The sequence below is a fragment of the Fulmarus glacialis genome, unplaced genomic scaffold (genome assembly GCF_000690835.1).
Source record: "Fulmarus glacialis isolate BGI_N327 unplaced genomic scaffold, ASM69083v1 scaffold497, whole genome shotgun sequence".
Classification (NCBI taxonomy): Eukaryota; Metazoa; Chordata; class Aves; order Procellariiformes; family Procellariidae; genus Fulmarus; species Fulmarus glacialis.
The window spans coordinates 20,271-92,359 of NW_009224837.1; the positions used below are offsets into that span (position 1 = coordinate 20,271).

The 72,089-nt window shown below is 39.2% G+C and overlaps 1 protein-coding gene across 1 annotated transcript; it reads left to right on the forward strand.

The window, feature by feature from the left end:
• Nucleotides 1-10,476: 10,476 nt before the first annotated feature.
• SLC15A5 (solute carrier family 15, member 5) lies at nucleotides 10,477-46,350 on the forward strand. Its single transcript, XM_009582253.1, has 9 exons — nucleotides 10,477-10,846; nucleotides 12,654-12,876; nucleotides 18,870-19,039; nucleotides 23,355-23,575; nucleotides 26,091-26,277; nucleotides 31,547-31,735; nucleotides 36,012-36,143; nucleotides 44,238-44,346; nucleotides 46,206-46,350. Exons 1-9 carry the CDS (start codon nucleotides 10,477-10,479, stop codon nucleotides 46,348-46,350), a joined length of 1,746 nt encoding a protein of 581 aa, XP_009580548.1.
• Nucleotides 46,351-72,089: the final 25,739 nt, after the last annotated feature.

Sequence of the window (72,089 nt, forward strand, 5' to 3'; positions counted from 1 at the left end):
TTCAGCATTACCCTTTTCTCTGCTAAATCATCAAAGATATTTTTGTTCTTTTACCTATTGTGGCAGAGTCTGTAAACACAATCGTACAAAGAGAATTTCTAAGTGTAAGCATTTGTGATGCATTTGTACTAAAAGCTTTGAATTGCTATCTTTGATAAAGCTATTTGGTCTGATTATATTGTTTTGGAATCTTACATTCAAGCACACCTCTCTGAAAAAATGAATTTTTCAAAATGTAGTATATTGCATGTCTCAAAATGGGGGAGGATTATTTTTAAATACTGTGTAATCCATGGAAGCAATTGTATTTCTATCCTGAAATTCACACACCAGCAATTAAAAGTGAAATTTAAAGTCCAGTGTCCAACAACTCCTAATCTTAAAGATGTATAAAATATAAACATAGTTAGTAATAATTATTCTGGTTTTCATTCTCTTAAACTGCTTTCGTGCATTGAAGACTGCACAGACAGATATTGCAGGCGGTTCTTATATTGAACATGACAAGCATTCTGCATGAGCGCTGAATAGCAGGTGTAACAGCCATTGATGGTTGTAGTATATTTTTTAAGCAGGAACTGAAAACGGTATTTCCAAATACAAATTCAGATCTCATAGACTAGAATTTAGGTGGGAGTAATTATACTTTTGGAAATTCAGTGATGTCTTTAACTGCCATAAGTAGTCAGGAAAAAGGGTGTTCAAGTCATCAAATAGCAGAGGCCCGGATGCACAGCCTGCTGTAAAGTTACACGATGTATTGATCTCAGCGTTTGAGGCATGGGCAAACCTTCCCTTCATAAACCTTTGCAGCTGAAGACATCACTAACCTGGAACAGACATCACAGCACCCACCAGTTCCATCAGTGGAAAGGATTATGTGAGCCGCCTTTAATCTGTTTCAGTCAAAATCAGTCAGGTTAAACAGTAACTGAAGTTGAAAAAGTTAATCCACTATGTTTAGGTTGAAGTTAATTATCAGGGTTTTTTTTTACCTGCCACGTTCAATGGCAAGACATCCAGAGGAATTAAATGTAGATACTGCACACACTTACATGTTAACAAAATATATTTCCTTACCCTCACACGTCATCTGTGCAAGCCATTGAATATACTCTGAGTCTCATAATGTCCATTCATTCTCAAAAGCTCTTGTCAGAGCTGAGAGTGTCAGTGGGCCTTTAAAATCACGGTTCTGCAATAATGATTCCTTAGCCATGTCCTTAAATTTTTTTTTTTTTTTAATAGCAACATACTATTTTCACTCTCTACTAACTTGGTATCTGGTATCCCTCTCCTTTTTCTATGTATTGATCGTTTTAAAACAAGGAACCTAACTGCTTTTAATAAAAAAAGCATGCTTTGTTTGAAATGATAGCTAAATAACTTCTAACGTGTAATAGACACTAATCTGTCTTGTCTCCAGTAATAAATCAGTAGCATACATGATGCCTTATCATATTAAAAGACAACTCAGGGTGCTTTATTATAAGCTGTACAGTGGCTTAAAACTGTGTTTTACTCCAGCTAACTAATGAAAGCCAGAGATAAAATGAGTGAATCCAAGGTTCCTTCTCTTTTTGCCTGCGTGCGGTGTACTCAACCTCTCCATTACATCTCTTTGAAGGACCATAGGAGGAAAGTACTAGATGGATTCAGTGACAGCATTTTAGTACGTCATTAGTGAAACTCATAAGCAATCAGCTGATGAGTTGGGTTGTGTTGAAATCTGGAGGCATCGGTTTGTGTCTGAAGATTGGTGTCTGAGTACATCCCGAGCTTTTCCGTGGGCAGCAGGCAGCCATAGCTTTTGCAGATTGATGTGAAGACTGGAGGTGCTGAGCACGTCTGATAAGACAAACCATTTTCGCATTGAGACTCATATTTGGACCAAGGATACTGCCTTTTGCTAAGGTTCTTGTGTGCTAGTGGACTAACGTGGAGGCTGTAAAAACCCTAGAGGCAGATATGGTGAGAGCTAAGCCTCTGTGCAGCGCCTTTCTCAAACTCTGGTACAAGGGTACTGGGAAAAGGAACAGTAAGGAAGAGAAGATGGAGAGTTTATGGCCCACGCCACTGACTGAATATGGTGTGCTATCCCAAGCACCGGCTGACTTCGTTGGAAACTAAATAAAACCGTTTATGTGACCTGCTGCTGCACACAGGCTGTGCTTTCAGAAGCTGTGCATGGAATTCCCCAGAATTAGTACTAAAATATTCAGTGTTTGTCATCTGCGTTTGAAAATCAGAATTCAGAAGAGCTGATTGGAGCAAAATGTGGACATGTATGTCTGCAGACCAGTATGCTTCAAACAGCCATATGATGAGGGTGGCCTTTAGTCACTTCTTTGGTCTCATTATGCCATACAGGGAGAAGACAAGCAAAAAGAAGGCTGATTATTAGGATGCATATACATCTACATATAAACACGTGAATGTAACATGATACAATGCTCCTCAGCAAGAGGGAAACTCCTAATGACCTGCCTATTTCAAATTAGGGATGAGCCTCATTCCCAGGGGTTTTAGATCTAGAATTCTTATCAGGCTTGTTTTAATTCACAAAGGTTTCAAAAGACCGGAGGAAAGAAAGTAAGAGCTCAAACTGGATTATATTGTCTGTAGTATCCTAAGAGACCTTTGGTTTCTTATTTCCATAATTAAAAGTACAGCTGCAGCTTCCTATTTACCCTTCCTTATGCTGGATTAGATCCTAGCAGTAGCGTTTTGTACTACTTGTAGTTTGCTCATTCGGTGTGCTGGGGCATCAGTCAAAGGTCATTACAATAGTTAAATGCAGGTGACATAGAGGCCCTGACTTAGTTGTGTGCCAGAGAAAAAAAGAAGCAGCATGTGGCTTCTCACTTTAGAGGCAGCATGTGGCTTCTACCTTAAATGTCAAACTTAAGAGAAAGCTTAAAGAAGTGCCTGCGCTTGGGAGATCACATCAGGATCCAAACTTGCCCAGACCTGTTCAGACTCATGGTTTCAGTTCAGATGCACGTCTAGAAGGTGTATCCTGAAGCCCTTAGCAAAAAAAATCTGTGTTTGGATCATGCTTGGTACATGTCTGTTTTTACTGCAAGCATAAGAGCTAATTTTGAAACAGTTCTACTGTACATATCCCCAGATTAGGAGTGTAACTTCAGTTTCACTCATTTCAGGCAAATTGCTGACAGTGGAAGACATTGTACCCAGTGCTCCAGACATGCCCTCATCATGAAGGTGATGGAAGGATCACCTCAGCTGGCAACGCTGACACCTTTCATAAAGACGGACAACTCCATGAAAAAAACAATTTTAATAAGAAAATATTGGCCATTACAAGGAGAAGCATTTTCAATTCTGCCAGTTTCTACCTCAGCCAAGACACATGAGGTACTGTAGACAGGGTCTGTAGTAACTCACACAATTTTGCAGCTTGTGGACATTCAAGTTTGCAGCTGAATAAATGTCATGTTACATTCTTTCCTGTACCAGTTTACAAGGCTAGAATATGTATGAACAGATGAGGGAAATAAAAAAGGTTTCAAGATGGCTATCTGAAACTTCCTGTTACCAACTTCTATGCGATCATCTGTTTATGAGAATTTCATATGGACAGATGATCTGGGTTTCATATGACCGTTGACCCATCCCGTGTAAATTTGTGAGATTCCAGATACTATTTTGTGGGCAAAACTGAAAACTTTCAAGTATTCCTTTTCCCTTTGTAAAAGGATGCTCTGCCTGCTCTAGCATTCAGCTCTCATTTTCTACCATTCTCCTACATCTGATGTGCCAAACTGTGCTTTTCTCAGATAGTGTTTTCTGACTCCTGTCTGTTGAGGACTACCTGTGTTGTAGACATAATTAACTACTCATTGACACAGAGCCTTGAATTTGCCTCTCCCTACATTCCAGGAAAGCAGCCCTAATTTCTAGGTTACAAGTCAGCTTCCCTACAGCTCATAAAGCTTTACACAATGTGTTACAGCTCCAGCAAGGAGAGATTGAGACTATCTGGGCACTGCAGTGGTTGGAAAGCCCTTCAATGAGGTGGGAGATCTACTGTCAATCCCCTGTTCTGATGAATATTTGCTTCTAAAAAAGATGCTGACGTCTTTTCATGGCTTCTCTGAAAGCAGTTACGTTGGATCAGGGATGAATTTAAAGCAGAAACTCCGCAATCACATAGTACTTATATATGTGTTTTAGAATACTAACCACAGTCTACTAAATGGACTAGAATATAAATGAACTGTCACCATGGTAGAATAGTTGAAATCATCTTGGATGTACAGATAATATTGTCTCAACTGTGAACCCTGCTTTAGAATCGCATTTCAGTCTGTACCTAAAAATCTATATGTCAAAAGAAAATATCCCGAGTGCCATCTACAAACTATAACATGACACAAAAAAGCCATCTTTCTATGTGATAGAGCTACTTCTAATTTTCCCATTAGACCAAACGACATCATAAAGAATATCTGCCAACAACATGATATAAAACCATACCATGCATCATGAAAAATAATTGCAATTCAATTACTCCTGAATTATAAAACCGTCAACTAGGTGCAATAAGACAAGAGCCTTAGAACATATGAAAAACTGCTTAGCATAGATAATTATATACGTTTGAACAAAACCCCCAAAATAAAACATGTGCAGTTTGAAGGAACAGGGTAATCATGCCAAAATAATTCTCATTTATAGCAAAGGTTTGAGGATCAGCAATTTTAAAACGATCTCCCTGAAAAAAAATTATAAAAGTAAATTAGCAAACCTTTCTCACTCATAGAGGGCGTACCCAGCAACTGGGCAAGAAACTATTCTTTTTTCCTCTATCGTCTTCTTGCTTAGATTCTGCTTTTGGCAAAGTATTTAATGTTGCTGCTTAGAATCACAGAATGGTTGAGGTTGGAAGGCATCTGTGGCAATTGTCTAGTCCATCCCACCTGTACTGTGTCCAGTTAGGTTTTGAATATCTCCAAGGATGGAGACTCCAAAACCTCTCTGGGCAACCTCTTCTGGTGTTTGATGACCCCAGAAGTTTTACGTGTGTTTAAATTGAGTTTCTTGTGTTTCAGTTTGTGCTCATTGCTTCTTGTCCTGTAACTGGGCACCACTGAAAAAAGCCTGGTTCCATCCTCTTTGTACTCTCCCTTCAGGTATTTATATTCATTAATAAGATCCCCCCTGAGCCTTCTCTTCTCCAGGCTGAGCAGTCCCAGCTCTTTCAGCCTCTCCTCATATGTGAGATGCTTCAGTCCCCTCATCATCTTCATGGTCCTTCACCGGACTCGCTCCAGTATGTCCATGTCTTGTACTTTCTTGTACTTGCACTTGCTTAGGTACTGTGGAAAAAGCTATGGAAGTTTTGCTTCTGTGGCTTCTGTGCTTTAGCCACACTCCCTGCTTGAATAGGAGGAAAATAGAGAAAAAAATTACACTGGGGAAAAAGTAGGATTCGGGGAGAAATGGCTACAGCAGTCTTTCGTAGGACAAGCAGAGAAAAGAAAGCTTTTTGCAGAAGAGCTCCTGTCTGCACTCTCCACAGGGACCTCCGGGACATTCTTGAGAGAGGGATTTGATTCTTGGTATGTTATCTTTTGGCAGAATGAAGAAGAAAATGGCTTTCCCGCATAATTTTTAATTATGACTACGCAAGGAAAAATAAACAAATATACTTCTTAAAATACAACTTTTCCCTAAATTAAAATTCTCACCCTAGTCTTGCACTTTCACAGACAAAAGTTGCCATGGAACAAGACAGGCGTTATGTGTATCCTGCAGCAAGACAGAATTGGGCTAAGGTTCCTGGTTACATCTGGCAAAGTGTGGAAAGTTTTGCAAGAATACTTACCAAAGGGAGAATAAAATTATTCAAACATAATGTGGTACCATAGTCCCAGAACTTCCCAGAGAATTTCTCATATAATCAGTAATTTTAATAACTGGTTATTACATAGATGCTATTTTTCAGCCTTCAAAGTGTACTTTTATCATGTTTAATAGATCTTTGTAAAATATAAATCAATTTTATTTGAGTAGATTTGCTAATCTAACAGATTTCACAAATTAAGCTTTCTCAACCTCCTGATGACTACATTTCAGTTTCTTAATTGACTTTTTACATTATTTACAGAGCAGTTGGGTTTTGTATATGTTTGTTCTTCTGGTATGTAGTCAGACAAATATTAGTCAGCATTTTTACTGATGCTGATGAGGTTCTCCAGAAGCATCAGATACAGGTTTCAAATGCTGTGAACTCCAAAAGAAGCACTGTCATATTCTATCCCAGTTCTAATTCAAGGCTATCTGCACAGCAGCCAGAGTACTCTGATACTGCAGTGATAGGCAGTGCATAAATCACTAAAATGGTTGTCTGAGGTAAGATTTTAAATCGAAGTAGTTCCATTATTTCCCTGTGAAATCGGATATAGGTCATAGGAAATAAGACATTGTCCGAAGTGACGCCTAAGGATAAAAAAAGAACAAAAAAAGGTGACAGAAAAAGACAAAGAAAGTTCATACTGGAAGCTAAATCTATTTTTTTTAATAGGAACCTTTGCTTTACCCCTTCTACAATTAACTCTGTCCTCACAGCCATTTTGAAGGCCTGTGAAGCACATTCAGATGTGGCAGGTCATCTCCAACCTGTACAAGACCACGGCTTCCAGCACTTGTTTTTTATGCCTCAAAAGACTTGTAATTTGCATTTGTTGATTTTTCCCCTACTATAGATATAACTGCAGGGAAGGAAAAAAGAGAGAAGGATATACCTAATATCAGAGTGCCTGACCCTTTCTCTGAGGCCACACATTGCCCTAGGTGGAAGCAGGCATGAGCAGTACCTGCAGAAGGCGATGGTTAGCTACCCTTGCTGAAGGACATCCTGCAGGGGTCGAACTTGGGCTGGTAACTGCTATTATGTGTTAAATTGAGCATTTCTCATACGCGTAAGAGAAGTAAATTAAAGTGGTGATTCTGAAAAGCATGAAGTCTAGTCTTAGCTTGTGCTTTTACCACAGCTCTTTTTTCTGTCACTAGCCTTTGTAACTCTTCTAATTAGTAACCTGGAGCTGTAGCAAGACTCTTGGTGCCGGAAGCATTCCTCCAAACTTGTCTTTGCAGCATCTTCCTGCTTTCTCCCTTTCTGTCATCCAGCTTTGAGCCGTGTTTCTTTACTGTGGCTGCCTGCTCAACGTACCACCTTGGACCATCAGGCAGCAAACCCCAGGCATGTTTGCCCCTGTTTGGCAATGCTCCCCCCCAGAGCTTCTGCTCTGCCTTTCCAACGTCTTTGAAATTGCAGTGCTCAGGTCAGTGGTCATTGAACCAACTTCTCAACCCATGCAAGTTAATGGGAATCCTAGTGCTAACTAGAAAGATTTGACCCATGTAATTTTTTTATTTACAGTGTCAAAATTGTTGTGTTGCACTGTCAATCTGTCCATGTCAATTATGCTTCCCCCCAGATATTTAGCAGGAACCACAGCTGCTGCTATGATGAAGGGTAACACCTCTCACATGTTCTTTAAATGAGTAAAAGTAAAGCTGAATTAAATTTGCTAAAACATTAGAGAGACTGACCCTTCTAGAACATAAACAGAGATTTAGAGATTTAGCCAGAGGAACTGTTGTGCTGGACGCTGAAGTTCTGCCTCTTCAATTTCAATAAACTACCCCTATAATAAAAACACTGACAACTGTCACTTGTCAGAGAAAATTAGGAGAAAATTTCAGTTCCAACCTACCTAACTTAATTCATTGCCTAATGCTAATTTACAGGTTCCAGTATGGGTAAAAGTAACCTTCTACCTTGGTTGATAGGCTATCAAATAGCAACTCTTTTATTAATGACCAGACCTCTAGTGAGCTGACACTTTCATGTTAGAGCAACTATTTTTATAAACCTTTCTCCAAGATCTGACTGTCCCATTTTGAGAGCTATCCTTTAAAGAAGATTTGTTTAAAAAAATATACAAAGCCCTTACTGGCAGACTAAGGTACTGCCAGAAGAAGGGCTGGATTTTTAAATAGCAGTTATTTGGTGCAGCTAGTTTCTAAGCTGCTTCAGTATATATAAAGCTCTATGTATATTAATACAAATAATAGAGTTTTTCATCAGGCATTGTGCAGTGCTACTGCCTTGTGTATTAAGAATTAGCCAAGTGAATGCCAGGTGATTCAACTAGAATTCTACTAAAACCATGTCAAGTAATTAGATACACTGCCTATAATTGCTACAGAAGTGATTAAAAAAATAAATCAATAAAGGTCATATGAAGTTGTATATTCTCTTAGCATTAAGCATGTTAAGTCATGTACTGATTGTGATCTGTGACTATCATAACCACCACACCCATATTAGTCACATGTAAAGGCAATTCAAAAGTAACAATGAAAATCACCCACCTTCTGCTTTCTATGGCATTTATAAGGCTCAGTCAATTCTTTTTTTTCCCTAGCTTGTATCCCAAAATTAGGGTAAATGAAACCACATGAGGACTAAGATACAGCCATCCCAGCTAGTAACCCTGCTGTCTCTAGCCCTTCCTATGATATGATTCACTTTGAATTGCTAGCATCCATGAGAACAGGTAAACTTTGCACTCTTTTAAGAAAAATAATTTGTAGGAAAAGAGTATTTTACATTGAAATGTCTATAGGAGCAAGAGTGTATTTATCCTGATGTTTTTTATCTGATTGTAAAATAGGGTCATGTTTCCTTAAAAAAAAGAAAAGATTATTTTCTTCACGAACCATTAGATAAGAGTAGCTTCATCCAACAGAAGATACATGCACCTTTTAGTCAAAAAACTGTCATCTCTCCTGTTTTGATTTGGGATTGGCTGCATTAGGCTTTGGTGGAGAAGCTAAGCTGAGTTACGAGTGATTTCTAGTGTGGATTTCTCTGGCTAGTTCTTCCAAAAATAGATCTCTTTAGCTATCATAGCTCAGAAGACAAATAGTTCTTGGCATGCTACAGGTCACAGCTGTTTTCATCCCTAACTGGATGTCTCTGAGAGCTATAAGTTCTTTGGTGTCTGAGTTCTTGCTTTAGACTCGTACTAGATTAAAATATATTTTAGAATTATTTTAGGGAGCAATCTATTGCTACTTAAATTTAAGCTTCAGAGCTTCTAGGCTTTGTGTGTGAATCACAGTTGCTTTAGAAACAAGCCAGGGAAGTAAACCAAAACTTGACAGCAACATTCATTTTTCTTTTTTTTTTTTTTTTTTTTTTTTTTTGAGGTAATCTTGGAATCTATCTTTATGCATACTGGTTATATACTATTGTGCATCTGTTTTGGGATGTAGGAGTTCTTATATACTAAATAGATCTGAAGAGGTAAAATTTGAGTAGTTATATGAACAGATGGAAACAAACAGCAGAGCCTATGTCTCAAGAAATGCTGTCAGAGGTGTTGAGAGCTCTATTCAGAGCAGCAGGCCTGATTTGCCACTGCCTTGTAACATGTGTATGCATTTGCGTTTGTGCAAAATAAATGCAGAATGCTTCTCATTCCTAGTTGGGAGTATTTTGAACAGGTGTTAGTGATCTTAATGAGCTCCACAAAATGGAGAAACTGCTCTGGGAAATCTGCAAACTTCTCTGTGGATAAGGTAGCAGGAGCATTATAAAGCACTATAAGTTTGGCTCTTCCTAATTTCTTTTCAAGCTGGTGATTGCTTTTGGTTGATATGAGAGAACGCATCATCTGTGCCCCTGCCCCTTATGATGCATTGTAGCTATGGCACGGTACCTGGCTTGAGAAACAGTTCTGGTTTAGGTTGCTTCTGGATTGCTTTTTTTTCTTTGTTAATACATTCAACTTACTTTCTTTTAAAATTTGCTTTTCTAACTTAAATGTTGTAGCATTACTTATTTTTATAATTAACTTTATCTGAATTTCAACCAAAAATAACAAGAAATGGAATAATGATTAGATATTGTTAACCTTAAAAAAAAAAAAAAAATCCTCTTTATTTGTACTTGCATTTTTTCACTTGCTGCCTAATTAAAGTATCAGATTATTTTAACCAAATTATTTGCTTGATCTATTATTTGAATTCTGCTGAAAATGTTAGCTTTCCTGTATTTAAACCTTTATCTTTAACATACAGATAGAGTTGCACATACTGTATTGGATTCACATAATTTAATGGGTAATATAATTCTGGGGAAAAATTTTCTTTACCCCTAAATGGACTAATTAAATAAATAGAGTTCCTGAGTGTTGCTAAATTGAAATGTTGATGTAGCTCTTTGATTTTTTTTTTTTTCCTTTTTTTTTTTTTTTTTTTTAAATACTCTTTGATCCTATATGTAATGTCACAAAAGTGACAGGTGCCCTAAGAAATTGTAGTAGGGAAGTGTGGAATTCAAAGCGAGAGTCTTACCAGTTTGCTAATTACAGTGGAGAACAGAAGTATACCTGTAACTTAAGCTGCTCTACTCGGTCATACTCAAGCAAGACAAGCATGCCTGGTGCAGGCAGAAGAGATATGCAAGCGAAGCAACTTTTGAACCACACAGCTGACAAGGAGCAAAGACCATTACCTGGGAGAAGCAACCATGCTGGAAACCTGTCTCAATCTGAAAAAAAGCTCCAGGAGGCTATTTGTGTGCTGCTGGTGGAGCTGTGTGAGCGATTCACGTTCTTTGGCATTGTCTGCAACATGATCCTCTTCTGCACTGTCAAACTTGGCTATCGCAACTACCAGGCAGCTATTGTCAATATGTGCTTTGTAGGCACCTCCATGTTGACGCCAGTACTGGCTGGCTGGCTTGCCGAATGCCTCGTGGGGAGGATCAAGCTTGTGTGCATCTGCATGTTTCTACACTTCCTAGGTAGGTGACACCCCGGTGACTATTTCACGTTTTAGAAACTCTGTTGCAGAAATGCATTTTTGAGCATTGTGTTTGAAACCTAACAATTTTCTCCAACCTTGTGGCCACCTTCTCTAACAGCTACTTATTAGTTTCTCCTCTACAAAATGCACTGCAGTATTTTTGCCTATGTACATTTGTGAGGCAGTGCTTTGAACAAGACTGAGGAACATTTGCATCTTGTGGATAGTTGGTGCATAAACCTGACTCCTTTAAAGTGGCTTAGCTATTCGGAACATGGGTGCTCAACTCTTAAAATTGGTCCTTTTAACAAGCATCTAAGGTTATTAGTGTTTGGGACAAATGCGAGGCTTTAGTCAGAGAGATAGTGTGAGAGAGAGTTTTGAAACTGTTTCCCCGCTGTTGGTAGTAAGATTTGATTGTATGTAAAGGTGTATGATTGTTGCATTTGGACAAGAGGGAAAGATGTATTTAAGCACATACCAGTATAAACAAACTTTGCCTTAAGTAGAGAGGCTGTATCCTAATACCTATATTGAGAGCCTGCTTTCTGTTAGCACATTCTGAATCTTCCCCACGTGTTATTCTGGAGATCTCTTACATAAAAACACTGTTCAAACTAAGTACAACTGTTCTGTAGAAATTAGTGCATCTCACAGCTGGCGGTTATTCTGTCAACTTAAACCAAGCTGATAGAAATACTTTTTACTTGGGCCAGTTGTTGAGCATAAGCAAGTCTGATTTCTGCAATAGACAGCCACGTTGTTATTTAGACATACAACACAGTAAGAAAAAAATCAGAGTCATTCCTGAAATGTTCTCGAGCTGATTGCAAAACCATTGTGCAAGCAGCCTGGAAAAATGACTGCTATTATGTTCCACTGTTTCTCCCGTGGGCTTCTGGTTTGGAATCTACTTCTGCCACTTGTCCTTTCAAATGCATATCTTAAAATAGAAGACTGGTGACACAAACAGAATTTGATGTGTTCGGGTATTGTTTTAACCAGAACGGGTTTTTTGTTTGTTTTTGAAGATAGATCATTAAACATTCCTGATGTATTGGGGTTTGATGCGCAGTCGTAGTCTTAGTCATGGCTAACGTTGGTGTTGCTGACATATCAATATATTTTGAGTTTAGTCTCTAATTACAACTTGGAGAATCTGTAGCTGGTTAAATCTGAAAGACTTGCTTTGCAGACTAGAGGTGGTAAATGCAATTCATGGCAGTGCTTCTATAGGTAAAGTTTCTGAAAATCATGTATTTTCCGTGAAGCTGCAGCAGAAAAAAAGAAAAATTTCCGTAAAAGTTTTGAGATTTTATTTGTTAAATTATGATTCTCATTACAATTCTGGGATTTAAAGAAGATACAAAAAAGGCTACACTCCACCATGGGGTGGGTTTTTTGGTTGATCGGTGGTTCATCAGGTGAAGTTACATGTTTTAACTGGTGCCCTCTGGCAAGTGGAGAGCTACTGCCCTCTATGCGCAGGCAATGGGGAAGGCCAGTGAGAGTAGCTGTTTCCAGAGTGAGCTCTTCAGTTGATTGAAGAACCTGAATTCTTACAAGCATTTCAGAGGAAGATTGCTTTCTTGGAGGCCCTAAGTGGTCTTGCCTTACTATGTATAGCGACATCCAGAAAGGTTCTGCCTCTCTACAGAATTAAGACTCTCCCTTTTTGCACTACTCTGTTGTGTATCTTTGATTTTTCATCTGACTTTTCAACATAGTGCTTAAAAAATATGTAAGTCTTATTCATCAGTCTGATTCTAATCCATTTCAAATGACAATTTTCTTTCCAATTCCAGGCACAGCCCTATTACCTGTTGTGGCATTCCCCTTTGAAGATATTTACATTGATAGACGACATATTCTTCATACGCTAACCAAAAGGGAGCAGAAAATAGTATTCTACTTTGCACTACTCACAGCTAGTCTGGGAATAGGAGGCATAAGAGCTATAGTTTGTCCATTAAGCGCATACAACCTTGAGGACTGTGGACCAAAGGAACTTCTTTCATTTTTCAACTGGTTGGTAACTTAATGTCACCTAAATATCTGTTGGGGATGATAGAGCACTGCCTTGAAATTCACTGCTGACTTACAAGGGAGATTCTACAGATGGTGGGCTTCATGTTTTGTTTTTAACTGCAAAACATTTAGATTTTGGAAGAGTGTCCAAGAATTTCTGTAAAAACTTTTCCTAAATTTTTCCTTTTGCTAGGACCAGTAGATGATCATCTATTTTGGCCTCCTACAGAAATCTTCAGTCAGAATTAGGATGAACTGATTTGCTCAAATGCTTACAGACTTGATAGCCTAGTTGCTGTCCATTTGGTTTTCTACCTTTAACATGGCTATCCCTTTAGGATATTTTGCTGTTAGTCCCTAACTAACAGTGGCAAAATTCAATGATATATTAGAATTTACGTGAGAGTAAATATTTAGCGATGACAGACAGCAGTAGCGTCTGCTAATTTGTTGAAAATAGGGATTGCTAGTAGTCTCTAACTGCTAAGATCAGTGGTAGGGATCTACTGTATTGTTTCAGCTCTGTTGCTGTGAAGCTTTGGCATCAGATAAACCACTTGACATGTGTATATCGGTTTGAATATTTTAAAGTTTTTAAGAAAACTTTGAGGAGAAATTGCCCCTAAAATGGTTCTTAAAATTAAAAATGTTTTCATATTAACTATTTGTGTGTCTCAGTGTATCGGAGAGGTCATTTTTTATTATATGTTTGCCTTTATTTACCACTTCTGTAGCACTATACAGAGTGCTATATATATTCACCTGTACCTTCTGGTTAAACTGTGGAATAAGGATCAAAGTTACAGTGGGAACCTCCAGATTCCTGCTTTGAGGCAGGGTGAAGTAAGTCTTGAACTGCCCTTTTTCTCTTCTTTCGCTATACATGCACAGTTATTAAAATCAAAACCGGGCACATTTGCATATTGACAATGCAATGCCAAAGAATCAATGAAGATCTTAGTGAATCAGCTCTCTCTTCCTTTGGGAATGGCTTTCCTGGCTATTCTTTTTTTCTCCAATTATGTTAATATCAAAGAGTTTTGAATTAAATCCAAACTTTAGTGAATAAGGCAGCTTTAGCAAAGGTGGATGAAACTGTTTGGTTCCTTAGAGCAGATTCTGCCTCCTTGACCTGCCCATAGGAGAGAAGAAAAAAAAAAAATCCTTCCTTTTTACTCTATTCTGAGTTTTAATCCTTAATTAGCAACATCATTTTGATTAAATAAGACTCTGGGGGATTAAGACTGGAGAGCAATCAGTTGTTCTGAAAGATAGCTCTGGAGAATTTATTGTACTGTGGTCTTAGCCATTCAGAATTGTGTTTAATCAAAGTGACATTTCTCAGTGTTGATTACAAAGGAGACATAATACGAATAAAAAGTTCCTTGGGGGAATCCAAATGGGTCAGTTTTTGGGACTTTGGAAATATCAAGAAAGGCACATGTGCGATTAAAAAATATTTAATAATTTTTGCGGTGGCATCCAAGGAGAGGCTATTTGATTGCAATCTCAAGATTTAAAAAATGGGGGTTTCATTCTTAGCATTCTCAATCTTGCTAAAACCTCTCGGAATAGAATAATTTTCTCTTGGTAGGTGCTTGTCACAGGATTGAATTTTAAAATAATATAAAATGAGATGGTTGCATATTCTTGGTGAGTGAGAGTCTGTGTTCTTAGCCAAGTTCTATTTAAACAATCAGAATTATTGGGTTAAAGATTGGGTTAAAAGACCCTATAATTACCTGTTGTCTAATTCAACCCTTGAAGAAGATTGCTTTGCACATCTAGGGCCTGGTTCTAACCCCTAGTATGAACTATGAGTTTGACCTTTTAAATAAACAGAATATACCAAATCTAAGTGAAGAAGGAACTTGGATTCTGCTGGACTTCTGTTTTTCTAAGGTTAAGGTTATGGACTGGTACTGTTTTTGCAGCAGGAGAAGTAAATTCTGTCTATGGGAGCAGAGAATGAGAGCAAAGGGTGCAATCCAGACTAGGGATGTAGTAGTGTTGTGTCTTGTCTTACTGATCTGCTGTAAAAAAAATGCAGAGAACATGGGACCAGTAGTATTCCCCTTCCTCTTCCCTTTTTCTTTCTATATACTGCAGATCAGTTTCTGCTGTTATCCTGGACACACTTTACTCTGACTTTTAAAAATGTTTTTCTATCCCTTTGGGGTTTTTTTCCCCCCACCTTGTCTTTGCAGAGAACTCCATAGTGGTTCTGAAAAAATTTACCTCCTCCTACAAAGCTGTAGTACAGAAAAATATATAGCTTGGATACTGGTCCGTACATGGAATATCTGGGTCTGAGTTTGGGTAAATCAAAACTTAAATTGTGAGAGCTAGGCATGCTTAAAAAATAAAAGCAAATAATATTTCAAGTGACAGGAAATCTATTGAGTCTTCAAAATTAATCTAAAAAGTGACAAAAAATCAATTTTAGAATATTTTCATATATTTTACTTGATCTCAGATTGTATCTTTCAGCAGGTTCATCTCAATTGTTACATTAAGTAAAAACTTTTTTAATACTGTATAAACATAAACAATACTTTCAAATAAGAGATTACCCGAATGTTACTTCTTTAAAGTTATCATAATTAATACGTTTCTGTAAAATGCTATAATAAGATTATTAGGTTTTTATGGGCATGCCACAATAACATTTGGTTTTTATCTGGACTGCATTCTTGAAATGAACCTCCCAAGTTGGCATTTGACTCCCATTGTGAGGAGACCTCAGAGGGCTGAAGCTCCAGGAACGAGCTGTTCACTGCAAAGTTGGACATGATATTCAGTTTGACGTATTTAACTAATTCAGCTGTGCCCTGCTGGGATGTCTGAGACACTTTACGTAATGCAAGTCCAAATATTGCAATATTAGATAGCTGTGGTATATGAGCGCTAGCAAGATGTGTTTCTGATCTGCTGCTGTCCGTATGATATGAGCAAATCCCAAAATTCTGATGTGTGCATTGATGTTAGTTTATCTTTCTTGTTTGGTCCATAGGGATTGCTAAAACACGTTGGGGGGGGTTTCTCTTCTCATTTCTGCAAGAGGACAGGAGCTTTACATTTCAGTCTTGCAGTACTTTGCTATATGGTGGTGAAAAACAAAAGCACTCTCCTGTACTCAAGGGTTTTCTTTGGAGGTTCCTACTTCCAGTGAAACAGGCGTAGAGTCATAAAGAGTGTCAGGACTTCAGGTAGCTCAGGCACACTTCTTTAGAAAGTTTGGAAAACAGCCACTGAAACTTCTAACTTAAAAATTGTCAGTTAGGAATTGTTTCAAAACTTCTACACAAGTTCTAGCTGACCCAGTTGTGTAACTGTATTTTTTTTAAAAGCTTTAGTTGAACAGGGATCAACATGTGTGTGTACAAAATCCCTCCAACTATACCATCATCACAGAATAACATCATTCCAAAATGCCTAGAGACTGCTTTCAGTGGAGGGGAAAAGTCCATGATTCTGATGAGTATCATCTCCTGAAAATGTAAATTACTTAAAGGAAACAGTAATTGGTTTGGAACTTCAGACATATTTTGGTGTGACTTCAGAGAAAGGCGTGAGGCAGGAGAGCTCGCTGCTGTGCATGTCCTTGCTGGTTCCAGGAGAACTGCTGCTGCATGGCTCTCGGCAGCACTGCGTTTGCCCTGGTGGAGTACGTCATTTTTCTTCTGCCACTTGCCCTGGGTCCTGTGAGGCAAGCTGCATAAGCATGTTCCCACACCTACTGCTGCACAGCCCTGTGGTCATCTCCCATCCCTTAGCAGGGTGAGAGAGTTGTCTTTAACTGAACAGACCTGAGTAGCATTACCAAGGTCCGTACTTCTGCCATGATAAAGGTTTTGCTTTCTTGGCACTAGCTAGATGTGATGTAATGGGCAACGTCAGAACAAGTGGAAGGAGTACAGCCGGCACTTCAATACTGTAACATGCAATATGACTATGGTTTGTCCTGGCAATTATGGCAGGCCACCTAGAAGTCATTTTAAATGAATGAGGAGGGGTTGAGGAAGTCTCCTACGTGTCAAGAGAGACTTGCAATCCCCCTCTTAGGATTTTCAGCTCAAAGTATTTTGCTATGATTGCTGATACAGGGAGCTGCAATGGTAGACTGATACCTCACTCCTGTCCTACCCACTCATTTGCAGTTGAGGAGGGATCAAGCTGGAGAGCTTGGAAGTTGGATTGTTGAGGGGTAACTGGTCTTCTACAACATGTTAAGATTTTTCTTTTATTGTTGAGAAGGTAGTTCTAGATGAATTAGGAGACATAAATACTTAAGTCCAAATAGCATACGTGAGGCAGAAGTGGCACCACACAAGAAAGCAAGCTTTGCTTCCTCAAGCAATATGTATTAAGCTGTATAATTATGTATCAATGTATATTTCACCTTTAAATGAAACCATTTTGCTAAGGTTCCAACAAAGTGAAGGAATCTGCTCTTGCAGTTGCTTACAAAATGTAATCTGTGATATATTGAGGTAGTACTACTCCATTATTGATCCCTCTTCTTTGTTTAAAATACAGTTGACATCTTTAAAGCCAACTTGGAACTTGAACGTTTAGCCAAAGTTAAAGTTGTTAACTTAAAATTTCAAAGGCTAAGTCTGCAAGCCAGAGTCAAATCTGAAATAAAAGTTGCTGAATAACTGACTCTGAGTCTTCAAAAGAAGTATCATACTGATCCCCAACAGTTAGTATTTTTGGAAACTGTGACTCCAACAAAGCAGGTCCTTCCTAAATCTGATCTCTCTACTCTGAGATGCTGAATATTCATCGAGTCTGCTCTGTAGCCTCAAACTCCTGTTTTGTGTGAGTTATGTTTTAAGGGAAACGTTGGCTAAAGCTCTGCTGAAAGCAAAAAGACAACACAAGTGGCCTGAAGAACAGTGTAAGGAGAGCACCTTAGAATTTAAAAGAACGTAGAGGGGTTATAACTGAAACATTTGTAATTATGAATGGTAAGAGTAAAAATTGGTCAGTCATGTTGCGAGAAGAGGGCTATGCAATAGAAGAATAAGCAGTACATTTTGTTTCACTTCACTTAATAAATGGCTATACAGTTAACTAAGTTCTCAAAAAAGCTGAATTTTAGACAAACTCATGATTTAGTATGTTATGTAGGAGTCAGAATCCAAGGAAAAAAAGTGTGGTGACAATATACTCCTAACTGTGCAGATATAAACACATTTGCTATGGTAAAGAACATAAGTAGTTATCCTTTTGCATCCTATCAGGGAAATGCATTGGTTTGGCATTTTTTATTTTGGGGGGTTGCTTTTTGTTATCCTTATAATTCCTTAAAGTATATTTATTGTGCTATTGTGAGGGGTTCCAAACTGCGGTAGGCTTATCCCTAGTGGTATGCCTTCTGCTTCCAAGAGTATGCAATTTTCATTTGAATATCTTCTGTGCGTAGGAGGGACTCAGCACTTGGGAAGCACCTCTACTGCCAAAGGTAGTCTCAAAGCAAATTATGTTGGGGAACCTCCTTATCAAGATATTTCCAGAAGCCAATAGAAATTCAAGCTGAGCCTTGCAACTAACAGAAAAGCCATCCCTTCTGATAAATCAAATTCTAATATTTTTTTAAACAAGGAATGGTGGCATTAAGACATTTCTCTCTTAAGCTTAAAGCATGTGGTTTGATGATATTGCATACACAAAACTTATGTTATCAGATATTAAATACGTAAATGTTGATGTATTTAATTAGTCTGATCCACAAGAATATTTCCAGTACTAGATTGATAATCTGTTCAGCTCTGCTGCCTTAGTACAGTTACTTTTATCATATACCTCTTGGAGCTGAGACATCCAAGTGAAATTTGATGTTAATTGCTGTGTCAATGTGTGCATGGTACTGATGCTGTCCATGCTTGCTATACTTACCATGCGTTTAATGTAATGTTTTAATCTTCTGTAAAGTCCTTATATTATTCAGCCTCTCCACTCTTCTCTCTCTTATCTGTGTGTACTAGGTTTTATTGGCTCATTAACTTAAATTCAGCAGTTGTCTTTGTCAGCATTTCTTATATCCAACAGTCTGTGGCCAGGAACCTTGGTTTTCTCATCCCATTTGTGTCCGTGCTTATGGCTATGATCACAATTCACATGGTGCGTGGTGAAATGATTTACAAACCTAAAACAGGTAAGAGGCAACTATATCCTGGGAAATATCTTTAGAGATTATTTTCATGGAAGATACCAACTTGCATATCTAAACGAGTTCTTCCACAACACTGTCCTGTTTGGTTGGAGATTTGGTTGGGTTTTAGCTCTACAAGGTCTGTGTGTAAGAGACAATATCCATCTTCTGTAAAGATAGACCTGGAGATTCTGGATAGGCTGAAAATGTGGAAAGCAGTCTCTGGTAAACTTATGTACATTTCCTGTCATGTCAAGACGTGTCAAAACGTTTGCCTATGCAGGAAGGGGTATCATATGCATGTTGCTGGTGGACTTTATTTTGCCATGTTTGGTTCAACCTATGCCCTATGTGCTTTGGTCAGTTGAAGCAGAGTTCATGCCTTTGCTAAGGCACGAGGCACGCTTGTGTTTTCTCCTTTAAGTGTCCTCCATTGCTTCGCCTGAACTCTCACCTCAGCAGCCAAGCAGTGTAGTTAGTCAGCTAAACAGAAATATGCACTAGCAGCAAAGTTGTTGTATAATGCCTTTACCTTGCAGAATGTCTGATGCTTGTTGTTATTTCAACGTGATTGCTTATACAACATCAAGTGTTTTTACACATGTGAAAATAACTAGAAATACTGAATAACTTTAAATAGTTCCTGTGCAGACTGTGGAGATATTTTAAAACAGAAGTTCTTACACTTCTGTGGCCTCATTACTTAGTACCTGAGTTCTTCAAAATCCTTTGATGGCAACTACCCCTCTCCATTGACCAAGCACGGAAATGTCAGTGGAGCCTAGGTGACTTGAATAAAGCTGTAAATGCCAAAACCTTGCTATTCTTTTTCCAGTAGAACCCAGAAACTGAAAGCAAGTTATTTCAGTCTTTTTGTTATAAACATAACCTAAGCAAAAATATAGTAGCAGTGAGGGAATGAATGCATAAATCAAGTACCTGGGAATATCGTAGTGAGGATGTCACTAGATAGGTTTATTCAAAACAAGTAGAGCCAAAGAAATGCATCCCCTCCGCAACACCCCAAAAACATCATGATAATATGCAACTGAGGTCTGCAAAGACTAGCATCAAATTAGCTAGCTTCTTATGGAGAGAATGGTGGCTGTCTGGCTTGCTGGGGCTCACTACAGGTTTTACAACCTAAGAAAGTAAAAAGATTCGTTAGTATCCACCCCTGAGCTGGACTATTTCATATGGACTAAAGCTGTAGCTTATCATCTAACTAGTTTAATTCTACTAAGTGGAATAACATAGATTTGTAGATTTTGTCTATCTTGGCCATCAACAAAGCTAGCAGAATGGTTTTTTGTATCAAATATTTTTCCCTGTGACTGTTGTTTGATTTATCGTGTATTTTCCAAGTCTTTGCAGAATGCCAATCTCCACACTAATATCTGCAAACTTTTTTTATCTCCTTAGTCAAAATAAAAGATAATATACTTTGTACCTTCCATGAGATGATGAAATTGGAAATTCTTCAGAAGTGTAATTCAAATCCGTAGGTGACCTTAAATGATTTTTGTATATGCTGCCTTTTTTATTTTAAGGTAACTCTTCAAATATGGATCATGCATTGAATTATGTTTAGCTGTCAAGCATGGACTTCATTTGCATTTCTTCCAACTGCTATAATTTTGTGGAGTGGCAGGTGACCACAGATGAGGAAAAAACCATGTATCTACCATCTAGGGTGCAATGTAGGTTTTTTATTGTAATTAGGTAGCATAGATATTCATGATTAGATCAAGGTCAAAGTAGCAGAACATTACAGCCAAGGACTGAAGTATAAAAGAGAAGGAAAATCGCCTTCTGAAAGTTGCAATTTAATATCTATATATATTTTTTTTTTTTTTAAGAAAACATTAGAAATACAAGTTTAGAGTATATGATGTTGATCTACACAATGTGTACTGATATAAATATTTATGCTTTTAAACATGTCTCTTACTAGCTGATCAGATTTGTAATCTGAAGAATTCACCACTATGGAGTTCTGTGGGGTCTACTTATTTTCTTTTAAAGAAGGGGTGAGACACTTATTCTAACTACATCATTGGCAAAATCCTCTTGATCTCAATTAGGTCTATATGTCATTCAAGTTGATTTTTGAACTACAACTTCGAGCAGCTTTATCTTCCGAGTTTACTAGATCTTATAATCTGCTGGAATTCCATGCCAAGAAGCACAGCTAAATAATATAGTTGTCTGTTTTGCCTCATACGAAATAATGTTTCCTAGGTAGTTGACTGAAATTACATTAAAGAGGGCCTCAGCTGATCCGTTAGGAAAGTCAGGATTTATTGTCTATTTTACTCTTTTTTTTTTTTTCAATGGAAGTAAGAAAGAAGAGTCTGCCCAACATCTTCCATTCCAAAGGAAAGGAGATGGCCGTGGCCATTTTCAAGACTAGGTCAGATAAACCAGGACACAACCGTGTTGTCGCTTTGTTTGAGCTGCCTGCTAGTCTTGTCATGGGGTACTCTGTGCATCTTCTGGTTTCAGCACTGACTGGGTTCAAACCCTTGTAGAGCAGCAATAACACCACTTTACTGCTTTTAATTCCTTCTTTGTGAGTGCCCAACCTCTAGTATATGGCAAAGCCAAAGATTATCACTTCTCTGATCTAAAACATGTAATTACTAGCTCTGCCAATGAGTTGAGCTGATACTGACTTTTCTGCTACCTTTTTTTTACTTCTGAAAATAATTCAATGGAAGTAAGAAAGAAGAGTCTGCCCAACATCTTCCATTCCAAAGGAAAGGAGATGGCCGTGGCCATTTTCAAGACTAGGTCAGATAAACCAGGACACAACCGTGTTGTCGCTTTGTTTGAGCTGCCTGCTAGTCTTGTCATGGGGTACTCTGTGCATCTTCTGGTTTCAGCACTGACTGGGTTCAAACCCTTGTAGAGCAGCAATAACACCACTTTACTGCTTTTAATTCCTTCTTTGTGAGTGCCCAACCTCTAGTATATGGCAAAGCCAAAGATTATCACTTCTCTGATCTAAAACATGTAATTACTAGCTCTGCCAATGAGTTGAGCTGATACTGACTTTTCTGCTACCTTTTTTTACTTCTGAAAATAACTCTGCTTTGACAAGAGCCCCAAGTCCCACTTGTTTTCTGGTTAGCTTCTTAGTCAAGTCACTCTGGAAGTCTGCATATTTTTCTTTTAATCTTCAGATTTGGTCTTGAAATAGTCTAGATCCTAGACTTAAACATCACTTACAATGAGTGGTAAGAATAGCTGCCTAGTACAGTCGTACAGAACAATAAAAACTGTACCAACTCTCTGTGTTTGCAAGCTTTGATATGCTCTCTATTTCCAATTTTATTCAACAACGCCAACAGTCTACAGGTTAATGCTAAATAGTCAGAGTTTTAAATATTAGTTATCTAATAGAATTCCCTTTCTTAGTACTCTAGAGCAAGTGCTTCTGATAGGTGTCAATGGATATTTCTAGAAAATAATTTCCATACCAGAGACAGTAGGGAGGCATTTTTTCCCTCTACCATCTTCTTAGTTCACTGTAGTTTTTGGAAAGTATTTATTTATAGATACCCAGGTTATTGTAGTGCTTCAACACGCTCAGAAAAGCAGAGAAGTGCTATAACCCTTGTTTGCATGGATCGGCGACTTACCAAAGGTAAATGAATCTGCATTCCCAAGCCTGAAGCTAACAGTTTTATCCTTGTTTTAGTTGCATTGCCTCTGAGTCTGAGAACCAAGTTAGCAATTCTGGAGCCCAGTAACCAGTGGGCAAGTTTTAATATACCAAATACTAACTGGAAACTTCTCTCCCACAGGATGCTACCTGGAAGTCCTGAGATAGTATTTCTAGCTTTGAAATGCATCCATGAAAATTCTCTGATCTCATCAGCCCTCTTTTGGGCTCCTTTTCCTTCTCACTTCATTACTACCTTCCCCTTGCTGGACTTCAGCGGATATGCAATATTTCATTGCTGTCTTGAATTAAAAACTAACCTCATTCAATCAATAGAAAGCAAAGCAAAGTAATACTTTACCTGCTCAACCACAAAAACAAATTCTTGTGGTGTGTTAAATAATTGGTAGCAGAAGGCACTTTTCTCTGTGGATGTTGGGCTGGATTGCTTTTGTAACAATTAGGTTGTGAACCAACTGGCTTCCAAAAAAGAACATTTTGGAACAAATCCAGACTGTTACTGCCTTCCCGCTCCCCAAAAAGACATAAAGGTGAATATATCAGGTTGTATTTTCCCTCCCAAGGTGATTTGTCTTGTCATGTTTATTTTGGCAGCAAGTAAAAACTTGCAATGTATCTCTTTGTTTGCAGACAGTTCCCTGCTGACGACTTTTGGGGTAATTGCTAGTGCACTGAAAATGTGCTGCATACGATATCGCTACTTTAGCGGAGGTGTGACAAACTGGCTAGATCATGCCAAGGAAAACTATGGTGGTCAGTACAGTGAAACTCAGGTGGAAAGCACAAAGTCGCTTGCCAGGCTCTTCCCGTTGTTTGCTTTCCAAATTCTATACAGAACATGTATCATGCAGGTGGGTACACAGCTTTTAAACAAAAATCTTGAAAAATACTGTGACATGTGTTTACTACTATGTTTCTAGGCATGTTTTTTTTTTAACTGTTGCTTTACTAGCAGAGCAACCTTGCAGAGTAGTTTTAGTTACCTGAGAATATACCTTGTTATATTCTCTCGTCAACTAAGTAAAATCAACTTGATCAAGACTCATGAAGGAGCTTGTGTGACTGCTTGCTACTTATTTCTCTGAACCCTTACTGGCTGAAACATCTAGTGCTAGAGTCCTGTGCACCTTGTGCTGCCGTGTTACAGTTATCAGAGACTCAGGCTCAGCATTCTTGTGAAAAAATTTAATTTTCCAATTTCTTAAATGTTCACTCACTTTTTGGGAGAGGTAGAAAATCTTCATTTGCTCTTTTGGTTGCATATTTCTCTTACTGTTTCGGCGGGATTATGTGGGTAGTGTACCTACACTGGAAATGGGTGGTTTTCCATTTGTGGAAAGAAACAGTCCTTTCACAGCCTCTCTACTAGGCTACACGATTCTTTCCACTTCTGAGTGCGTGTATGTTATATAAATGTAAATGTGTCAAGGAGCTACTTAAGCTAACATGATACCTTCAGATTCATTTCTGTCTGGATGATCCTGGCTAAGCAGGAGTTTGAGGTAGCTTACCCCTTGGCAAGTGGCATAACAAATTTATGAGCTGGCTTGGAAATTCATTTTTAGTAATTGGTGTTAAAATGCTGCTTAAGGAAATTCTTACAAATATGTAGTGTATACTGCTTTATTGACACTCCCTCTTGCCATCATTCTACATTCTCATCCATCTGCTTCATTCTTTCTCCTCTTCCCTCCCCGCCCCCCCCAAAGGCACAAAAAGCCAAGCAAACAAAAAAACCCACCCTAAACCAACAAATGCAGACATATGGCCGAGGCTATGCATTAATGACCAGATGGAAATGAACCAGATATCATTAATTGAAGTTGTAATAATCAGGTATACATCTAGAAAAGATAAAAATATTTGCACTGCTGAAAGAGATTACTTTTATTCCTTCGGTAAAATTTCCAGTAAGTTTAAGGCTCTTTCTTAGACCAGGCGATAGATCAATATCTTTTTTGTAAAGATTAATAGTATTTTCTCCATATTATTAAGTTAACAGCTTTCAATGCCTGTGATTCATGTTGAAGATCTTTTAATTCCTATTAAGAAGTCAATTCTGATTTGCAATAGGCAGTGGAAAGAAGGAACCAACAAAATTTGGCTCAATTCTGATCTTTCATAGTTCTGTTGCCATTTATTCATCCTTTTACAATTTATATCTTCTTCTGGAGTGGAATGTAGGTGAAAAATATTTTTATTAAGACCTAGCACTTGAGTGATTCTTTAGCACTGAACAGACTCCCAGTGAGTAGGGTTGACTATAACCATTGATGAGAAACCCTAGATCATCTCAGTTAGTAACTATACTTTAATTTTCAGACAGCTATAAAGCAGTAGTATTCTACCTGGATTTGGCATTGCCAGTCTTGTTGAAGAGCTATCCAGAATACTGCAGCAATCCAGAACTCTCTAAAAACAGAAATAAAGAAACCAGTTCTATATCCAGTTCTGTCATGACTGTACTCTGTGAATTGCTCAAGTTACCTCTCTTTCCTTTCCCTTCAGTCTGTAAAATGGAGTGGATTGTAACTCCCAGCTGCAGATGAAATTGCAATGCTTAGTTAATGAAGCTTCCTCAAAAAAAACAAACTGAAAAATCTGTTGGTAGCAGCCACTGTGGTTCGTTTGGGTTTTGTTGGTTGTTTTGTTTTATTTTCTAAATAAACTCAACAGATCTTCTGTAGAGCCTCACATTATTAAGCAGGAGAAATTATTTGCTCTTGAAGTGAGAGACAGTCTTACAAATCTACTTAATTTCATACCCCGATGACTGCCATTGGTGGGTTGCTGATCTGATTATTCGTTTTTTTTCTGTTTTCGATTCCCAGAAGTAAAAGGGAGTCCTCTACATAGCTGCTATGGCTGTCAGTCACATTATGCTAGTTCTAAGACTGTGGACAAATCTTTCTTCCCTGCAGCTTTTAAAGCCATGTGCTGGCAAGAGTGTCTTAAAAATTACTCACACAATCAGAAGTTCAAAATAACCTTGCATCTTGGTACTCTAAAATTCTGTTCTGTTAAGCACTGTCTATGAAGAAGTAGTGACTAAAGTATTAGGCAGAACCATTTAGTATATTGGCTGATAGCTCTAACTAGGAATGATCAAATTAACAAATCTAAGCAGCAGCCCATTAGTTTAACTGAGGAGCAAATGAAATAGAAAGAAAATATTACATTCTGGCAGAGAACGAGAATGGCACTATCTGAAAGGCTTCCATCATTTCTTCTGGCTAGCAGGTATTTGGTTTACTGTGACTTCTCCAGAAGGAAAAGAGTTGGAGAAGTTTCCAAATATAGTAAAAAATCTTATCCATGAAAGGTAACTGGTATACTAATGGAGTGGGTTTTTATTCTTCAATACAGATTCCTTCAGGATATTATCTCCAAACCATGAATTCCAACTTGAATTTCAGTGGATTTGTCTTGCCAGTTGCAGCAATGAATGTGATAAGCATTGTGCCACTACTGATTCTTGTTCCTATTTTGGAATGCATTAACTCGTGTCTCTTTAGTTCCAAGGACACTGGATATTCTCCAACAATTTATATTGGTACGTATAAAGTACATGTGTTTATACAGTTTTTATATGTATTTTGTCTTCGAAAGAGAAACTGCAGTAGGTGATGGATGATCCTATACAATTATTTCTGACTATAAATATTAAGATGGACTTGTTTTGGGATGACTCTGAGAGGTTGAATAAGTTTCAAAGGAATTGTTGAAAAGACAGTCCTGAAAAAACATATTCGATATAAAGAAAAAATGGATAGCTTTTGTTTAGGACAGAGATTGAGGCTCTTCTGACAAATAAAAAATTTTGAGACACACTCACCAATTCCTTAGGATGACTCCTAGTTATTTGTGAGAGAAACAGTACTAACCATTTAGGCTTGAGACTTACTCTGATTTGGTTCTCTTCTATATGTTTGTTTATCCATTAACTTTTGGAAAGTTAATTTACTTTGGAAGTCTTTTTGGGGGATGGGAGAGTCCTTCAATTGCTCTCGGATACTGGAGAAATGTTCTGTTGCTCAGAATGATGAGTTTGGATTTAAATAAATAGGTTATGGATAAAGGCTTTGTTTTTCTTACATTTTTATGCTATAACTGCATCAACATTAGGACTGCAGCTTATAAGAGTGAAATTGTATTATCACTAGTACAGTTTATTCCAGTTTCATCCCAAGTGAAATAAAAGTATCTAGTCTAATTCTGTGTCTGCAATAGGTATATTTAGAACTGGTGAACAAAAGAAAACATGCAGACAACTATGTAAAACAAATGGATGCGTATCACTGGACTGCTGTTCACATTGAGCAGGCTGAACATTTCACAGGTGGAAGGTTACTTGGAGAGGTACAGCTTTCCTCTCTACTTCTAGAATTTTCATTTGAATATCTAGTATGGGATAATTGTCCAGGTGTTTGGTAATTTTATTTATTAAAATCCTAAACTGAAACATACCTTACTGTACACTCACTTAAAGCAAAGAGGCATCTACAGAGGTGAAGTATTCTCTCTTTCTTATAGAAGTTACAAAGAAGTCTTCTCTGTTGTGAGTCCCAGCGTTTTCAACAGTAAGCGTTGTAAAGTCAGGATTGGTGCTCATTTCAGAGAAACTCATAGCCTAGAAGTAATGATCTGGAGGGATCTGCAACCCTCTTCTGATATCAGCTACATCTAGTACCACCAGAAAAGCAGCTTCCATTCTGCATTCACTTAAAACTATTCCCTTTCTTAGATACTATCATTAAACTTCATACATTTTTTATCTTCCAGCCTGCATTACAAACCTCAGACAAAAATATTTATAAACTACTATTTTCTCAGTGTGCTACTATTAATTCCGTGCCCCATGGCAAGCAGCACAGTGAGTACTGACACACACAGAGGTATTAATCTGACTAAATTAGCCTAATTAAGAGTGTTATTAAGTTTTATACAAACCAGATGCATATAACGCAGCAGGTTGCAATTACCCTGGTTTTTAAAATAACATCTGCATTAAAACACAAAAAGCACATTCAGATAGTAATTTTCCTTAAAACCATGGAAATTTCAAGTTAGTATTAATGTTCTACCCTGTTACGTTGAACAGCAGTAAAATATATGCAGTGGTTTATTCTTAATAGCTTCATTTATTAAAATGATAAATTACCTGAGGCATAAAAATACCTGTGAGTACAGGCGATGGCTTTAGATATCCAAGTATATGACTGCACCTGCAAATATGGTAGACCTCTAAGTGCCAATATTTTTGCCAATAGTTAATTAGGTTCACAATTATTTTCAGGAACAAAATTGAAAGTGTAAATAGACTGTTGGTGTTAAGCCAGCGTATAACTATATTTTAATTCAAGTCTTGTAAGAGGAAGAAATTTAAATAGTTTTCTGGAAATTTTCAGTGTGTTAAGAGTAACAGTTTTCAAGGATGAACCATACAGACAATGTTGAACTGAAATATCTGATTGCTCTGTAATAAGGATCTACATGAAAACTGTAATCTATATTACTTTCTCTATCGTTGTTGGTTTATTTGTAAATTAGGTATGATCTAAAAAACATTAAAATCTTAAATTGAATTTAGATTGTGTCCCAAATATATTGAGTATCTGAACCTCTTTATGAAAAACATGAGTATTTGGCAAACTTAAAGTTTTTCCAGTTTCATGGTTGTTTTGGGTTTTTTTTTAATATATTTTATGCTACTTTATTTAGTCAATAGTATAGAAGATTAGCAGAGAACTGAAGGTGTGTGTCTGCTGGGTAGTTGTCCATCAGCTACAGGCATAGAACCTTAGAAGTTCTTGCTCTAATATTCTTAATGCCTGATTATACTGAAATGTCTTATAAGTCTTAGATTTGCTCCATCCAAGAGTGATGTGGGGAATAGCTCTCCATACAGTACACAAAAGCAAGCCTCCAGCCCAATGTCTATTTCATTTAGGATGACCATTTCTCCCTAAAAGATGTTCTAGTTTGAAAAAGTATTAATTTCAGGAAAGCTTTTTGACCTGTTTTACTCAGGATATGAGGTTGTGTAATCACAAGGGTCCAATACAACCTTAGTCTCTAGATAATATAAACTACCTTGTCCTAGAATCAGCCCCAAGTGTTCCTAAAACAGCCTGTTCTCCTGTAAAACCAAAGGCTCAGGTGGTCATTCTAAAGTGCTTGTTTTGAAGAGGACTAAAGGGAGAAGAGGTAGGGGGAAAACCAGGTTTCCACAGCTCTGAGTTTCTTCCTCTGCCACATTATGTCTTAAAAGAAAGACATATTACAATTGTTTTCAGAGGTTAGGTTACTTTCTCTGAAATGTTTTGTGTAGTAATATTGAACTGCTTGAGGTTTCTTTAGTACTAACACAATTTTTCACTGGGAGAACTCTTGCTTTGGTAGATTACAAGAAGCTCCTTGAGGACTTTATACCTGGCCTTGATAAGGTTCATTGGCCAGAAAATGCTGTTGAATTCCCTCTCATTATCAATTTTCAAGCAATAATTCATTGATGCTCTTATTAAGCACTAGAGGGACCTTAACAGCAAAACAGCTTCCAGGCCTCAGGTTAGGTGGAGCGGGAGGTATTTAAAGTTCTGAAAATGCAGGAAAACTGTGCTGTGGAAGGATGTGAGAGTTTGCTGCTGAGAGAAGAAACACGCATGTATGCAGAAACATAACAAGGCTAAGGCCACTTAGCTATATGAGTTTTTTGCCTCTTCTGTCCTGGCACACAAAGAGACAAACTTTATATACATTACAAATATAAAATGAAACAAAAGCCTTTGAATGTTGACATCAAATCTAGTAAGTGTAACAATTTCCAGTCGTGAAGTGAGATGAGGTTTCCTATGGGGAAAGCAGTGCACAGTCCTGGTATTTGAGCCAAAGCTGGCAAAAGAAACCAAATTCTCACACCTGTACTCACATTATAGCTTAGAAATGCTGAGGAATCGCAAACTTAGTCAAAAGCAATGGGAGCTCAAAACATCAGAAGTATAAATGTTTTAAGTTCAGGAGACTTACTTGAAAACTTTGCCGAAACCAGGACACTTTTCTGAGAGGCTACAACCATTTCATATTGTCAACATCAAAAAATATAAAATAATACATTTAAATAGCATCCTCTATGCAATGTATGGTGAAGTGTGAGGTATTTAAAATGCATCTGAGCTTATTAGAAGCTTTTTCTTGCATTATGAGGCTAAACACAGGGGTGTTTTTCCTGACCTGTGTGCTTGTGCAGTACTTTGTACTTGTGCCTTACCGCTGAGGCAGGCAGTAAGACTCCACGCATTGCATGTGCAGTAATATATTGGAATGTATTATGGATCCAGTATGTTATGGATCATGCAGTAATACTTCTTCAGGACAACTGAAGAAGGCAGGAGGCAACTGTAGTCCAACGGCTTATGCGTAAACACTTAAAAAGCTGGAGATTATCTCTTCAAGTAATGCAGCTCATCTCGTCTTAAAACGTTAAACAGGCCAGCAAGTGCACTATCCAACAATCTTTCAGAAGTAGGTCAGGAGAACTCTACAGTGGAGGGAAAGGGGAAAATGTAGGAATGCTTGATCTCCATGGTGTGATATGCACTGCTGATCTTTTTCTCTCCCATCTACCATGGCCTGCAGCCTTAGAAATCCAGTACTTCAACTGCCTGCACTAATTCTTTTTGTATAGAAAAAAAATGAGTAAAGTATATTGGGGGTACTAGTGGATGAAAAGCTGGACATGAGCCGGCAATGGGTGCTCACAGCCCAGAAGGCCAACCGTATCCTGGGCTGCATCAAAAGCAGCGTGGCCAGCAGGTCGAGGGAGGTGATTCTGCCCCTCTGCTCTGCTCTGGTGAGACCCCACCTGGAGTACTGCGTCCAGCTCTGGAGCCCTCAGCACAAGAAAGACACGGACCTGTTGGAGCAGGTCCAGAGGAGGGCCACGAAAATGATCAGAGGGCTAGAACACCTCTCCTATGAGGAAAGGCTGAGAGAGTTGGGGTTATTCAGCCTGGAGAAGAGAAGGCTCTGGGGAGACCTTATTGTGGCCTTTCAGTACTTAAAGGGGGCTTATAAGAAAGATGGGGACAGACTTTTTAGCTGGGCCTGTTGTGACAGGACAAGGGGGAATGGTTTTAAACTAAAAGAGGGTAGATTTACACTAGATAAAAGGAAGAAATTTTTTACAATGAGAGTGCTGAAGCACCGGAACAGGTTGCCCAGAGAGGTGGTAGATGGCCCATCCCTGGAATCCTTCAAGGTCAGGTTGGACGGGGCTCTGAGCAACCTGATCTAGTTGAAGATGTCCCTGCCCATGGCAGGGGGGTTGGACTAGATGACCTTGAAAGGTCCCTTCGAATCCAAACTATTCTATGATTCTATGAAAGTATGTGTATATTTCAGAATCTTATTGTTGCTTGAATAGGAGCATTTCCCCTGCTTGGTAGTTTTATTCCCACCCAATCTCTTGTGATATCTGGAAGGGCTGCCACCTTTTCTTTCTCTCCTCCTTTCTTACCTCCCCCAATCTTCAAAAAAATTGTTCTTTGTGACTTTGCTCTTCAGAAAAGTTTTTCCTCTCTCATTTATTCTGCATCCCTAAATTCTTTCTGTGGTGAGCTGGTATCCCTTTGCATGTATTTATAGTTAAGCTTGTGGTGTAGCAAGTACTCTTTGTCCATGTTTGTGTCCAGAAAGGATGTATTGGGGAGTGGGGAAGAAGAAGGGAAGCTTCTTTTGCATCTCCTGGGACTCTGCTTCATTCTAAATACATGATAATCCTATAACTACAACCTTGGTGAATGCTGTCTGTGTTCTTTACCCAGTTGTAGGTCAGGTATCTGCTGCACTTTCTGTGATGGTTGCTGGCTTCTCTGAAATACACCGAAAGCACTTCCCTCAGGTGGAGCAGACACTTTCCGAGGAGGTTCTCCTGGTCTCTTCCATGCCTTGCTTCCACTTAGCTCCTCAGTACATTCTACTTGGAGTAGCTGAAGCTTTGGTAACTCCCTCCTGTAAGTAAAGTCTAATAGGCTAAAGGGAGAGTGTCCTGATTCACAGAGAATTATATCAGCTTCCTAAAAATAATTACTGTCATCTGATACGTTATCCCTGGCTCTCTTCCACGGGCTTAATGAGCAGATCTGTGCTTTACCTGCTTCACAGTAGCATAATTTGTCTTGCTGGCTGTAACTCAGTGGGCAATGACATTGTTCCAGATTAACTGGAAGGTGACACAGCCTGGTCAGGTCCCTGGGGTGCATCATCCACCATTTGGTGGGGGGATGATAGGAGCGGTGGGACTCTGGGCTCAGATGCGTGACTGGTTTTGAAGCTGAACGTGCTTCATGCGGGGGCCGGACCGCATGAGCTCCTGAGGTCCCTTCTGACCTGAACTCTTCTGTGATGATTTTCTTGAGACAGACAAATACGCACGTGACAGCTGAGCTGTGGTTTCGGTCTATGAGCACTTTTTAGGCCACAGTCAAAGCAAGGTGGAGCAATTTAGCTTAACCCTTTTCATTTGTGGACCCAGCTAATAGATTTATTACATGTTTTTCACTGACACAGAGCATATGCAGGCAGATAACACAATTCAACTGACAGGCTAACCTGGAGAACATTGTAGGCAGATGCAAGATTTTTGTTTGTGCTGCAGTTGGGAGTCATGCAAACGTGCCTGCACAGAGCATCATGCCTTAGCTTGTGGCATGGAGCCAGAGATAAACACTCCTGTTTTGCAGAGCACAGGCAGAGCTTAGCTCACGCCTGCCATACATAAATTATGTAGACGCACTCTTGATTGTGAGTCTGAACCTTCTCTCCCTTCCATAATTTACCCTTCCACATCGACACTGACATTCCTGAGGCTTATTTTCTTCTGAGGAGCACGCAGAGTGGTTACCAGTGTTTTACCTTGCAGAGCTTAAAAAATGTTAGTATTACAAAAATAATCTAATCAACATTCACTTAAAGAGACACAGTTAAAGTAATTGACTAGCTGATCTCTGCAGGCATTCAGTTCTACAGATTGAGTGTCTATTGTTCCAGTACAACCCCAGAAATGTTCAGATTTTTATTTAAGAGCAGGAAATAACTTCAGTGTCTCAGCTTCATTCTTACACTCTAAGACTACTGAGAGCTGTGGGTCACAGTCTGTCACTAAAAAGGTAATTTTCCCTAGTTTTAAATACTTAGCACTTTCATAATGCCTCTTCATCTGATAGCTCTCAAGTACTTAACTGAGACAGGTTTCTAGGCAGGTAATGTGGTTTCTAGGTTACAGGCTAAGTGTAACTGAAAACTGTGGCCTTCTCTGTTTAGCTTAACAAAAAAAAAAAGATTAGGAGGTGACTTGCTTGCAGTCTTCTCATGCAGAAGCATGAGAAGAATATTGCTGGTAGAATAAGGCTTTTTAATCTAGTGCACTGGGACACAACAGAAGTCCAATGACCGGAAGATGACATTAGCCTTTAGAAAAGAAATAAAGCTCTGTCTTGGTTTGGTTTTTTTTTGTTTGTGGGTTTTGTTTTTTTTTTTTAATCTTTTTAAAGGATTGTAATTAGAATTTCTTAGGAAGAAAGGTTGTCTTCCACATTTAAATAAAGATTAAGCATCTTGCTAAGAGCTGCAGTGAGAGGTGTGATTCAGGAACCCAGGTAAATGGAACTAAGCCTGAATTTGAGACTTGCATGTGGAAGACTAAAGGTAGGTACCTAATATAGTATGTTACTATTGTAGTCGATGGGGATGCAGGCCTCCATTCACTTGCCCACACATAGGTGTCTGGCACCATTTGTCATGGAGTATCTAGGCTATACACGCAGGGCAAGCAGGCTCTTTACGGTACCTGTGTGGCCTCCAGCTGCTGCTGGAGAAGAACATGGTTTTCCCCGTAGGTCTTGCACCTTGTCGGACAGCCCCATGCAGATGGCTAAGGTGCGCTGAGCATTTCAGGCAGCACTGGGCATCTGTATTCAGGCTACTGAACTAAGCTCTAGGTTTCTACTTCAATTTTGACTGAATTGCTCTTCAGGAACCATTCAGTGGTTCTCCATGGATGGTAATGACAGCCTAGACACTTAAATAGTTGTTTCACCTTTCCTGACATTTTACTGCCTTTGTTATGCAAAGGTCAAATTCAATTATCATAATAATTTACTTGACCTGAAAGTACACGATCCAAGTTGAAGACAGAAATGTTCACACTTGTAATCAGAGGGAAGAGAGGAGATACCTCATTTCTGAAGTGTTTGGTTAGAGGAGCTAAATTTGTCATATTGAACTCTTAATCTACATTTGAGCCCGGATACTTACAGTTGTGTTACACAATATTTTTCATTATTTTGTTGGTGGGAGTTTTATATAATCATCTGCTTCAGGTGGCATGAGCAGCTCTTGGAATAGTATCAGCATTTAACGTTTCCCTAGCACTGAGGTAGTCTTTAAAAAAATAAAGTAAAACAATGATAAAATAATTGCTCTCCTCCACAGTGTTAGAATGTAAGCTCTCACAGGCCTCTGACAGCTTGAATTTGTAACCCCAGCTTGGTTTAAACTAGGAAATTACTCTCTTAAAGCCCAATGTTTTAGAAGAAAAAAACAAAAGCCAAAAAAACCCCCAAAATACCACCCCAAAACAACTCCATCCTGTGGGACAACATTAGCAGGCATTTGCCCCCACAGTGCATGAGGTTGCCGGTGACGGGAAGCCAGCCTGCTGGCCACAGCAGCTGTGTTACGCTGCCAGTGTCCGAGCTGGCTGGTGCTCGGGCTGTAACTGCTTTGCCCTACGAAGGGTTAGCAGATTTGCAGTGTTTGCTGAAGTGCTGCAAGAATATCATCTGCCCATCAACATGTCTCAAAGCACTTAGAAATAGGAAGCTGTAACAAGCAGCTCTTTTAGTTAAAGGATATATTGGGGATCGCTTCACCCACCGATGAGATGCAATAGTCTCCAGGGTGAAATGCAGCAGCTGTTTAACAGTTCACAGCAGCACCGAGGGAGAAGCGAGGAACGGAGTATGCAATTCAAACAGCAGGGGTAATTTAGGTAAGTAGGATGCAATCACCCAAGCTGAATTTGGCCAGGATGCATGTTTTGCACCCCTGCTTTTAGAAGAGAGGAATAACCAAAACTTTTTAGGCTCTTAGTGATTCAAATTAGCTAGGACACTGACTGTACAATGTTTCAGACTGTACTGTTGCATCTACAGATGGTGTCCCAGGCTAACCTGCTTTCTCTTGCCCTCAGGCTTTTAGTTCCTATTGTGAATGAGGAAAAAACACTGCCCGTGGGATTTTTTTCTTTTCTTTAATATGATTCCAAAGCTCTCATTTGGACATCCAAATTAAAAAGGGTGGAAGATGGTGATTGTAAGGTTTCATTTGTATTCAGAGATGCTTCAGGCAACTCGGCATCCAAACAGGATCCTCTGCTGACAAGCTTCTCAAGCTGGAGGTCATTCAAACTCGACTAATAAAGCAGGTTGTAGGAGACACTGGGGCTTGGAGAACAAGTGTGGATGAGGGCTCAAGGTGTGAAATTAGGAAACAAGAGGTTTTGATAATCAGGGAACGTTACTAAAAAAGAACAGCTATCATAAAGACTTACTGTTACTCTAACCTAGTTTAGCCAAATTACAACTGGTGGGATTATTTATAGTCATCCATGCTACAATGGCATGCTACAGCTCCCCCTCGCCACTTCTTCTGGTTTAGTCTTCTGGCAAGAAAGTGAAGAACAATTTCTTAAAAATTAGCCAGTGACTCTGGGGGTTGCTCTTTGGGGAAGAGGAGCATTGTCAAGCCTTAAGTTAAAGCAAGGTAACTGTCCAAGTTAGGGTAGAGCTAGCTCTGGATTTTGGAAGTATTTACTAGTGGCCACCCTGCATTGGCTCTAGCATAGGAGGGCCTGCTGTCCTGCAGTTAAATATCACATCTGCTGTCTTCACACTTGCTGACTGTGGTGGTGTTTCTCTTGTCTTGCTATGCCTGAGGTTTTAAAAGGTGAAAGCAACTGTCTGGGTGAAAGATCTTTACGTATTTGTGGAATACCAATAGTTGTTTGTGGGATGGTTTGTTACGGAGATTCATTTAAACAGTTCAGATAGTCTTTTGTTAATAGGGTGCATACTAACACGTCTGATTGCCCTTCTGCAGCAAGTACGTTCTCTGTAAAATATGGAAAGTCCCTATTAGAGACACTTTGGATTTTTTTCTGTCTTATCTATCTTCTACCGTCATTTACTTTTTTTTTTAACCTGTAGCTGTATCTGCTTCCTTTCTAAGGTTCCTTGCTTTCATTCCGGCTTGTGCCAGAAAGAATTAGAGGGATTTCCATGCATTTTTTAACTCTCTTTAATGGAGCTGGCTGCTTTATGGGAGCTTTCTTTGTTCAGACAGCCCACGCAGGCACTCAAGGTAAGAATATGCTCATGACCAGTGTTCCTGAGCAGTTTTCTAGTATTATTGATTTGGAGAATTAGGCAGCAGAATTAAAGGGGATGCCAAAGTTTTATTGATTTGCTCTCACAATTAAGATGGAATTAAGATAGGAAATAGCCTTCCAGCTGTATTCATCCAATTTTAATGAGTCATCTTAGTTTTGATAGTTGAAGTAATTAGAGGATGGCATTTTGCAGGAAGCCCTCACCTCCAATCTCTATACTTCTGTTCTGGAAGACAAGAAAATAAATTGTCTAGGAAGCACCTTTTTATGTTCGTGAAGAAGCACGTTCACGTTAGCCATGCTTATGTGGAAGCCTCTGGCCATGAGAGCAAGATTAGTGCTTCAAAGAATGGAGAACATGCCTGCCTTTCTGCTCCACAGCGTGGAGGGGAAGGGAGGTTGGGCTGAGTGTTTCAAAGCTGTCTAGGGAATTTTTTCCCCTAGACCCACTACTTCTCTCTTGCCTCCTTTACACCTCTCCTTTTGCCCAGCTACTGGAAGAACCAGATTCCGTGACAATATGGTCTCACTGTGCGTCTACCCTTTTGCAGAAGAATACTGCAATTCCCAGAGAACTTACTGTTTCAAAAGGAGTTATTTCAGATTCAGCCTGTTAAGGAGTATTTAGTATAAGCCCTGAACTGGAGATTTTTCTGGGTTGCTGACTTTCAAGATAGGCCAAGAGTTTCTTAAAGTCTTTTTTCCTTTGCTGATGAATCTTTGTTCCATAAAGAAAAGACTTGTTTCATAAGTAAATTTAAAAAATACAGCACTTGAGTTCTTGAACCAAAGGACGGGGATCCCTTTCTTCATGTGTCTGAAATAGTTCCACTTGCTGAAGCAGTACTTCTAAAGATGCTTTCCAGTGATAAGCTTCATTGTTACTGTGTTACAGAGAAGTGTTCTCGTATAGAGCACAACTGCTGGCCCTTATGCACGACACCATTGCAATTACCACGGCTGCAGAATTTTGTAACTGCTCATGGTTAAGTTTTGGGTTCTTCTCTTTCCTGCCTAAAACACGGGGAAGTGGGGTTTTTTTGAAAGTATGACAAGAAATTTTAATTCCTACTTGCAAGATCTGAACAAACGATGGTTCTTTGACATGCAGTGCTGTTTTTAAGTTAACAATTCAATTAAAATTTTATTATGAGGTATAAAAGCATCACCTAGAGATGGGTAAAAATAGGAATGCTTACCCGAATGAATCAGGCAAAGAACTATTAAGTACCAAGGCATCCAGTGTGAGGAGCAGAGCTCCTTGAATGTTACCCAGTTGAACAGATTTTTTTTCATTGGGTAATATGGGTTGAATGAAACTAACACTTCAAGAAAGACTGTGTTGCTGACTTTTTTCTTCTCCTCCCCCCGAAAGTATGGAAATTATTAATTTTGATAAGGTTGAAATATTTTGTTTTAGTAAAATTGACGTATTTTACTGCAATTTGACTTTGGGTATAATTAAATATTTTTTTAAAAATTAAGTATAATGTCAGCATCAAAACATTTTTACTATGTTGTGCCACTATCTATGTAATTTGTTCCTTTATAGAATATTTTTATACAGAGTGATAGAGGAAATCAATTTTTGCATTTGGTTTGCAATTCAGTAGATTTTTGTCTAATTTTATATCAAGGTGATTTATTCTTTTTCTGTAAGTCTGTATGAAAACATTTAATTGATTCAAAAAAGAAAATGTTCATTTCTTGCCAGAAATACTGTTTTATCAGAGTCTTCAAATTCTTATCCTGGTGTGGACCAAAAAGCCTGAACTGTCCAAATTCTCCACAGACTGCAGTTGCCATGTTCTAGCCCTTTTTGCTCAAGATTTTTGAGCAAACGGAAGAAGTTTCCTGGCTAAAATACTCCTCAATTCTATGAGGTTGGGTGGCAAACTTCTCTACTTAGCTTTGAAAAAAAAAAAAGGTGTAACTCATGTCTTTAACTCTGACAGACCCACCATTCCTGTAGATGGAATTGACTGCACCATTACCCTGAACAAAAGTCACTCTTAAATTTCCAGTGACAGTCTGTATTCAGATTAAGGTGCTGAAATGGGACTGAATCAGCCCTAAATAGGGGAAGTCCTTTGCAAAACTTGAAAAGCTTTAGAGAAAATATAGTGAAAAATGTTTAATGTTTGCTCTGTTGCTCTAGTTAGAAGCGTTAGAGATTACTTTCCCTATTACTATGTAAACAACATATTATTGGGCTCTCACATTTTCTTCATAAGTGGAATCTCACTGGGTATCTCTTTCCCAGTGTTCCCTGCTTGAATGAGATTAATTATTCCAAGTTACCACAATTCATACAATTCACATCTTGTAAATAATGGAGATATTCCTGTATCTTCATTTGTGTTATAACACTTCAGACTGAGGACGTAAGAGTATTCCTCTAGTAATCCCAGCTAGATTTTTGTCCTGCTGACTCATAAATCAAAGTAGGCTTGGGATCAGACTTCTGGAGCTGGGTATAGACTATAACAAAACCAAAGAGGCATTTAGGATTGGTTTTGTTTCTCTCCCAGTTTGATAGAAAATGTTATATACAAAATTCTCTTGTTCCATCTGTATTTTTTCCAAACTCTTCCATTGTGCTTCTTACGGTGTTCTTTGGTGCTTGTGATGAAAAGCTTAAGAACAGAAAAATATTTTTTTTTTTAATTTATAAAACCTAGTAGTTACCTATTGAACCCTCTAAAGATGACAGCGCTTCCAAGAATAAAATTGTGACTTCTTTTAGGTCAAATTAAGGTCAAATGACACAAATTAAGCTCTCATTACTCACATTTGGGGTTTTTTTTTTCAGCTCTGTTAAAGAGCTTGTAAACCATTCAGTACCTGGACAATTTATGGAACTGGGGGTAAAGCAAACCAACCGGAACTCTTTTCCCCTCCCCCTAAAAAGATGAACTAATTTATTTATATTGGAAGACCAAAGTTCTTTCTCTTTTGCTGAAAGAAGCTGATAGTGTTTATGCAACGGTTTTATAAGATTTAACAAGGCTTAACATGCGACTCTTGGGCTATGGGTGCTTTTGTCTTGTCCCATGATTTTTGTTTCGCTAAAACCTGAGCCAAGACTATTTCTGGTTCTCCCATCTCTAAGCAATGAGACCATGTTTGCCATGAAGCAATTCAGGATACAGTGAAGTAGATCCTCCAGTGTGGATTTTGAAGTGCTGAAGCACAGAGGGTGTTGACAAAATTTAAACATTTTTATATCCTATTTCATGTCACTAGTTTAGAATTTTATTTGGGTTTTTATTGGCAAAGTTGATCAGATATCAGTCACAGTCAAAGCTGCATTAATCATTTTTAACGCATCTATGGAGGATGGTGTGAATATGATAAAATAAGACTTTTTTAAAAATCTGACGAGTGCAAACAGATGACGGGTGACAGTGATATTTTCAGTACAAGCTGGGAAACTGCTTTCTTTTGGATCTCTTACCTCTCCTAACATTTTAACGGAAGAAGATGCAAGACAAAACCTGTCCTCCTATGCCAATCATTTCAGAATACATTTCTCTAAAAATATTAATGTAAATATGTAAGGAAGAAGAAAAGAGGGGAAAAAAAAAAGGTCAGAGGAAGGAAACTGCCAAACTGCCCCAGACACAGTTTTGCTGCTTATATTTAGAGAACTGGGGTTTTTTTGTGGTTGTGGTTTGTTGTTTGGTTTGGTTTTGTTTTTTGTTTTTTTTTTTTTAGTTTGGAGCCTTGTGTGATTCTAAATACCAAAGATGATAAAGCTAAAGGATATTTCTTGCAGTCCAGATGGTGGTGTCCACTGGTGCCTACTTAGCTAATAAGGATTAGAGGCAGACTGAGACTTTAATTTGGATATGATTAAACACTAAATATACGTGCACCAACTTGATGAAATGACGGAAGGCAACACAATCCTCTTCTAAGATATGAATTACACTTTTCTATAATCATAGTCTAGGTTGCAGGATAGCTGTAAAAATGTGGGAATCATACAGAATAGACTAACTTCTGGCATGTGACTGTTTTGCTTTGTCTTCTGTGTTTTCCCAATACTAAAATATGATGGTGTTATTCAGTAAACAAACTGAATACCTTCCTATGCAACTTCGGGCTTTGTTGTGAATCCCTTGAGAGCTCCAAGGGTGCCATCATAGTAACAGATACCTTGTGTGCATATGTCAAAGACCGGCTTACAGCCCTTTCCACATCTTCTTTGATGGCTAGTATTGCCAGCAGTTTGTCACTGTCAGTCATCCACCAGAAGCAGCCCAGGAAAGTGTTTTTGTCTGTGTCCTAATCCCTGCTTCACCTACTTCTCTGCCTGTGTTGGTAGGATCAGATGTTTTCTCTTGATGTTGTATAATATTCCTCCTTCTTGTACTACCTGAGCATTTTTGATGCAAAATCAATAGGACTGCAAAATGTCAGTGAAAGTTTACCAGGCACTTTATTTCAACAACGTATGGTATAGCAGGCTTGAGGAACTGACTCTGCCTAGACTTAATGTTCTAATTTGTTCTAAATTTGCCATGAAATGCATAACCGATTCACCTCTAACCAATAAGAAAAGGCTCTTTAAAATATACACAGCCAAAGGAAATTTCTGATTCTCTGTGGTGATTCATGCTACAAAGTATTTCCATTGTTGGAATAAAAATGGAAATCAGGAGCTTGTTGTAGAAAGTTAATTCCCAGTGAGCAATTATCTATGTGACAAACCAACCTTGTAATTGGCACTTCTGTTGGCAATCTCCATAGAAAAGTAAAGGATTGACAGAACCCAAAGGCAGTGTCTTTTGGGGGAAAGTGAATTGTTAGCATATTGCGTGCTGATTCAAGGATGAGAAAGTGCCGGACTCTTCAAAAGCAGTAGTGCCCAGGGCATCTTACTCCAGCAAAAAACAAACAAACTTGCCCAATAAGTTCCTGACGCTCATGGCTGAGAGTAAAATCCTGAAAGTACGAACCCCAAACCCAGTCAGTGGAGGGTGCTGGAGTCTGCAGACAGCCTGTGGAAGGGGTTAGTGGGATAAGGGCTGAAAGCATCTAAAGAGTTTCACTGCCTGAAACACATGGTTGATGTTTTAACACCGACGGCTGCTCTCCCAAGGCTTCCTGCCAGCAGAGGATTCTCTGTGCAGTGAGTGTAAGTAGAAGTAAATGTAGTCCAGGTTTATCCCCTCTTTCATGAAAAACCAACTTCCATTTAAAAAGGAAAAAGAAGGAGAAAAAAAAAAGTGAGAAGTAAATATTTTTGGCTGAAAATAGGAAATGGTTACATTAACCTCTGCTGTATCCGCTGATGAAAACGTCTGTTGGCGTAGGATAACAGTCTGGGTATCTCTAGGACTGCTGCCACCCCTGTTTCTTTGTAGAGAAAGGCACCCCTGACAAACCTTGTTGCCCCTCACTGAAAGGAAAAGAAAGCCTTGCTCCTACCTCTTGCTCTGGATGGAGCGGTAAACTAGAGAGCGAGCGAGCACGCGCGCTATGGGATCTGGAGTCTTACCATGCCCAATCTAATTTTGGCCCTGCCTGTGCTGTTGCTCATTTATAATACAGGATTTTCCAAAGGCTTTGTGTCGTTGTCCTGGCCTCACTGTTTAAATACTGGCAATTACTAAAAGAAGCAGAGAGGAGACAGAGCAATGATCTTTGACCTAGCCCATGGAGGAGACCGGTGGTAAAGTGGGGGCAGAACCCAGATCTCCTGCTTGCCGGGCTGCCCTCTCACCCTGATAAAACCAACCATTCCCACTTTCAGCACTTCAATATGGTGCTTTTGCTAATGTTAAGACAGTTTCAAAGGTCCATTTTACTCCATTCTCTTAGAAGCTGCTAAATTAATCTTTTTTTTTTTTTTTTTAATCGCTCAGTACTATTTTTAAGTACATATTTTCTGTTCAGGTTTCATTGTAAACACCGTTCCATTAGGAAGCTCCTGCTGCTCGTATAGTTAGCCTAGGCGATGTAAATAACCTAGCAGACAGTGTGAACTCTGCTTTGACAAGCTGTAGCGCCGAACCCCGTGCGTGCTTTCTCTTTCATCAGATACACGCGCTCTCTCCGTGACTTCTATTGGCCACTGGGGGATGTGAAATGAAAAACCACCTGATTGCGAATTATGACAGTAAAAGTTTATAAGCTACTGAAATGAAGTTATAGCACCTAGGAGCTCAGTCAGCTGACAATGTTAAATGATACGTTTTAAAACTCGCTCTGAGATAACGCTACAAAAGGAACCGGGCACGCAGAGGTGAGGTGGTGCTGCTCCGTCTCAGGCAGAAAGGTAACATGGCATGGAGCAAACTGCGGAGGAGTTAGGGAGAACTGCTGCACTGATGGCAGTTTTTCTCTGTTAATCCCAGGAGAGCTAAAGGTAATGGCTTTGGAAAGAAATGTGTTTACAACTCTAAGATGCAGAGGAAAGAGAAAAATGTAAATATATGTATGTGGGGGGGTGGGGTGACTGCGGGCTCTCCTGGGCTGTGGAACTGCTCTTTCTCTCTTCTTAGAAAATTTTGACAAGATAAGAATGGCATTGGATGGCTGAAGATGGCATTAGTGGCCAAAAGATCAGTTAAGGCTGTCAGGTTTGTATAGCACAACAATGTATGGCTATGGCAAAGAAGGCTGTTTTTCCTTCTCTGCTTTTTAGGCCGTTCAAGTGGTGAATAGCCACTCTATTTAGATGGGTAGGATTTGATATCGGACTTTGAGGGAGAAAAGAAAGGCGACTTTAGGCACATTAATACTTGTGTTTTAGTTCAAATCAGGAGTGTGCTTTTGATCTGAATCTCGTGATCGTCTCTGATTTGCATCACAGAGTGATCTTGGAGCACAAAACACCTGCGTTCCTTTTGGGTGGAACTAAACCAAAAAAATGCTCATGCCTGATGTGTTCCAGCTGTTAGTGGCAACTGGTCTGATGTGAACCCCTCTGAGCTGTGTATAGTGCGGGCATCACGTTCTCAGCACCAGCTGTTTCATGCTCTGTATTTGCTCCTATTGCACTTCACCACTTGCTTATGCAGACAGTCTCTCTTTCTTCTCCAAAGGCAATAAATATCCTGTATTCCCAAATAATGTAAAAGGTCGTTACAGCACCGTAGAGCTCTCTCTGATATTCTGTATCTACTGTAACTTCTTTTTCACCTTGGTTTTATGTCTTTGCTGTAGTTGATTATGGTACTTCAGGTACTGATTGTCTTCAAATGCAGGCTGACTGGGGCTGGCTTTCTTTTTAAGCATCTTGATTTCCATAGTTATTTGCTACCTGAGCTTGTTTGCAGATTGTTTGCAATGGACAACATTGAAAGCAATACAACTGCAAACTAAAGCGCAGAAGAATACAGGCAGGGAAGACTCTGGGTGTATATAGGTGGTACTGTCCTCTGCTGAATGGAGTTTAAGCTGCCAAAATGTCCCAGACACTATTGCCAAAAGCCTTGGTAGAAAAAGGTCTGATTCATGCAAATAAACACTGTGTGCAAGACAAAGACATGTTGCAGACTCACGGCTGAAGGCAGCTACAAAGAAAGGTAAAGTAAAATGTCAGGTAGCATCTCGGTAATGGAGCACCATCCAAAGCACTCAACAAATGCTTTTTATGCATGTTTGTTTTTTTTTTTTCTTAAGAAGGGTCTATTAAAAGCATGAGAGATATGAATAAGGATTTCTACAGACCACCTTAATTCTAGCTCTGCCTAAAGTTGTCACATTTGACATTCACTTAGCTATATGCACAGGATAATATAGAGGGAAGATGTCCCAATCATTACAGTAGTAGCTGTGCAGAGTTAGGTTTTCCAGTACACTTCAGATTTGTTAGGGAAGTTCTTTAGTTTCTCTAGATCTCTATTGCCTGTCTGCAAAGCAGGAGCAAAGTACATTGTAGACTCAAAAAACCATGCATGCTGCGAGAATGAAGTCTGTATAAATAGCTACAGGGGGGTTCAAAGCACCTGCTGTGATTGTGTCTTACACAAAGTTATCTTCCTGTCTTTCATATGAGCCATGTCTCATCCTGCAAGGTAAACTAATTCTGCATCAAATGTCTGCTTTGCCAGGCAACTGGTTTCCACACTTGCTGCATGAAGGTAAATTGGAGAGATTCTTCTTCTTCTTGGCTTCCTTAATGATGGTGAACGCCCTGGGGTTCTGGACGATTGCACACAGGTATGTGTGAGAAAATGAAAGCCTGATGTTTAATTTGTAGATATGGGTAGAAATTCTTGCAAAACCTGTAAAGTAGTGTGTAATAAAGAACTGGCAGTGATAGATCATATGTTATCATTCAGGGTTCAGACTTTAGTATTTTTCATCTGCCTTGAGGAGAGAGATTTCACAGTAAAAATTATGTGGTAAGGTTAATAAAAAAAAAAAAAAGACTGATGTAATTAGCCTTAAATATTTAAGGGGTTTTATTAATATAAAAATGCCTTGAAGAAAGAAGAGCATCCTATTCTTTACAGAAGGGCGTAAAAATGTTGGCATGGAGTTTAGATCACAGCACCAAGGTATCTCAATCATGGAACTGACCTCCACTGCACTTGGCTTTGTACCAATATATAGAAAACGTTGCTGTTGTCTCAATGAGCTTACATCTTTAGTATGGGACAGTAGCCGAAGGGGTTGCAAGAAGACGGCAGACCGCTGCTGGCTAATGCTGTATGCAGTGGTTTCAACAGAATAACTGAAATATTTTCTGATACTCCACTGGGCAATGAGATAAAAGCAACTTTCTGCTGGAGGCAATGGAATTGCTCAGTTAGCCCCCACACAGGAAGCAATTTTATGCCACCTATAGAGCCTAGGTTTAATGCCTGTATGTTGCCTGTAAAATGCAAGGAACTCACAACTGCAATCCCTTTTACATCCAGGGTGGTTTGAAAATTGGCCTGCCTCCTGTATTCCGGAACATTTAATCACAGTTAACTTTCTGTTGTCAGTGTTATAAGTAATACTCATAGTCAAGAACAGGGAGGGAAGCAACCTGTGTCACCACAAGTGGGAAGGGTCACGTGCGAGTGGCATTCTCTCTTAGACATTGGGCTGCAGTTCTACGGAAATCTTTCAGAAACCTTGATGAAGTCGTGATTTGATAATGACTGTAATAGAAAATTTCCAAGGGCAGTGTACTTCTCGTACTCTTGAGAAAAATACTGCTTTTTCTATTACATATAGCGCAACTTTGCAGCACCAAAGATTACCATAGCGTCTTGTCAATTATTTCAATGTAACTTGAGACACAAGTGTCCATTTATTGCGGTGGCTAGTTCTTGATTCTCATCTTTTAAATGTGACCTGAGTCATGATTAGAAATGTTTCTCCTGCATGTACTTTGTCTTCCTGTCATAAAATGGGATTTTATTCTTCTGTAAAATGAAATTTTCATTTGTGACATTTACTGCTGAAAACTAAAAGGGTTTGGTTGTCAAAAAGTGGCCATAAAATTGGATTGAACTCACAATTTAACATATTTTGATGAGAAAATTTGTTTTAAAAAAAGTTTTTAAAAATTTTATTTCAAATTGGTATTTCACTTCAAAATCAAGGTACTCATTTTTCAGTAAGACAAACAAAACCTACATGAAATATATTTTTTTTCTGAGGTCAAATGTAATTGTTTCATTTTGTGCTGAATAAGAATTCTCACAGAGGGGAAAAAAAAGGGTGAGGTCTATTCAGATAGACGCTGATTTAGGGGTGGGGAGAAATCAGGCTTTAAAACTCTGAATTAGAAAAAATATATTAAAATTTCTCTGAGGGGAAAAAAGCATGTTTCTTTTTAAAATTTGTTAAAATGACACAGTACAGCTATTATTAACACCTGCATCCCATTTGGCACTTCTCATCCTGAAGTTCTGAAAGGTCCTAGGAAAACAGATATCACTATCCTATTTTTTTGGCTGCTTAGAAGTCCAGGACTCAAAAGGCAGTGTAACTTGCAAAATATTACCTAATAAACAATGGGTGAAGCTAATCCCGGAAAGGATGATTATTTTAGTATTTTCCTTCCCTATCCTTCCTCCCAGATACAACAATCTGAATCAGGAATACACCAATGAATTCAGAGGAAGTCTTCCTGAAGAAAAACTTTTGAAGCCTGAAAAAGCTATCAAGCATTATGATAGTGTCCTGGAACGTTCTCCCATTTTGTCTCCTATGGAGAAAACCTGATTAAATTTCACCCTTGTTTGACTAAATTTTGATTGTGTTACTAACCAGCTTTCTAATGATAAATTACCTTGTGTACTTAAGCGGAACTGCCAATATATTTATGAATTGTCTTAGGAATAATAATGTTATTTGTAAGTTTACAAAATAGCAGTCGTTGTAGGATTTGGCCTTGTAGGATGCTGCACTGTTGTAATGCACATCGAGGACAATGAGAGCTCACTGCTTGGAATGGTTGATGGAGAGAGGCTTTTAATCTCTATAGGGAAATAGATGGGTATCCACATGTATTTGTACTTAGTAATGGTTCAAAATTAATAAACTTGTGTATACATTTGTTTAGCAAATTACTTTGTGACAGTGTCATTTACAAATAATTTTGGAGTCTGGTATTGGCTGGTGGATACTTGGGAGACTTCTGTGCTATTCTTGGCTCTGCTACTTATCTGCTACCCAGCCTTCAGCATGTGGCTTTTTTACATCAGTAAAATGGACACAGCAAATTGCTTTGAGATCTACCAAAAATATACTAGAAACTATATACTAGTAATAAGCCCATACAGTACGTCATGAAACATTGATGCTGAGGCATCTAGCCTTTTATTTGGCAGAAGCACTGTGAGATTTGTCATTCCTAAAGGATGATATACAGAAAATTGCTAGTAGGAGAACAGAAGACTAGAATTTATTTACATCAAAATTACTAATTGTAGCCCAGTTGAGGGGGGTGAAGGAAATTAGGAAAAGAAGACTGGGAAAGGTAGATGCAGTTGGAAATGGGGGGAAAAAAAAATTATTAGTAAAATGCATTTCACTTTAAAAATCTAAACAGTGTTAAACACTCCCCAAATTGGCTGACTTGGGTCTTGTGAGCAATGCTAATCTAGCACTTAACTTTTTTTTTTTTTTTTAAAGTTCTATTACTAAAAAGAGTGAAGATAGAAGTGGGGTCTTTATGTGACGAAGAAACATACTGAACCCAAAAACTAAAGGAGCACTTTGATATCAAGATGTTCATATTGGAAGTGGTAGTCAAGCCAGGATGCTTGCTAGATATGAGGAATGCTCTACCACAAGAGAAACTACATTAAAGGAATATAATTCATGGAAGTGACACAGAGGGTAGTTTGTGAGCTGAAACTATGAAAGAGCTGGTAAAGGAAATAATCTGTCCACCGTTAACCATATTTAATGCTGTAACTTTGGGTTGGGCGTTGCGGGAAGGGGAGCAAAACGTAGTAAATACATCTAAGAAGTAGGAAGGAAGGCAGTCAGGAGCTGCTAGTTTGATCTCACTAGTATTTAAGTTTGTTTGGTTTTTTTTTTAAATTAGAATATTTAAAGTAACGAGATAAAAGGAAAATAGAATAAAATGCAACACAGATGTATCAAAGGTAGATTTGCCAGACTACCTTAATGTCTGTGTCTAATGAGAATTCATTTTCTAAAGAAAACATAGTAGAGATGATCTGCCTTGATTTCAGTAAAGCATTTGACACATGCCCCATGGGAAATAACTTGTGAAGGTGGAGATCAGGGTCAGCAGAAGAGCTACCACGTGGCTGAGGGACCCGTTAAAGCCCAGATGGCAACAGATATCGTAGAAAGGGGAGGTATCCATCTGGAAGAGAGTTTTTTGTGGAACTTGTATAATATCTTCCTTCATAGTAAAAGAGAATGTGATCCTAGGATGCACTGGTGGAGATGGAATAAGTAAGTATATCTTCATACAAGTTTATCTGAAATGGTCATCCATGTCAAAGATGTGCTTTCTGACTAGTGTGGGACATCATTCCTTAATGGTGGAGCTGAGTGTACCACTCCTTGTTTGCCCTGTAAGAAGTGGTGTGGTGGGGAAAAAGGCTGCCTGCTTGCCTTGCCCTGGCTCTTGCCCTGCCAGCAAGAGACAGCCTCTTTCTCCAAAAGTGACCACATAAGCGACTGCATAAGCTGGGCTGGGGCTGTGAGAGGGAGAGGCAGCGAAAGGCTGAAGGACCTAGTCTCCAAGGGCTCCGGAGAGTGGGAGACAGACTAATTTCCACATATTTGAGTAAACCTGTCCATCCCACTTGACAGTTATTTGCTTGTAAGGTATTATTTTCTAAATGGTATTTGTATTGAGATAAACCCAGCTTTAAGCCATGGAAACTCCTAGTTTCTTTCCATAAAGAAAAAGTGAGAAATTTCTGAATACTTGATTTGACCTTTGTCTTGGCACAGAAAAGCTGCAAAGATGCTGGCTGGAGTCTGCTGACAAGAGGTATGTGGTCACTGTCAATGCATTTGAGAGTTATACACAAAAGGAGAACTATTATGTAATCAAAGGGTAAAATCTAAGATTTGAGCCAGTGAGTATAACTGGGCTGGAGACACTTTTAACACCTAATGATAATTAATTTTTTTTTTTTTTAAATGCAAAAATAACAGCAGTTTGGAACCATTTACATCAAGAACAGGAAAACAAGAAACCTAACTTTCTTTTAAGTGTTTCCTCTGGTGCATGTGCAGGCTGAATGACCTCAAACTTCCTAAGACCCTTTTACTTTTTTTTTTTTTTCCCCTTCCTTTTCTCAGAAATCAAAATGTGAGAATAGATGACAGCAGAGAATGAATGCAGCTATTGTGGTTTAATTGTCTGATGAAGATCTCATGCAATCATGCAAGAAAGGTTTTCAGCAATGGAGAAGGAAGCAGTTGAGCAGCCTTCATAAAGGAGTGCTCTGGAAGATACGAGTTAGAATGGGCTTTTGGATGAAGAGTTGACTACTGAAAACTCTCTGCCTTCTTCACATGGACTGGAGGAAGGCTTTTCCTATCAGATTTAGTTAAGAATTTGGCCTTTTGTATGGATGGCAAAAGAAAAGGGGTACTGATTGTTAGATTTTTACTTATTTCAGCTGGTGGTGCAGAGGAAACTATATGCAAAAGTCTATCAATCATGCTCACTGTTATGACAGAGCAATTTAGCGGTTATACCCAACAGACGGGATGCTTCTTGAACTGCAGCATCTGGGACTCCATGCAAAGCTGATGGAATCCTTTGTACTTTCAGAGCACTGCCTAAATTTTGTAAATCTTGTACCAGCACACAGTGAAATTAGTATGAAGGACTGTATAGGTTTGGTCTTGACTTTGAAAGAAGCTGCTTTTCACATCTGGTTTAATACATTAGAAAAAATGAGGGGACAGAAAAAATAAGGAGATGTGTGTGCACATGAAATAATGCAGTAAGCAGCTGGAAAATATTAGAATAGCATTCGTTTGTTCAGCATTTTGTTGGTCTATGGCAGTTTTCATGGGAGATAACAAAACATTCAGATCTGATTGCCTGTGTTTGAGGTCACCTGTTGATGTTGCTTTGCACAAAGTAAATCTAAGATAAGCATGTTTTAATCCTCACCATAAAGGATTTTGAAATTTATTGTGGAAAAAGTTGCCTCCTAAGTGAGGTTAGGAGTGCCCAGAAACATCCCAGTTCAGTTTTGTAGTTTGAGTACTGCCTAAATTTTCTAAATCTTGTCCCAGCACACAGTTAAATTAGTATAAAGGACTCTGTAGATTCAGTCTTGACTTTGAAAGAAGCTGCTTTTGTGCTGTCTACCAGCTCTGGTTATAACTATTTGAGTAGGTGCTGTGCTCAGCGGAGGTCATTACTAACCTTGAATAGCCATATGTATTGTTGATTACTGCTGGTACAGTTTTGGGGGTTTTTTTGAGGGTTTAATGTGTGTTTATACTGTATTCACGAATGCACATACAAAAAACACAAGTCCTGTCCCAGACAGTTCGTTGAGCACCTCAGTTAAGTCTAAATGCATGGGACACCATTTTGAGTGAGGGAGGGTGGAGAAAGCTCACTGGAGAGGATTAAGATCTCCATCTGTTAAGTTTGCACTGATGATAAAACACATGCTCCCAGTTGGAACAAGATGCATTAAAAGAGCAATTTCACTTCTACTGCCTAGCAACAATGTCATTGAGCACCTGCAATAGTTTAAACATTAAGCATAATTGGCTTTGCTTGACATAAATCTGTAGTTTTGTAAATAAGAGCAGTTGAGTTTCCATGTAATACCAATTAGCTATAAGGAATGCTTTGTTTGCTGAAGCCTGCAGCTTTGCAGAGGAAAGAGGGAGTTGTTAAGACTCAGCAGTAGCAGTCAGGAGGTAGAACCCAGATCAGACATTACCTAGGCTTTGAGTGTCCTTGTGCAAGTTATTTAATATCTGTTTCAGTCAGGTTCCCTAGGTATGAAAGGGAAGTCTTTTCTGGTAAAGAACCCTGAGTGTGTCTGATTAAAATACCTTGGGGGTAATTTTACAGCATTAAACTGAGCTGTCTAGGTCTGGATTTCTTTTCCCTTCTTTTAGTTGGAGCTACTATTGCATCTTGAAAGTTCTTGTAAATTTTCTAGAATTGCTTGCTTTCTGCCGGTGATGGAAGAAAGAGGTGCGTGACCCACTTGATATGAAAATCAGTCTTTTTCAGCTTCTGTGGGAACTCTGAGTTGGAAAGATGAGGTAGGAGAACGCCTTCCTTGTGGCCCTAGAGCAGAGCTGCAGAGCAGAACTAAAGCTTTTAGACTTCAGCTTCGTGTCTGTTTGCTGTAACAAGTACTTAGATTTGCCTTGGCAAGGGCAAATACAGCTACCTTCCAGAGGGTGTTTTGAAAGTCTGCTTTTATTTAATCTTTAAAAAAAAAAAAAAAATTCACAAGTATCCTTATCATGTATCTGTTCTGAATAGAATAAAAATGACCTTTTCCTTTCTATCTACCTGGTCTCTGGAAAGTCTCACCATAGAAATAATATTCTGATGGTGTAGTACTTTAAATTATTCTAGTTTCAGTCTCTGTCTGTAACTGTAAATATAGATTTCCTTGATTCAGAGAAGGTTGACATCTGAACCTTACGCAGTCTACTAGTACTGGTGCTGACACTTTAAAGTTAGTCAATCAGTTCTAATACTCAGTGGTAGTAAGACTGAAAGGAGCTGCTCTGACAACGATTTCTCAGTGTTTTGAAAATACTTCATCTCTGCAGAGTGCTGGATAATGCACCCTAAGACTACCAAATTGTAGATACAATCTACACTTTTGTTGGGGGATACATGGCTCAGAAAGAAAATTAGCAGAAACTAATTAATTAAATAAATAAATAAATAAAACAAATATATCTACAGTTTGGCTAGGGGTTAGTCTACCACCTTTCCAAACACCAGGATTTTGTGTAGAGCCAAAATGTGCTCATTCCAATTATAACACACTTCTGAGAAAAAGCACGTGTCTAGAAAATATTGCAGATATTAACTTTACATTTTGAGGGTTAGGCTTCTTTCCTGTTAATATGGGAAACTCCTGTTCAAGTGCTTGCTTTCTCACATCTGGAACAGCTTAGCTTAGAACAGAGGTTTTGAAACTGAGTCTTGTATACCCAGCAGTGTGCTGACTGGATGGAGACTGAATGTAGGTGTGTATATTTTCTTACTTAATTTTTTTTCCTCTCGTTTTCCTTTCAGATCAGAAGAAATGTTTTGAAATCTGAAGCACTTAACAAACAAACCAAAAAACCCAACCACCTGGGGGAGGGGGGGAGGGTGAGTTGCGGAACCAACAAAAAAAACCTTAAAGCAGTCGACGTTTGTCCTACCTGCCTTGTAGCCTGGTAAAAAGCATCTTTTGAAACCAGATCCTGAATGCTTTCATTGTCACGTCATGTGAACTTCAGAAGCAAGATCACTGATGAGGTTGGGGATAGTAGTTATAGTAGCACTTAGTAAAAAAGCACAGCAAGTTATCTCAGCTTTGTTTTTCCTATGGTCAATGAATACCATATAAAGATACTGTCTATTTAGCTGGCAGAAAGAGGCAACCTTTGATACCAAGCAAAATCATAAGTTCAAAACAAATGTTGAATAGTAAACCAAAGGTTGCAAGAGGATGCTGCTTGAAAGCAAATCCAGCATTACATGCAATGCTGAATTTCTTTTCCTTGGCTCATAGAGTTTTCCTATTGTCTTGAAATTGTTCCTTAAAATATTCAGGTGAAAAACCTGAGAGATTTCAATATCATGCTGACAGATTATAACCCCCTCAACGAGCTTTGTCACTGTTTGTAAAGAGCTGTCATTTAGTGGAAACGCTCTTTAAGCTTAAGCTGTTTGTAAACTAAACTTTAATGGTGAGAATATTGTGTAAAACCTTAAGCAGCAAAAAGTTCTGCCTTACGTATTCTGTGAAAAACAGCTAGGGAATGTCTGTGGCTTTAAGGGAGAAACTTCATTGCAGAGATACAAGTACAGAAATGATGCAGGCCTTGCAAAAGACCTTTCAACAACAGAGAGAGCAGCAAACTGTACCAAGAGGGGAGGAAGGTGATTATTACCTATTTGAAAATGGTGTTGCTTCATTATGGAAGAGCTTCTGATTGCTGCTCCTTGCTTGGGGTAGGAAATGTTTATGAGAATACATGAGAGGGATGAAGGTCTTGCATAGATGTTAAAAAGACTAAATACAGTGGCAGTGAGGGAACACCTGAAGTATGTATTTCTTGTATTTAAAAAAAAAAAAAAAAATTGACCAGAAAGAGGGTACTCTTGTAGTTCTGGCTGAAATAGTTGAAGGGTATAACTTAATAAATCCAGTGCTTCTTTTCTTTTCAGTTCCGATGTGAATTACCAGTCAATTGATTCTTGCCTTTGCAAAGTTTGTTCATCTGATTAATGGCTAAAGTGGACTATCCTATGCTCAGTTATTTAAAATAACAGCCCCTGTTGTAGCGAGGGTTAACTAAATCATGGCAATTTTGTTTTTGTTCTTTCCTCCAGTTAGCATTTTCAAGCTATCTTTCTATGCACTCAGTGATTCGTACGCCTACCTTTCGACATTCTTTAAAAAACAATATTTTCACTTTCTTAGAGCCTTTTTAAGATGCAGCGAGTTCCAAATAATCACTTGCGCAGATGCTCATAAATGCTTTTTTTTTTTTTGAGATACTTGTGCAGTTCCGACACAGGCTCAGGCATGTAGATCCTTCAGAAATGCTCAGAGAGAGTGGCCCAATTTAAATTATCTATTGAATGCTGAAACACAAATTGCACATGAAATCCCCAAGCTTCAGGGGTCTCTGGCAGGTCACATCCTACCAGTCACTCAAACATTTAGTCAGTGCTACCCCCATGCACCTATGAAACTGAGGCTGTTTGACACCTCTGAGAATATTTCTCATGTTAGATCTGTTGTAAATGAGCACATGGTCCAGAATAATTAATGGTAACACTTCAGTCCTTTTTTGACAGAGTTGTGTTTCTTATGCAGTTTGTGCTGGTCTGTCTATTTAACTGCAATCAGCCATGCCTGAAAGACAGGAAAGAACAAGACGGACAAGTGTGTCAGTGAGTGAACCTCTTTTCTGTAATTAGAAATGCACAGGGAATAAATTATTCTCTAATTCAAGCTGTCCAGCTCACACTAATAATAACAACCCAAGAAGCAATCTGTTTATAAAAATTAAAACTGAATTTGTGAGACTCCTTAGTGCAAGACGGGATTTGCTGTGTAGTCTTGTTCTAGTTTATCATGTTTAAAGGGCTCTATCAAGGCATTATGAGTGCTTCAGGCTGGACTACACAGCGATTTCATGCATGCGTTTCTATCGCACAAGATTAGCTAAAACTTAAGCAGGGATAACTGTAGCAACTCTGGGCCAGATTCTTCTCTGCTAAATTAATGGCTGATAAGGAACAAATGCCACAGAATAAAGGTATGAGCAAACTTGGCCGAAGCCTTTTTTTTTTTTCTTCTGTGGACACCTTTTAATACTTCTCCATTCAATTGTCTTCCAGCTTGCATGGGCAAAACCTTTTCTGCGGAGGCACTGGGGAGGACCCTAGCAATGGCTCGATAGTTTTTTTTGTTTTGTTTACCTACGTATAATTGCTATGAGTCTGGTAATTCTTTGTAAACACTAATGGGGCTTAGTTGTATCTCTAATGGCTAAAGATTTAATTTAAATTACTCCATAGTGGGCCTTACAATTTTCCAACCATGGTAATATTAAAACTGGAGGAATCAGACTGATTCTGAAGGGTCTATCTTACTATCACAGCCATAAGATTATAGGCTAAATTCTTCCTTCACTGGGCTCTAGGGCAAAGAGAATGGATGGGATCTTGAACTTTTGGGCCCCAAAATGTTTGGCTCAATGGATTTTAACTGTTTCTTGGTGTTTTTGTCTATTTTTTTTTTCCTAAACTTACATAGGCCTTAATTATGGCTAACTTCTAATTATAGCACCTGATTAAGATGCAAAAAGCTGAGTGCTGGAGAGTGCAGAGCACTCTTACTTGACTTCAGCTTGGAGTCAAGTGGAGATGTAACGTCTTGAGAGTGGAGGAGGTGCCAGAACTAGCTTTCCAACAACAAGTCTGAAAATGAGAGTGCACAGTCTCCATTTTAAACCCAGGAAAGTAATCAGGTCTCAGGATTAGATATGTTACTTATCCTCCTTTAGAGCCAAAAGCTATAAAGAAACTGCTCAGAATTTGAACAGCTGTCATAAAGCATCCCTGACATTTTTAAGCAATCTCAGATCTTTGGATGAAGAGTCATGATAGTAACTCTTATTTTTGGAAGGCTGAAACATACACAATGAATTCCTCTGTCAGACAACATGCTGCAAAAGAGAGTGACTACGAGAAGTCAGCCTAACAGGTAACAAATTTTTATTATTATTGTGAAATCTCAGCAAATCACTTTATCCATTTTATTCTTCATACAAAGCATATGTATTATGGTCAGTTGCTGATCTGAAAGTATAGATGAGATCCAGGGGAGGGAACAAAAGCTGTCTAGGTTTTCTGGCACATTTGTGTATATACATCACTTCAAACCGAGTAGAACAAGCTTGAAGAGTCACTGGCCAGTAATTCAGAGTACCTAATTAATTTAATTGCAAACCATGAAATTCTCAAATTAATTTATTATTCAAATATATTCATGCACTTCCCTCCCCCAGGGCTCTTCCCCTGAAAAAACCTGCCTTTTCAGTGCAGCTCTGTTTTGTGAACATCTGAAATCTGAACAAAAGAATATCCACAGTGTGTCAGACCAGTCATCCTTCTAATGGTGTGTGAGGGGAAAAAATACAGAACCCTTCCAGGCATCCAGGCTGAAGGAATTATCTTTAGTTCTGTGTTTCTGTTTGTCCCAATAGCTTATGTAACTAATCAGAATACTACTAATAACTAAACGTGATACTAATTGCCAGTTTAGCATATTCTAGTGAAATGTGTGATTTAGGTACTTGGTTTCAGTTTAGATCTGGTTTTAGTATCTCTCTGCTAGTGCTTGTGCTCTTGCAGGTTTTTTTATGCTTCGCTTTTTGAAGTCCAAGGTGAAGTCAGCTGTGGCCCAGACCCTTCACTGATAAGGCTTCTACGAGTGGTAGGAAGGGGAGGAAGGATGGAGGAGAGAGCGTAAACTCACTTTCACAGAGTGCAAACTCTTCAAATAATTTTTTGTGTGAGCAACTGCTGCCCTTCCCATAGCTTCGTAGTTCTAACATCTAATATCAGTGAGCTGTGCTAATAAAAGGAGGTGGGGACAGAGGAGGGATCTGGTGCTTTTTGTGGTGTAACCTCTCATTACAAACGTGACATAAGCCATGAGCTATCAGAACTTGAGTTTTCTAAGTCCACAAAACAGACACAAGGCTGATTTGAAATTTGCTTTTGAATCTATTAGTAGGAAATTCCTTCCATTAAAAAATAGGATGATCTCTTTCCTTTTTATCATGGTAAGCAAGGCACTTGGTCCTTCCTTGATGCCAGAATCAGGTCTGGCTTTTTGTCATGTGACAAAATAAATAAAAATGAGTTGAACCTCTCACATGACCTGACCTCAAAAGAAGGATGTGTAGAAGTAGTCTTCCTGGTGTACTTTGGGATTTGTTTTTGTTTTCCTTTGCCTCCTCCAGCTTTCATCCCACCAGTGCCCTCAAAGCTTTGATATGAAGAGCACCCCATGGCGTTACAGATGTTCTCTTGTTATTTCAGCTCTTTTGGATGCTTTTGACTGGCAGCTGCTCGGTGGTCTTATGCTGGCATCCCTGCTCCTGCTCACCTTTCCTCTCACCTGTTATGGCACGAGGGTCTTTTCCATTTGCCCCATTGCACGCCACGCTCTAATCCAGGCTTCCTGCACATCTCCTCTGAAGTAATCCTGCTTTCCCGGCTCCTTCTGAGGATCTGTCACCCGGCCTCGCTCGGTGTTGTGGTTACTAAGCATCGAGTAGACACCAGGCGAACTTGGTGGAAACTGTATTCAAAGAGTGTTTCTTTCTCAGCGTGTGCGATCTGCTGTTCCCTGCTCTCCGGTTTGCTCCCGCACGTGTGGGCACGCGCGCGTGTGCCTGGGTGCCTTGGGGATTTGATTACTGTGGGGATCATCGCTGCCTCTGTCCTTGCACGCTCCCCACTCTTTGTCAGATCTGCTGGTTTTGCAGCTGCCAGGTAGATGGTGTCTGCGCGGCGTTTGAGGAACAGTGGGGACATCCAGTGGTCACATGGGTTATAATTAATTACTCCCGATCCCGTCAGTAAGATCAAATTTCCAAGCTTTCTTGTTTTCTCAGCGTTTGACTTGTTTTTCATCGTAGCTCATTATGCTGTAAAGTGCCTGACAGAAGGTTGGGATGACTTCTTTCGTCTTTTTCTTTTTCTTCCCCCCCCCCCCCCCCACGCTATGTGATGTTGCTTCGTATCTATCAACAACTGAAATCAGGAAATTGAGTCTCTCTCAGAAAAATATCTAGAGATATCTTTTAATTGCTTTTCAAATGAAGAATTTGGAAGAAAGAGTAAGGAAAGTATTAGCTATTATTGTGGATGCATAATACTGGAATAACTGGTAAATAAATGTTATTGCTAGAAGTGACAGAGATTTTTTTTTTTTAAATTGATGACGAATAGTCAAACTTTTTATACAACTTTTTCAAATTACCTCATGCATAATTCATGTGTACCTTGGTTCATCTGGAGTCTGTAATGAGACTGAGAGGAGCCATCTCCTTCCCTTTTCTGAATCTGGCAGTGATCAGATTCAGTCACCGCTCATCGGGGGAGCGGAGTCTCCCATTTTTCTGACTGAGTGGGCTTTTCTGGAATAATTCTGAATGGGGTAGATATCAAAATAAATGAATAAAAAAAGACCTGTTCTGTGGCTGTCATAATACAGAATAACTTCATCAGTGAATTCCAGACCTTTACATCAGAGGATGGAAGGTGTTTCTTGCTCTGCCCTGTCTAATGACTGCTTGTTGTATGATTGTGCAGAGGAGGCAACTGTCCTTTGCCCGCTTAGTAACTCTAGAAAAGGCACTAGCTGATCTTCCAGTTAGTAGCATCAGAACAGCAAAATGTCTATTGCTGTGCATCAGTATAGCCACAGTTGCGCCCTAGTTTTGTTCAGAAATATGAAAAAAGAATATGAACCCTCCAGAGATCAAGAGAGCACATAAAAATCTAACTTAATTTCTTTTTTTTTTCTTTAGAAAAGAAATTAATTTTATTTAACATTACTATATTCCTCTTAGTCCATCTGATACTGGAAACACTGCCTTTTTTTGTTGTCAAACTACAAACTAATTTAAACAATATGATTGTTCCTCTGCTGTTTTTTGTTTCCACATTGAGATAAAATTTGTGGAAGCTATGGGAGGAATTCTAGTAAAGGTCACTGGCCTAATCATAAAATGTCTTCAAAATTTTTATGATCCTTTAATGGAGTGCTATTGGATAATTCCTCCTGGAAAGGATCTAGTTCTGTAATAAATCCTTTTGAAGGAACATTGCAACTTTAGTACAGCTCTCAGCAACTCTTTTCCCCAGGTTTGCATGTGGTACCTTGGTGGCAGTGACCAGTAGAAATGCCTTAAACATTTGGAAAAAATATGATGCACAAATGAAGCGAGAGAGAAGTAATGGTAATGTTTAAACATTACCTTGATGAAAGAGTATGACAATTTCAACACGGAAAATTCTTATAAAGGAAAAACGTTTATATGAAATGCATTTGTCATCTGAACAAGTTATGTCGAATTATCTCCACTTTATTTGTGAAATGATATTTGTTCCAGTGTATCATGATGGTTAAATTTAAACAAATCCTTAATTTTGCCTGGGTAATGGAGATTATGGGAATGCCAGACTGGAAAAGCTGTGGTGTTCTTCCATTTTCTGTTCTTCTTTGGTATTTTCCCATGCAAATTCATCTTCAATCCCTGCTTCAAAAATGTGGATAAACATCATAAGGTAAATAATGGGTGTGACTGGATTTATGTCAGAAGTGAGCATTTACATACCCTAATTTCTAAAAACAAGTTTCTCTTTAGGCCAGCCCTGTGCCTTTTATTGTCTGGTGGAAATCTTCCAAATATTGAATTGTTCTTAACGATACCGAGCTTTGAAACAAACTAGTTTCGAAGGGCAGAATAAATGTTATGTGCGTGGTTTTTACATGTTGCTGACAATGCAGTATTGACCGTTCTTGTTATTTCCTTAAAATAAAATGGAATTCTAGGACATTTGAGGGGGGTGCTCAGGAAAACTCAGGGCTGCACATCCTGTGTAGCAGGTCGTTAATCAGCTCAGCAGCAGAGCTGAGACTACACGGCAGCTCACCTGTTTCCTCCTCCACTTCTTTCTGGAGGGAGCTGCTGCTTCTACTTAATGTCTCCAAACAACCTACAGTAATATGCATTTGAAGTTCTGCCAAAGGAAAGTGTAACAGTGTTTGACAGTAGCGGATATTGTGAAGATGGGGGGGTTTTTTGTTTGTTTTTTCATTTCTTGAGATGAGCCTTTCCGTTTTTGCTTGAAGTTTTGCTTGATTAATGCATTCATTAAAGAGGAGTGACGGTAATGATTAAACAAAAACATCTTTAAAATGCAGAGTTCATTTCAACCCATTTGGTTTTGTTGCACATAAATTGGATTGGCATTGCATCCTGCACAGCAGGTACTCCTCTTGAAATCAAAGACAGATGCTTTTATAGGATTAGAAAGGATATCTTCAGGGGTGGAGGAAGAGATTGAGGTTGGGGGTGTTTGTTGCTTTTTCTTGGACTTTTTAGTAATAATGGTAAATGAATAATGATAATACTGCTGTTTTGTCTGCCTTGAGTACTAATAATAGTTTGCGCACAATTAAAAGGAAATAAAAGCTCCATTGTAACTTGAATTGTTAACAAATCAAGAATGTTTAATTGAGATTCTTTCCCTCATAAATAGCTAATGACACCTGAGTCTGTTTGAATTATAATACTAAATATCTCTGAATGAAAATATTTGACTGCTGAGTCATGCCAGGCAGCCACTTTTTTTTTTTTTTTTAATTATCTGGCAGTGTACATGTCTTTTAAGAGCTTCCCAAATCCCTTAACCTAGTCTCTGCTCAAGTAGAAACCTGGTGAGGGAGCTGCAGCTTGCAGGGACTGTAGCTGGTTATAATAAATACAATTGAAGCATGTCTCTTGAATGGGAGGTCTCAAAGACTGAGTTGTGTGCAGAAGTGCTGATCTTCCTCAAATGCACTGCAGCCAGTGGATTAAGGAAGCACAGAGGGGGACAGGTCTAGGGTCACTTCTATGACTCTGGCAGTACCTTCCAGTTAAAATGCCCATGTTGGCTGCCCTTTAAGAGGTGTGATCTACAAGAGTCATGAGCACCCTGTGAAAATCTACTTTGGATGAAATATTATCTTGAGCACCCAGATCCAATTTGTCAGCAAGCTACAAGCCAACATTTCCCGCAAAACATTTTGAGATTGTTTGGCATGAAAAATGATCATAACATCATGTTGACTTTGGGGCTCCTGAATTGGAGTACCTTCCTAGTAATCTGCTGTGCCTAATCATCCAGTATTTCTGCACATTATACCCTTTCTGATAGTGGCTGCTGTAGCTTGCATTGTTCACTACTTTCCACATAACCATTCCATTCCACATTTATGGCTTTACAAAATATTTCTTATTTAATCTCTATCTAAAGATATATTCAAAGAGCTTCCCCTGCCTCTTGGCACTATAAAGATCAAAAACATTGGATTTTTCCAACTGAAAATATAAAATCCTTTTTTTTTTTTTAAATACTCTATTATCTTTAGTCAAATCTTAGCCTGACCTGTGCAGAAGAGAGTTGAAGGGAGGAGCAGCTTGCTGAGAATATTCACTTTTTTTAGTGTCACTGTTAATTTCCTTACTGTGTCCAAAGATTCAGATTACGTTCTGGGTTCACTTCCCTCTGTATTGTTCAAATACAACAGATGGAGTGTCTCTAACCCCAGGAATTTGTTGGTGCCTTTTGAAACAATGAAGAAAAGAATGCTGAGAAACAAGAGAGAAATATCGCGTATTCCAAGCAATTAAAATTTTTTTCAGCTAATGTCTTTTGATAACATCATTTCATGTGATTTGAGTTTCATCTCAGCTGTTGGTGAATATTATCAGTTCTAGATCATGAGAATCATGACTGCAGTGGACTGTGGTTCAGGGTTTCATACCTGGTTTCGTTTTGCTGCCTGGCTTGACTTAGTCTTCTGTGCGGGCCTGAGCGTGCCCAGTAAGGTTTGCGTGAATCTGCGGCATGACCGATGGGATTCTTCAATCCTAAAGTCCTAAAATTGCCATAAGGGTATGCTGTTATTGTTGTTAATACCATAAGGTATTGTTGTTACTGTTTGGGGTTTTTTTTTATACTTCCTACATTTTGTCTGTAATGTATATGGTTTAGAGAAGCTAAGAACTACATTTAGATTTTGGTGATCATACCACAGTAAGGTGTGGCATTTTGTCATTCATGACTTTACTGCTGCAGAAAAATACTAAAGTCCAGGAATCTGCAAATTATAATTATTGTCCCAGACACTTAACCTGACTTTATTTTCAAAACTGATCTCTACTGCATATTTAACCATATATTTTTCTCCTATTTAAAGTCTTTTCAAGGTTTGCTTAACATTAAATTTCTTTATCTGTGTTCAATATGAATTCCTAGGCTGGTATAGTCAGTTCTTTATGGGGTTGGGTTGGTTTGGTTTGGTTTTCAGAATAAAATATCTTAACCTATATAGTTCATATAGCCTGGACCAAAGGAATAAATCAGTAAGTGTCTGTTGCATTTTTTCTTGTCCTACTTAAGAAATAAACTTTGCCATTTAACTACATGCAGGGCAATAACTGTCTCTTTCATAGTGACACTCTCATTCCAGTCTTAAATCAACCTACAGATTCCAGAGAAGATGTTCATTCCTGAAAATGAATAGAGAGCTGGAAAGCAAAAATATAGGTCAGGATTTGTAGAGCTGTTTTTTCTAATCCTAGTATTTCTGCGTAAGTGTCAGTTTGCTTTTTTCTGCCCCCATTATTAGTATATAAGCTCTTTAAATGGCTGAGACTTTTGAGAAGAACTCGGTAATGAATGTTTGCTTTCCATTGAACTTTTGAGAGAGAGATTTATGATGCATTCTTTTAAATTCATGAACAGAAAAACAGTTTGCTTACTCAAGAACAGTATCCCCATTGAAGAAAGATGTGGTGTTTATCATTCAGCAATCAACTTAATTGCCTTCCATTATGAAATTGGCTTGGATTTTTGGGTTTCTGCCACAACAGTTTTTAATAGCACAAATGAATTTTTCATAGAATGAGAATGAAAATAAGTTCAAAAATTATGAATTCGAAGATACATTTTTCCACTGTGCATTCTTCTGCACTCCTGCTGGAAATCATCAAGTCATATGTTGTTATTGCTTTTCAGAAGACCCATCCAGATGGGAAGTCCTTCTATTTTATATTAACAGAGGCTGTAGGAAGACAGGAATAGGGAAGTGGAGACAACCCTGCGATCTTCCAAAACTGAATACAAGAGGCACGTGATCAACCTCACACGAGCACTTGAGAAGTTTTACTTCTGCCTGACTTCAGTAGGAGCTCAGGTATCTGTATAGTCGTACTACTGTGAGCCTCGTCCCTGATCCACAAAACTTTTTAATGCTTATTTTCTCTATCATGGGGGGGGGTGGTATACAACAGGTCTGGCAGTTGCCTTCCCCTCATCTTGGAAATGATGGCCACTTCAGATCTGCAACTGAGAAATGACACACTGTTTGTGTGTGTGGTTGTAGGAATGCAGGCAGACAGACAGATTTGGGGGAGTTTCTTTCTCAAAAGTGCTTTCCTCCTTTCCCCTCATTCTTTCTGCTTCCCTCTGCTTGAGAACCATGTGGTTCCTCTTAGGTTGGTCTGAGCCCTTACTAACTGCAAAAATTAAATCTGAGAGGGCAGCAGAAGCAACAGAAGCAGTATGGGGGCTTTCCTAAAGGCACTGCTTAGCAAGGTGATGTCACTAAGTATCTGAAAAAAAAACTTTACTTTTATGAACTTGGAGGATTTTTTGAACACAAAATGTGTAGCTCTTTGAACATGTCTGATACTAAAGCAGTGGGATCCCTTTCCTCATAGGTATAGCAGTTACTTCTACTGGTATAGAGGGTTTTGCACATTGGCATAAACTAATGTAGATTTTCTTCCAATTTAACTGTGACCAGTTGATGTTTGATTGTATCATAGCTATATCATTTTTTAAAATATTTGAAAAGCACCCTGTAACTTTCTATACTAGAAGGCAAATTTTGGTTAACTGTTGTATTTTGCTATAGGATCTGGTATTCATAAACAGCATTTCGCTACATATTTCACGTATTGTTTTCTCAGTCTTTCTCTGATCTTGCGGTCTGAATATTAACATATCACTAAAGTTAATTTTTAGAGAGATTCAGGAGACTTTCTAAAGAGAAGTGTTTTGAGGATGATATAGGGTTAAAAAAACCCAACACAGCTTTGCAGTGCTGCTTCTGCTTTGTGAGAATTTATTTCCTGATTGGATTTGTTGATTTGATTTTTTTTTAATTGTTTTAACTAGGTAATTTGTTGAGCGATTTTTTTTAATACTACTGATTTTCATGGCTATGTTGTTGTAAGACTATTGCGGAGGGTGTATTTCTCTAGGCATTTAAAAATTATTACTTAATTCTAAGTGAAATTTTAAATTCCTCATACCTGCCATGTAAAATGCAGTGATGAAAGCAAATGTTGCTATTGAATTTCGTGTTCTCTATTCCAGAAGAAGAGAAGAAATTGAAAGCTTTACTGGGATGAAGTTTTAAGGGTTTTTGCTGGATATTCTTTTTTGGGAGGGGGAAGTTGTCATGAGAAAGAAGAAAAGAGATGCAAATATAATTGCATAGAATTTTTTAAAAAAATGTTAAAATAGAATTTTGTAGGTTGTGCTGAAAATGATCAGAATCTGTGTTTGTCTAAATTTCTCTAAAAATTAATTCTGAAGCCAAAGTACTTTAGGAATCTTACAGTCTAGGAAAATCATACCAGTATCCAACACACATTAGTAAACGCTGACTTCTTCCAGTGGTAACTGCTGTGTGTGCTTGTAGCTGTCAGGAGATCATGTGGATGCGTTGTCTTGATAATAGCTGTAGCTTTTTACTTACCTGTCACATTTGAAAGGATGTATTGATGGTGTGCATGGTTTAGAAGGGATGGATGTGGATGTATACAGTATAAGTCTGACAAGGAAAGTTGGAAATGTGTGAGTTAATTGTATGTTGTTTTGTAGTAGGGTAAATTTTTAATCACATTGCATATGTACTTTTTTGGTGAAGGAAGTAGTTGATATTTGGGACACAGAGGGATATAAATATTTTATTCAATCTCCTAAAAGTAAAAGGAGTCTTGTGGGTTCTTTCATGAACTTATATGTTTATAAGGTTTAAGATGAAGGAATTTATTCATGAATGTCGAGAAGCAAAGATACCATCAGCAACAACAGCTGCCTAAATCAGTTGAGACAGTAGTGACTTACATAGTTTTGTTTTAGATCTGCTTTTACTTTTGAGGGAAGGGAGCTTGTAAACACTTGCACCTTTGAAAATAAGTAAAAATCTCTGTAGGTGGTGACACACCGCCTTTCTCTTCGTTTACTAAATCCCATCACCAATTCCTGCGTTCGCATCCCTCTTTGGCACTGGCGGTGGGGTACAGAGTTACCAATATGAGGCGCAAGAAAAGTCTGGATTTTTTGGAAGGAACTGATTTTCTGAGACACTAATTGGTCTTTCCTTGACGGAGCAAAAGTGGCTCAAACCAACCGCATCGTACGTGGTGTTCTTTTCCTTAAAAAAAACCAACATCCACCGAGGCTTTTTGTAGACTGAAAAACCTTGTTATGCTGAAACCATGAGTGGAGCTTCTGGACACTAACGTGACAGTAGCGTTATGTACTTAATGTGGCTGTTGGTTGTTTTTTAAGGCTTTGTATTCAGGTATTCAAAAACAAGAAAACGTTGAAATGACACAGTAGTATTTTATTTAGTCACGCAGCTGAGAGGTGTGCCAAGTTAGATGCAAGTGGTGAGTATTAGTGACACTGCTGAACATTTTAGGTTGCAAATCCCCCTCGTTTGTATCCCAAATTTTCCTATGAAACTTCCTGTGTCATTTCCTAAGGCCCCTTCTTTTTTTTTCTTTTTTTTTCTTTTTTTTTTTTTAAATGAAAACAGAAATGTGAAGGGAGTATAGGAAATAGTTTTTTGCCTGTGTTCAGACTGACTGTGCAAACCACGCAGTTAAGCATCACTGTCGCTAGCCCTGCTGTAATGTACCAGATTACCTGGGCAGAGAGCTTTGTACCCAGCACCAGGCTCTGATTCGGGCCAAATGTGACTAGAGGAAGAAGCTGAAATAGTGTAGCGAAAGAAACGTTTACTGCATTTCCCCCTTTCTTTAAACATTAGCTATTAATAATCCCCATCTATGCATGTGCAGACACAGTCAGACACAGCCCCGGTCTGAGCCAGGAGCAGGGGCGAGGGCGGGAGAGGAGAGGCAGGACGGGTGCAGGTGTGCTGGGGGGGTGTGGGCATCATATGGAACGTTGGTAGCAGGGGCCCGTCCTCTGCCCTCAAATCCTGCTTTGAAAAGCTCACCAAAAGCAAGTCTAATAGGCTCACTAAATCTGATCAACTTTGATAATGTTATCATCAGTCCCTCATGAAAATATTTGGCTTAAAATCTGTGGTGTAGCATCAGTTTGGTTTTGTAGTTGTTTGTGTTCTCCCCCCCCTTTACTGCTTGCTGCCATTTGAGCACAGCACGTTGTTTAAAAAGCCTGTGAAAATATAGATTGGGTGATCTGTCTCTTTTAGACCATTCAGTGATGAAATTTCTACTGTACTACTTTATTGTGACATTACCTGACTAGATAAAGCCATTTTCTGTCTGAGAAGGGAAAGAAGCTGGCAGTGTCTACATAAATCGTGTTACTCATTTCATGCTGAGACAGGGGTTCCCAAAGGGAGATCCTCTGGGACACGTCCCTTCTCAACAGAAAAACAAACAGAGGCACAGCCTGTTTCTGAAGGATGGGGCTGATCAGTTTTATAACGTTGCTGTTATTACAATAAACATTTGTGGTCCAACTATTGCAGTTTAGCTTAACAGATATCCCAATAGCTATTAAAAAGTAAAGTGTATATGAAAGAAATACACCCTCCTCCTGCTCCCTCCTTTCCCCAAAGCGCTTGGCATCACCCCTTGGACTCCAATTCCAGGGGAATGAGTGGATGTCTTAAAATCATATAATGCGGGATCATTCGTGCCAAAATTTTTTTTGTCTGGCCCGTTTGAATATTATCGTCCAATATTAGTGTGGCAGCTGTCAATCCATTTGTGAAAGCACCAGTTTTAATAGCTCTTTATTTTGTGAGCTGTTCACCCACAGATCCTTATGTGCTTCATTAAAAAAAAAAAAAAAAAGGTAAAATTCTTATCCTTGTTTTGCAGATGGAGGACTGCGGTCTTTAGAGATAGATAACCGAATAGGGGAGCTGGACAGGATTTCTGGCAAAAACTATTTTTTGTCAGGAAACATTGATTCATTAAAGCTCTTTTGCAGAAGCATATGCTTCGATGAAACTCCTGGCATGAAGTTTTCCTGAAGTCTGGAACAGAATTTAAAGACAGAATTTCTATGCTGGTAGAAAAGTGAACATGGACCTTCCTTCATTGCCTTCCTCCATCGCCTTCCTCCCTCCATGGATGTGCAGGGCCCTGGCTCACCCAGCTGGGCCGTTCGTCTCCTGCTGGAGCTGCTACGCCCTGCACAGCGGTGCTGAGCACGGCCGGCTCCTCACTGCAGAGCACCCGCTAGACACCAGCGATGCAAAAGCCGCTCTTGCAAGTGCTTGCTGCTGGCTCCGGCGGGGAAACCAGCCACCGAGCCCCAGTAGGGCCTTCAGAGCAGAGCCGTGGGCCAGCCTAGCCGAGGCTGCGGTGCTGCCGCGCAGCCGTAGGTGCGGTGTTGTCCGCGGTTGCCTTTTGCTCTTCTCTCCAGGTGCTGTGGTCTGAGACCAATCTGTGCGGCAGGGAGCAGGGAAGGGGCCAGTTTTCCAGAGTCTACTTTGTAAGACCTGTGGTCTGTCCCTCACCTCCAGGCTGTCCAGGGCTTGCTTTGTGCTCTCACTAGGCAAATACCTGGAATAGCTTATGCAAAGCAGTATAAAACAGTGTAAAGCTGTATAGACTGACGAGCTAGAACTCAGAAGAATTAGTTTGTACTTGACAGAGAAAACACTTTGTTCTGTCCTATTGGTAGTTACTGGGAAGCAACTACTGACAGCATCCTAGAAATCAATAACTGTGCATGCACAGTATTTCTAGTGAGGCTGTATGGACATCCTTACTGCTATTCTGAGCCTCTAGAAAGAGGCTATTACTCTTCGGTGGAGTCCTTGATCTGCAATGAACAGCCACAATTCTAACAATAATATTCTGCACTTTTTTAGTACCGGCCACACAACTCAAAACTCCTTTACAGAGCCTGCATGAAACAACCTGATGTGCCTGAGCAGGGGGTAGGATAGTCAGTCTTCTTACAAGTGGGGGAACTGGAGATCTGAAAGACTAGGTGATGTGCCCATGGTCACACGGGAGGTTTGTTGCGCACCGGAGACTGAGAACAGAAGTGTCGGCTCCTTCAGCATGCAGAGCGCGCTCACCTGTGCCTAGCATTGCACTTCGGGTCTCCTGATGCTCTGTTCCCTGCCTTGCCCACATTACCACATCCCCACCTAGAGGCTCAGTACTCTAGGAAGAAATTAAAATGTAAAAAAATGCTACCTTTTATATCATAGCTGGTTCGGGGTTTTTTAAACACAGGCTTTTTTTTTTTTTTTTTTCCCCCCTCTGTGTGTGTCTGTATGCCCACTTTGTTTTCCAGCTCTATCCAAAATACCCAGGACTATATAGTCGGCTGATTAGTGTCTTCTGGGGTCTTTTCTCCTTTGATAAAATGCTGCTGGCTGTTCTGTTACCTGCTACTTTGTATCCTTCCCCCTCTCATATATAGCTACCTATATCATATGGAAAGGATCAAACAGTTGATTTTTCCCAATGATACTGAGAAATGCAATATTTATCACAGGTTACTCTCGGAGAAGAAGAAAGGAGAATCTAAGAGCGTTCCCTTCAGCTGTGTTTCTGTCAAGGCAAGGTGTATGTCCCAGTCCACCTCTGTTTTGCTCAGTGTGTTAGTTCTGCTTACTACGAGGTGTAATGCAGCAAGACTGATAAAGTTGGTTGCCCACTGGCCATGCGAAGGGGGAAAAACAACCAAAGCGGGTTGTTAGTTATCCCCACTAAAGTGCTAAACAAATCTCCTAGCAGCTAAACTCCCCTTTTTATTATTACTGTACCTTGTAAATCAAATATTTATTAACTGAAAACAGCTTTGCTCACTGACTGATCTTGCAAACATGGGACAAATTCACTGCAGCTGGCTAGTAGCCAGTTGCTTATTCAGGCTGCTAAAGGAAATCAGCCTGGTGGAAAGACAAACTATGTGATGATTTTTCTTCCCCCCCTGCCTTACTTCCCAGGAACAAACTGCTAACATCACTACTTTGTCTGCCATATTTACCTTTCATGGAAACGAATGTGTCTGAATGAGGTCACTACTACTCTTTTGAAGAGGACTTTTTATTTTTGTCGTGCCTGTGTCAAAACCAGAGCTTTAGTGGTTTGAAATCGCATGAGCAGACACAGATATTGTTTCAATTAGCGTATCAGGTCCGTCACCTGGTGAAATGAAAAGATCCTTTAAGCGTCTGCTTCTGTGATTGCCGTCTGATCATCTCTTACTGTCTTCTGGCTTCGTGTTAATCCGTGGGGGTCCTCAACAGTCCGGCTGCAGCAAGCTGAAGCCCTTGGATGTTGAGGGATGACAGGATGCAAAGAACAAAACTAAATTCACACTCGCTTTCTCTTTCTCTGGAAGCGCTGCCGGTAAACTTGAAAGATCTTTGCATCGTTCGAGGCTTTGCATTTGGTTGCTATAATGAAGGTGATTTGCTGGCTGTTGTCTAATAAATATCCCTGGGGAGCACGGAATGACAGCGCAGTTACACTCGTTCACTGAAAGGGAAGCAATAGAACAAGCAGGGATCGCAGGCATTTAAGAGCGACTCTACAAGGAGTTGTTTATGGATACTATTTCCCCCCGCTAATGCCGGAGTCACCTGCTGCAAGCACACGCGTTGCAATAAATGCACGCAGCAGGCTGGGTATTGTCAGTGAGTCAGTTTTCAGTGGCTCGTTTTGTGTCTGAGGATCCACGCCTCATGCCCTAAAGTTTTGCTCAGCAACTCTGCGCTGGTGCTCGTGTCAGCTGTGGTTGCATTGGTTTCACTGGTTATTACCAAAAGGACCTCAAATCTTATGAATGCTTTGTGTAATTATCTTTGTTCTCTCTCTAGGACGAATTTAAGGAGGTATACAGCGGTACACACCTCACAGCAGCACTTTCGCCCAGCCTGAAGCAGCAGCCAGCTCCTGGGGGTGCGTTTTGTTTCCCCCCAGCGTGCGTGGGTTGCTCGCCCTCCTCCATCAGGCACCGGTGGCTTGGTGAGTCCTGGAGTGCACTGGGGAGCCATCTCGGGCCCTGGCGCTTCTGCTGCGCTTCGGGCTTTTTACTAGCTCTCTGAATCTGTATGTCTATGCCGCAAGTAGTGGTCTCGCACGTACTGGTTTGCTGGACCCAGTACGGAGCTCCTCGGTCGGTGGGACTGGGCTGTGCGGTGGGGCAGCAAAGGCAGCGGCAGCGTGGGCCGCAGCCGTCTTCGTGTCCTTCAGCTGTGAGTGCACTTAGAGCACAGCCAGAAGAGGACAGGGTTCTTGATACGTGTTCCTGAAGTCATAGGTGACCGGTTCTTGCCAAGCTAACCACGTTTTCTTTCAAAGGCTAAAAACCATAATCATATCTGGGTCTTCTGACCCATCCCCTTGTGAATTATTGCTAATATTTTCCTTTTTTCATTTTTATTCCTTTGGATAGTTGAAGATGGATATCCTCTGTCTTTAATCACTTTGCCAAGCTGGAAATATTTATATATTAAAAAAATCTACATTTTATATTTGTGACAAGATGCATGAGCGTTACTGAGCAAGCAGCAACTGCCAGAACCCACAAATCTCTGTGTTTGTTTTACATCCACCAAGCAGGGACAATATATTTCATAGCGTGCATTAACAAGATGGTCATCTGGGACTACTCATTTAGATAACAAAATAGCCACCAAGTTACTGTTGTTTGTTTTTTTTTTTTTTAATTTTGAAAACCAACTTGTGCAAGTATATCTCCAATGTTAATCTTGGGAGTAGATGGGTATATAGAGTGGCAATAAAGAAATCCATAGAAAGCTGCTCGTAGTCTGGCTGTAATAGGCAAAACAGAGGGTATTCCATTAAAGGACACTTTAAGATTTATGTAATATAGTTCTGACCTTTAGTAATTAATGCCTTTGTAAAACTATTTGATGTGATACTATCCCTGGCTCCATCACAGGCTTGCCTATCCATGAAAGCTAATTTGACTGATGAAGACACAGATATAAATCACGATAACTAGTTTCTGGCTGTAATAGGCAAAACAGAGGGTATTCCATTAAAGGACACTTTAAGATTTATGTAATATAGTTCTGACCTTTAGTAATTAATGCCTTTGTAAAACTATTTGATGTGATACTATCCCTGGCTCCATCACAGGCTTGCCTATCCATGAAAGCTAATTTGACTGATGAAGACACAGATATAAATCACGATAACTAGTTTGAATTTTCCCATGTACAAATGGTCGTCTTTGCTATTAAGAATACATTCCTACTTAGTTTAATCTATGATATGAGAAAAATCGAAGAACCTCTTCCGCGCCGCCAGCCCCCATGCAGAGGCCACTGTGTGATTTGGCAAAGAGAGGTGACCTTTTTTGTTAGCTGAATCTTCTGCATGTTTCTCACGACTTCCCAGGCTTCAATTCCAGGTGATCGAGCTCTTTCTGCGTAGAGGGTGCTGGTTGGGGGCAACACACCTGCATCTCAATAGTTTCTTCATCTGAGGGAGCCATTACAAATACCCACCATTTACTCAGTTACTGGTTAACTGGGACAGGATGGTTGCAGCCTGCCGCTACGTCCCGGTTCCTGCCCTATCCGCTGAAGGATGTTTGTCTTGCCGCAGGTGACTGATGAATGAGGATGCAATCAGTGTCGTGTTGTGCATAACACAGGCACCCAAAGGTCAAAACGCTAAATTTAGTGTGTGCCTTTCCTGGGTGAGAGCATGTTTATTCTTCTCTGCAATTGTGAGGTTGCAGATCGCTTTCCACTCTGTGCCAAGACATCTGCCAGCAACTGAGAAACTGTTTTGAGGAAAAACTTGGACTCAAAAGTATGTCCAGAGCAGTCTTGTGTTTACACCCCGTGGACACTTACCTAGAAGTGCGGTTTCAGATCTTTCTTTGCCTGCTCCAGACTAGATATTTCATTCCAGATAAGTATTGAAATTGGAACATTCTTACACAAACTTTTCTAGTTGCCATGAAGTGGTATTTTGTCAATTAAAAAAAAAAAAAAAAAAAAAAGAAGAAGAAGAAAATAACCAATTCCTTGTATTGTACATTGTAATGAATTTCTTGTGTCTGGGAACAGGCCTTGTATATGGTTAAGCCAGGTATCATCTCTAGGTTCAATGCACCGCTCACAGGAATGCTTATTTACTTGCTGTATGCTGTTAGTTTTTCTGAAATTGCATTTTATTCTTGAAGTTTTTGGTTTGGTTTGGTTTTTAATTTTCCTTAAACTGGTCCTGATTTTCCAGATAGTGCTCCCTGACAACAGAAAGCACCAAATACAGGATATCTGGGGCCCTTTTACTTTGTTATTCCTAATGTTTTGGGTAAAAGGATTTAGGTTGAAGCAAAGACAACCTAATGGTTGTAGTTAGGAAGTAACTATATGCATGAAAAATGAATTGGCCCTTGGTTTTTTAGTTTCAGCCAATCCGTAGGTATACCACATCATAAGACTACAGGATTTATTCTTTCAAACTCTTCTTTTTCTCTGAATATATTTATTAAAAGGCTAAACTATGTCTAATTTGCACCTGACCGACCCCAGGGAATTAATCTCATTTGCTGTCTGTAAATATGGGGGTGCAGTTTGCCTGGAGGCTCGGAGAGAGGGGCGGGCGGACGGTGTGGTGAGAGGGCTCTCATTCATGTAGCACCCCGTAAGTGAGGAGGAGCACTTTGGTTGGGTGTCAAAACCAGATCAAAGAAG

Bases quoted from the DNA above. Each gene is read 5' to 3' on its own strand.
- SLC15A5 (XM_009582253.1), top strand. From the start codon at position 10,477: ATGCCTGGTGCAGGCAGAAGAGATATGCAAGCGAAGCAACTTTTGAAC. The intron at 10,847-12,653 runs GTAGGTGACACC...TTCCAATTCCAG, and splicing joins CATGTTTCTACACTTCCTAG to GCACAGCCCTATTACCTGTT. The intron at 23,576-26,090 runs GTGGGTACACAG...TCTTCAATACAG, and splicing joins ACAGAACATGTATCATGCAG to ATTCCTTCAGGATATTATCT.